Raw genomic sequence first — 71,536 nt, 5'->3', positions numbered from 1 at the left:
CTGGAAAATAGTTGCTGTGTGAATTTTGTAACAGGTGCAGTTAATATTCACTTAACACTTTGGTGCAGTCTGATGCTTAAACTGAATCTCAATGGCTCAGACATGATGGAAGACAATTGGACTAAAATGACACTGGCAGGTTCCCTACCTGTGTAGTATGTCTATGCACATGGCTGGGGAAAAATAAGATTTGTTAACATTTTTTTTTTAATAAAGGGACATAGCTAGCTCTTCCATTGATTGAATGCCAAATGTTTGCCACACCCCCTACTTTAATGCACTTTATACAGTTGACCTTGCTTATTGTTGTCCCCGTTTAAGGGGATAGAAAATTGAGAATCAATAGCCTAAAGTTACACAACCAGGGGCTCAAACTTAGATCTTGCTGAGGTTAAGTCTTTGCTCTTTCACTTCTGTAAATTGTACTGCTCACAAATATTAGGGGATATTTCAAAATGAATATGAAGCAATAAAATATTCCCTAATTTTTCTGAGCAGTTTACTTTGTCTAGGAACACATAGTGATCAAACTTCCTGTGGTATAAGAAACACAAATTGACAAAGATACATTTTTTTAATTAAATGAGGATTCTGCTTTTTTTTTTAAATGAGGCTATCTACTTCCAGCAGAGTGTGTTTAAATGACATTGAAGGAAATTTATTAATATAGGTTGAAAATTCTAAAAACAATCATATCCTTTGACTATTCAATAATTCTTTGAAATCTATCATAAGAAATCTATTATAAGAGCTAGCATATTAAAACTAGGTGAAATAAGATAAATTTGCTGCATCACTATTTAGAATTGTTTAAAAATTTCCATTTAAAAATCTTATTTAAAAATCATTTTAAAAAACTGCTCAGTGATAAGGAAATGAATGAACTGAGTGATGACATATTACACAGCCATTAAAAACATTTAAAAAGTCTTTGTAATAACATAAGAAATTATTTATAATATAAATGAAAGGAAGATGAAAAGTTACTTACACAGCATGATTTCAACTATTTTTTAAAAATCTGTAGAAGTATATCAAAAGAATAATAATGTCTGTTTTCTGGGCAGTAGGATTACAGTGTAATAATTTTTATATTTTTATTTTATATATTTATAATATTATATAATACAAAGTCTTATAATAAATAAGTAGATATATTTTGAAAAAGTTGCTAGTAAAGTAATGTTTCTAAATCAGATGTTCTTCTGACTATTAAAAACTTTCAAAGTACCTCTTTTGTCTCTAGGCATAACATCAGAAAATTCCAAGAGTATTGTCCTTCTTCATACTGCTGAGATGTAGCCAGATAAACTTGACTTACCCTGGCAAGAGTTTCTAGAGCTCCATGTTTCTGTGATCAAGTCCCAAAGAGGTAAAATTTCATTTTCTTAAAGAAAGGCAAAAAGTTTTAACTGGTGGTATTTACCATCATGGACACCAAGAGCCATGACAACCCCAAGAACAAACCCACACCCTCCCTTAATAGGAGGACTTCAGGGGACGACAACTACTTGTTGATAGAAGCTGTTAAACAAGAAGACGTGATGCTGATCAAGCAATTGCTGGAAAGAGGGGCTGATGTCAATTTCCAGGAAGAGGATGGGGGTTGGTCCCCCTTGCATAATGCAGTACAGACTTGCAGGGAAGACATCGTGGATCTCCTGCTTCGTAGTGGTGCTGACCCTTTTCTGAAGAAGAAAAATGGGGCCACTCCCTTCATCATTGCTGGGATTGTGGGAGATGTGACGCTGCTCCGACTCTTCCTTTCCGTAGGCGCAGATATCAATGAGTGTGATCATAATGGCTTCACAGCTTTCATGGAAGCCGCTGTGTATGGTCGGGTTGACGCCTTAAAATTCTTGTGGGAGCTGGGAGCAGAGGTAGATTTGGGTCGAAAGACAATAGAAGATCAAAGGAAGCTTGGGAAAGGAGGGGCCACAGCTCTCATGGATGCTGCTGAAAAGGGACAGGTAGAAGTCTTGAGGCTCCTCCTTGAGGAGATGGGGGCCAATGTCAATGTCTGTGACAATATGGGCAGAAATGCTTTGATCCACGCTCTAGTGAAACCTGATAATAGTAATGTGGAGGCCATTGCTCGCCTTCTGTTGGACCATGGGGTTGATGTCAATGTGAGGGGAGAGAAAGGGAAGACGCCCCTGATTCTGGCCGTGGAAAAGAATCACTTGGCTTTGGTGCAGATGCTTCTAGAACAAGAACATATAGGCATCAATGACACAGACAGGGATGGCAAAACAGCACTGTGGTGGGCTGTCGACCTCAAACTGACGAAAATTGTCGCGTTGCTGTGTAACAAAGGAGCCAGCGCAGATTGTGGGAACATTGTCATGTTAGCAAAGCGCAGGTATCTTAACAATGACCTTGTTAACCTTCTTCGCTGTCACGGAGCCAGAGAGGATGCCCCCCCTCCTGCTGAAGACTGGAAGCCCCAGAGCTCACGTTGGGGGCCGGCCCTGAAACATCTCCATAGGATATGCTCCCCTGTGATTGGCAAACTCAAGATCTTTATTGAGGAAAAATATAAAATTGCTGACACTTCAGAAGGGGGCATCTACCTGGGCTTCTACCAAGAGCAAGAGGTAGCGGTGAAGCGATTCTCCGAAGTCAGCCCTCGTGGACAAAAGGAAGTCTCCTGTCTGCAGAGCATTCGAGCGAACAGTAACTTGGTGACATTGTACGGGACTGAGAGCGTTGGGGGCTGTCTGTATGTGTGCATCTCCCTCTGCGAACGGACACTGGAGGAGCACTTGGGCAATCACGGCGGGGAGGCTGTGGAGAACAAGGAAGATGTGTTGGCCCGAGACATCCTCTTATCTATATTTAAGGCTGTTGTTGAGCTACATTTGTCATGTGGATATGCTCACCAGGATCTTCAGCCACGAAACATCTTGATAGGTGAGTCCCCAGTCGTCTCTTAGAAGTTGTGGGGGTCTTTATTGACAAAAGGAAAGCATTTTCATTGCAGGTAGGAAAGGACTAGAGTAAATGTGGGTTATTCGGTTTGGGGGTTAATACAACAAAGTCATAATTACAGTGCAGTCTTCCTGCTTCTGGTGATCACCCTTCCTCCTCATGGAGGTCGCGAATGCTAATGGATACCAGCTAACCTCATGTTGCCTTTGGCAGATACAAATGTGAAGTATGTCTTGGATGGAGCCAGCTCCAGAAAGTTGGATTCCTAGAGTAGTCTTTAAGTTTGAGAACCCTGAAGGTGTGCTTCTTGAGACAGGGTGACAGTTATTGTGAAACTTAGTGGTAAAACTCAGTTCAAAATTGAGGATGTCAATCCTCAACACAGTGAAACAGACTCCAAGCAGATGGAACAGTCAGCATCTACTGGTTCAAACCGAAAACAAAATAAATGAAAACAACATTAGGCGAAACAAGCAGAAGTGAATGGAAAGTCCGAGGAGTCAATATGGTGCCGTAGAAAATGCTTTGGCTTTAATTGCCTTTAGGGAGGCTTGGAACCTTGCCTCCCTACTTATAGCTTGTCCTGCTACTTTATAGCTTTGTAACCTTGAACAAGTCACTTAATTCTATGAGCCTTGGTTTCCTCACTTGAGTCTGAAAATATCTCTTTCATATGGTTGTTATGAGGTCAAAAAGCAGATGTTAAATAGGCAAGGCACCTGTACGTTGTAGGTGTGAACAAAGGTCAGGCACTCGTCTAGAAGCTAAGCAAACACCTAACAGATATGCATTGAGATTTAAACTCAGTGTAAGGGAACAGGGCAAAAGGAGGGTTCAGGTATGGAGAAGTAAGGATAGTTAAGATCCTGGAGGAGGGAAATAGGTATACATAGGAATACAACTCTGCTTTGGCTTATAGTTTGAAGACAGGTGCTAGTGACAGTTCTTCCTGGTCTTAAGCAGCAGTTGCCTGGGAGACTGACACGGGCCAGAAATATGTGCAGCTCTAACAAGAGAGTCAGATTCAGCCAAGGGCAAGGTCCTTCCAATTCTAACCACTGATCTGGATGTAAAAGGGTTATATATCATGTCCTAAAAAAAAAAACAACCTGTGACTATTTATTCTTTGGAATTTTTAGACCACCTCCTTCATTTTCAAGCTTGAACAATAAAAAATTGATTCTATTTCTGCCTCAAGGTGAACCTAACATATACTATAATTCATTTTCTATATCAAATCCCAAAAGTTTTAGGAAAGGATTTTTAAATGAATTCATAGCCAAGATCAAAATTAAAAATAAATAAATAAAAGATTTTTTGAACAAAATCTTTGAAGACTTCTAGAGAGCGTAAACATGGCTAGGATGGGATTGAAGATCACAGGAGCCCAGGACAAATGCAGGGAGCCACTGGTAAATATCACTTACCAAAGTGGGAGCCGTGCAAAAACAGCATCTATCAAGAGCATAGAAGCCAGAAGCAGGAGAGGACAGAGGACCAGCTAACACACAGACTGATGCATCAGTGGAAACTGGGAAGATCAAATCCTGTGCACTCCTTCCCCTAGGACCAAGCATCTGTGACAAGCATGTCTGTCTGTAGACAGGCTTTCTCCTTGAGGCATTGAGTGGTTAATATCTTAAGAGAAACAAAAAACAATTAAGCCCACAAGATTTCTGCCAAAGCACCCTATTAAGTGGCATGTGCCGAGTTTCACTGAATCCAATGCAAAGCAGAAGCTCTGACAACAGCCTCCATCCTTCCCCTCTGTTGGGTGGCATTAACAGAAGCAGCTCACAGGGCTTCAGGGATTCTCAGCTGCACAGTAGGGCTTACAGTCAAAAATCACTGAGGATATTTGAGTGCCAATACCATGAAAAAGATGCATGAAACAGAATTTACACCCAAGGAAGCATGGCAAACTCAGTTAGTTTCCTATGGCTGTTGAAACAGATGATCACAAACAATTGCTTAAAACAACAGAAACGTATTTTCCCACAGTGTGGAGGCCACAAATTTCAGATCAGTTTTACTGGTCCCAAATCAGTTGTCAGCAGAGCCAAATTCCCTCTGGCAGCAATAAGAGGGACTCTTCCTTTTCTCTTCCAGCTTCTGGTGGTTGTTAGCATTCCTTGGCTTGTGGAGGCATCACTTTACTCTGCCTCTGTAGTCACTCATTATCTTCTCTTCTGCTGTCAAATCCCGCCCTGCCTCCCTTGTATAAGTATACATGTAACTACATTCAAGTTTCATCCTGATAACCCAGGATAATCTCTCCCATCTCAGAATTCTTAATCACGTCTACAAAGTTCCTATTTTGCTATATAAAGTAACATTTATGGTATGGATTCCAAGCTTGCATGAATAGGGTGCTGGTTGAATTTGTCTTCATCCTTTCCCACCTCCTGGCTTGGAAAAAATAAAATATAAGGCCTGTTATTGGGTAGATTCTTAATAGGTCAAATGATGTGCCCATGAGTGTTTTGAGAAGTAAACAGCCATGCCGATATAAGTTTTATTATTGCAAGATGATGGAGCACACATTGTGTTTTATATTTATCTAAATAAATTACCGCATGAAGAATGAGAATTTTTAATGCTCCTCTAAAACTATCCCTTAGATTCTAAGAATGCTGTTCGCCTGGCAGATTTTGATAAAAGCATCAAGTGGGCTGGAGAGCCAGAGCACATCCAGACAGATCTAGAGGTAATTTCTCTAGTCGGTTTACTTTTCCATCTTTCTGCTTCTTTACTCGTTCTTTACCTTATTTCCTATGGCCGATTAGAGGACGTAGCTATTTTAACCAGGAAGGAAATAACTTTCAAGCCACCCCTGTCCCCAGGGCTCACTGCTGTCACTGCCTTGCAGACAATGGCATTTTCCTGGGTTGGTGTGGACTGGTTGTCATTGTGGCTTCTTTCTGTGTCTATGGAGTTCTTTCTTTCTCCACTAGTGACGTAGCAAATGAATTGAACATGCCGCGCCTTTTCTCAGATTACCTCTAGGAGGTATCCCCAAAACAGCTCCAAAGTTCCTGCAGGAGTCATTTTCTGCCCAAGGACAAGATAAATGAGATTTATTTTCCTGTTCCATCCAACTCTGAAGAGGGCCAGATACTAAGACCCTCTAAAGCAGTGGTCCCCAACCCCGGGCTGCGGACCGGCGGTGGTCCGTGGGCCATTTGGTACCGGTTCGCAGAGAAAGAATAAATAACTTACGTTATTTCCGTTTTATTTATATTTAAGTCTGAACAATGTTTTATTTAAAAAAAAAATGACCAGATTGCCTCTGTTACATCCGTCTAAGACTCACTCTTGATGCTTGTCTCGGTCACGTGATACATTTATCCGTCCCACCCTAAAAGCTGGTCCGTGAAAATATTTTCTGACATTAAACCGGTCCGTGGCCCAAAAAAGGCTGGGGACCACTGCTCTAAAGCACCTGGGAGGGATCCCCAGCTCGAAACAGACTAAGCGCAGCCCAAAAGGTGAAGACCCTGAAATAACCAGTTCTGAGAAGAGGCAGAACCCGGTCCCTGCAGAATGAAGCCCCTCCCATTGGCTCCGACCTGGACAGGACAGGGTGCACCTAGAGAGCTCTCCCGGGTGTCGAGCTTTCAATCCAATGGACAAGAGCTCTCCTTCCCTGGGTCTGGCCTTGCTGGTTCAGTGGCTCCAGATTTCAGCTCTTTCTCTGACTGGTATGTTGCTTGATGCAGGCTTTCCTATGCTGGCCTCCTTCTAGGCCTTTCCTCCTTGCCATGGCCTAACCCCTGGGGCCATCACTGTATCCTGCTGGACCTGGACTGGCTCCTTCACCTGCTGCCTGACACAGTCCCCACCCAAAGTCCAAATTCTCAGCTCCTGTCATTCCCCTTATTTAAAACCTCTTCTCTTTCCCCTGTTTATCTAACTTCTATAGATACTTTGAGGTCCAGCTCAAATCCCTCTTCCTCCAGGCAGTCTGCCCTGACAACTCAGGCCCAGGATTATCTTTTTCTCCTTATAATCCTTAACTGTGAGGACTGCATACTGCCTTGAAGAGTTTTCTATGCACAAACCTGTGTCTTCTCTCCCTAGCCAGCCTGTGGACTCCTCGGGATTCCTCCCATTTTCCAGCTGTCCCTAGCCTCATGACGTGCTTGAGGTCACCCAAATAGAGTGATAATTCATAAGGAACTTTGGTTTGATTGGTGGCTTTTGTGCAGGCCCTTGGACGGCTGGTCCTATATGTGGTAACGAGAGGAGACATCCCTTTTGAGACACTGAAGATTAAAATTACTAAAGAGGTGATTAAACTTTCTCTAAATGAAGAAATTAAGGACCTCATTAAGAGCCTATGCCACCCTGGAGAAAATGTGACGAAGCATTTGAGTAACCTGCTGGGTCATCCTTTCTTCTGGAGTTGGGAGAGGTAAGTGAAACTTGAGTGTATGTCACAGCCTCCCAGAATGGAGACAGTAAAGGTACCAGTTAGGGTTCCCTAGGTAAACAGAACCTGTAGGAAATGTGGTTCCACACACACACACACACACACACATACACACACATACAACACTGGAGAGGACAATCTGCTTTACTGAGTCCACTGATTCAAATGCCAATCTCATCTGGAAACACCCTCACAGACACACCCAGAATAGTGTTTAATCTGGGCCCCCTGTGATCAGTCAAGTTAACATGTAAAATGAACCATCACAGTGAAGTGGTGTGGGCAGAAGTCAGGCTGAGGATCAGCAGACCCAGTTTTCTTCTCAACTGGGCATGTCCTGGCTGTGTGTCCTTGGAGTGGTGACTTAACCTCTCTGGGTTCTAGTTCTTCTTCTGAAGAATAGGAAGAGAGAGAGAGAGAGACGCCTCTCTCATCATGCAGAATTTTTAAAGACATAATTTTTACTACTTTTATTAAAAACCAAAATCTAATGGTTTTCTCTTTCTGGATAGAGTGGGAGGGATGGAATGTCCATAACTCTGTCATCCTCAGCCGCTACAGGACCCTTAGGGATGTGGGAAATGAATCCGACATCAAACTGGGAAAAAAGAACAGCTATATCCTCCAATTACTGGAGCCTACACCATCAAAAGAACATTACAGTTTTCACCAGTGGACTTCTAAGGTATGAACGATTCCTACTGTCTGGGAGTTATTCAGGAATTAGATGCTGTGTAATGTTTTATGATAGGGTTTCAAACTTTTTAAATACTATTGCCTGGCCTGGCCCAATCAAGAAACAAAAGAGTGCCCTGTCCAGATAGCTCAGTTGGTTAGAGCATTGTCCCAAAACACAGAGGTAGCTGATTTGATCCCCGGTCAGGGCACATATAGGAATAGCTCGATGTCCTTCTCTCTCTCTCTCTCTCTCCCCCCTCCTTTCTCTCCCGCTGAAATAAAAGAGAATCAAAAATTAAAAAGAAAAAAGTGAAAGATGGAATTTCCTTTCTCTTCTTTCCCATCCTAATTCTCTCTTCCCTTCTGAGTCTCTGCTTCCCCTTCTAGACACCAAACCTTCTTGATAGACCCTATGTAGGCTCCTCTTTAGGATGGTCTTGTCCCAGCCCATCAGCCTTTTCCTTTTCTGTGGCTCTTTCCCTCAAGACTTGTTCTCTGTGAAGGGCTTGGCTAATGACGCTGTCACCACGATGCTCTTCTACAAGCACTTTCCGTCCAAGGCCTCTGCTGCCTATGAGCAGCCTGGCTCTGAGGATCCACAGAACACACCTCCATTCTGCTCAAGAAAATGGACAATCTTTCATATTCTTCCTCTTCAAGAATAGGTCCACCAATCTAAATACAGCAGAATATCAAAATTAATCACCACCTTGATGTAGTCAGTACTACCAAAACTTTCATCATTATTAATATACCCATGTGAGGTCATGGGTATACTAAGCAGAGTATGGTATGGGCCATGTGGGGCCTGGAGACCCACAGAAATGATGGCTGTGTGACCCATGCTGGGCGCCCAGACAAAGGTGCAAAGCATTATGGGAGAAACCATCATCCTAAGGTCTTTGACTGAGACCATCAGCTTCCATATATTGGGCCGATTTAGGACTCTTGTTTCTTTCATACCTCTTTGTTTCCAGGTCTCATTTTGCTTTCCTTTCCTTCACTTAACTCTAGATTACACATCCCGCCCATAAATGCTGGCTGGATGTTCATCTTTCCTGCTGTCTTGTAAATTCCATGAGGGCAGAGACTATCTGTTATCTTGTTCATTATTCTGTCCCTGGCATGGAGTAGGTGTGCCATGACTCTTTGCCAAACGAATATCTATAAAATGTCAGCTGAAACTTAAACTTGTAGAAATGGGGAAATTTGAAACCAGAGCAGATGACAGTAATAGGTAATGATCATGTTGTGCTGACTACACGGCGGCCGTCGGCCTGAGGACTTGACGTCAGTTACCACAGTTAATCCTTATAGCAACCTCTGAGGCAAATACCTCTGCTTTGCAAGTAGGCAGAATTAGGCACCATTTTTTCAAAGCCAGAGAAGCAGGAAGGGGCGCAGCAGGATTTGAAGCGGGGCAGTCTGGCTGCAGAGGTCACAGGCTCAAGCCACTCACTGCACAAAGCTATGATGCCATCGGGTCCACCCAGTCATTTAACTGCCGAGGAAATGGAAGCTCAGAGGAGCACCCCAAAATACCCGGGCCTGGAAAGCCAGAGATGAGCAGGGTGGGGAAGAAAACCCTGGTCTTTTGTTTCCCAGTTTATTGGTTGTTTTCTCTCAACTGCATTGACTTATATTGAATTTTTATTAACTTCAGGCTGTATCATTTAATTCCCATTTCAGTCTTTTATTCTATTGATTTTACTGACTGGCCCATTCTCATGGTCTTACAATCAGTTCTGGCAGCTCAGGTCCAGAGCCAAGGTTTCAGGTGTCTATTCCTGCCTCCTTTCAACAAGCTGTCCCACCCTACCCTACCCTGCCGCAGCCACAGAGGCTGCACACTTCCGACACCTGGGCAATCTCCGCGGGTCTTCTCTGGTCTTGGTCCAGTCACCGGTCACTCTCCTGACGGGACCTACGGCTTCAGGTTGTTGGGTCTTGTACCCTTACTACAAACTCTTTCTTTTTTTTTTTTTTTTTGTATTTTTCTGAAGCTGGAAACAGGGAGAGACAGTAAGACAGACTGCCGCATGCGCCCGACCGGGATCCACCCGGCACGCCCACCAGGGGGCGATGCTCTGCCCCTCTGGGGCGTCGCTCTGCCGCGACCAGAGCCACTCTAGCGCCTGGGGCAGAGGCCAAGGAGCCATCCCCAGCGCCCGGGCCATCTTTGCTCCAATGGAGCCTTGGCTGCAGGAGGGGAAGAGAGAGACAGAGAGGAAGGAGGGGGGGGGGGTGGAGAAGCAAATGGGCACTTCTCCTATGTGCCCTGGCCGGGAATCGAACCTGGGTCCCCCGCATGCCAGGCCGACGCTCTACCACTGAGCCAACTGGCCAGGGCCTACAAACTCTTTCTGGACGCGAAGCCATCTGTAAGGTGTCAGCACAAAGAGGAAGGCTTTAATATGATGGAAGTTGCCTTGGGATACTTAGAGGCCAGGAGAAACATGTAACCCTGTTGGACATAGAATTAAAAAGAGAAGAAAACAAAACCCCTCTGCAATCGCTTTGGCCATGGCTGCCAGTCTCAGTTTCCACTTGGAGGACATGTGATCATGTGTGAATTTGCAAAGGTGGCCACAGGGTAAAGATACAGTTGAGTACAATGGGCCCATTTCCTAGTATAGTGGCCAAAGATGTTCTAAAGCTAAACTATGCTTTAATGTATTTCATTTTCTATGAAAACAATTCACTTGAAAACAGACAGACACATTTAAAGTTACTGGTCATCCCACATCCAAACACAATAACAGTTAGCATTGCTTTTTTAATTAGTAGTAATTTTGACGTATATTCAAATTTGTATTTTGCCTTTTTGTATCCCAGCAGGATTTATTTTGTGTTGTTACCACATTTTTTTGTGTAATATTTTTTTTAAATCTTTTTTAGATTGACAAATATGTTATGGGAAAAATGAATGCCTTTTATACAAAAAAAGGCAAAAAAGGCAAAAAATATCAGGATTCTGTGGGTGATCTGCTAAAGTTCATCCGGAATTTGGGGGAACACATAAATGAAGAAAAGAACAAAGAGTAAGTATTGTTTTCATTCCTGTAAGTCACAGAGGAAATGAGGAAGATTTAAAAATCCAGTTCTAAATTTGTATCTGCTTATGTGATGGGAAGAACAAAGTTAATGTTGCTGAAAGAAAAGCAACTCCTCCCCTCTGCTTAGACAAGAACCATCACAAGGGTCTTACAGTGAGGGGGTGGACATGACCAGCAGGCTCTCGTCTTTCTTTGTAACTTTTGCTGAGTCCCACTGAACAGAAGTCTAGTGACTCCCACGTGTGAAGAAGTGCAGGGCTCTGCTCAGCTGGGTAAAGTGAATGGAACCTAATAAAAGTTTAGAAAGTAGCCCCATGTTAGTAAATAAGCTCTTGCTGCCAAAAACGTTCACTGCAAACTTACAGGGGAAAAAAAGCTTGCAGTTTCTAGGGCTCTTCTGGATCTTGGAAATATAGATGAGGGATTGGGGAATTGTATTCTGTCTATTGTATAGATCAGTGGTCCCCAACCTTTTTTGGGCCACAGACCGGTTTAATGTCAGAAAATATTTTCATGGACTGGCCTTTAGGGTGGGATGGATAAATGCACATAATGAAATTATGCGACTGGCGTAAATACTGTGGTATTTTTAAATATAATTGTTGAACTTACAAGACAAGTGTCAAGAGTGAGTCTTAGACGGATGTAACAGAGGGAATCTGATCATTTTTTAAAAATAAAACATCGTTCAGACTTAAATATAAATAAAATGGAAATAATGTAAGTTATTTATTCTTTCTCTGCGGACCGGTACCAAATGGCCCATGGACCACTACCGGTCCGCGGCCCCAGGGGTTGGGGACCACTGGTATAGATGATAAAACTGAAGTTCACAGACAGTGCGTTGTTAAAGTTCACACAGTGAGTTGAAGAGTCAGGAGATGACTCTTGCTCTGTCAGATTCCCAAGTCCTTATTCATTTTGCTCTAGAAATCAAGGGAGCACAGTGATCTCCTGACCAAATGCTATAAAGGGGGAAGAATTTGGGGCACATGTGCCAAAATATTTACATTTCATTTCAGTATGAAGGAGATAATTCAAGACCCTGCCCAGTATTTTCAGAAGACATTCCCTGAGCTGGTCATCTATGTCTATACGAAGCTACAGAACACAGAATATGCAAGGCATTTTCCCAAATCTCACAACACACTCGAGCCTTGCTGTGGTAGGGGTGATGGTGGCCAACAGGCTGGGCAGTTCTGAGTGCTGGCCAAGTCTTCCGAGTTCAATGAGGTTCTTATTAGCTGTGAGATCCTGAGCAAGTCACGACTCTCTGGGCCTCTTAACTAACTTGGTTGCATGTGAGGGATGAGTTGGATGGCTGATGTCAGTTCCTGGCAACATGGATTCCCTATAGGTTTATTACAAACAAACAAACAAAAAAGTATATGCTTAAATTACGCTGGTGCTTTTTTTGGCTAAAAGTTAGAGGCAGGAGCTGGAAGGGTATCCTGCTGATTCCTCTGTTGCTCTGAAGAGTAAGTGCCTAGATCCCTAACACTGTATGTTTGACATCAGTTACCTTATGTGATTATCCCAATGATCTTGCAACATGGGTTAAATATCCCCATTTAAGAACTGATGAACTTGAGACTCAAAAGAGTTTGAATTACTTGCCCTAGATCATACAACTTGTACAGCGTGCTGTATAAACGCATGTGGTGTTGTTACCTTTCTTGAGCATCTTAGAACTTCATTACTAGCCCAGGGGTCATCTGGATGAGACCTAAAAAGAATATGTCAAAGGGGATCTAGGTGGCTCATTCATTCATTCATTCATTCACTCATTCTTTATTGACCAAAGTATAAGTCAAGGCACTAATTTTTGCATGAATTTCATTCCTTTTAGAACCACTTACACTAGTTTTCTATGACTTTAAGGCAGTAGCACTAAGCTGCAGAAATTTTGCCTCTCGGGAACCATTTGATAGAGCCTGGAAGTTTTTGGTTGTCATAGCTAGGGGGTAGGGAGTGTTATTGGCACCTAGTAGAGGTCAGGGATACTGTCAAATGTTCTACAATGCACACACAGCATAGCCCCCACAACAAAGAATTATCCAGCCTAAAATACCAGTGGTACTGAGGTTGAGAAACTGTGCCTTAAAGGTTGAGATACTTATGAACTGGCTCAGGGCCCGGGACCATGGAGTGTGTGGACCATATCACACAGGAGTGACTTGGATCTGTTTTTTTGCTTTTGGACCCATAGTGATCCAATTCCAGTGTCCCCTCCTCAGAAGTCCTCTGAACACCCTCACTTTCCACAGCCCAGTCTGAGTGTGCCTTCTGACTCCTTAGCACCCAGACCACATCAGAGCGTGGGTAATGCCCATTCACAGATGCGACACTGATGTGACGTGCTCAGTGATTGGCCCGGTGCTGCCCAGCCAGTGGTAAGGCCGGGGCCTTTCCCTACTTCAGCTAAGATTCTTGTGTATTATGGGATGGGAAGTAAACCAAAAACAGAGCAAAATAAATGGCATTAGATTTTTTTTTTAATAGATGAGGTGGGTCAAAAATAACCAGAATTAAAATAAACTTGAAGTTGAAGACATAAACCAATTTTTAGGTGGCTCAGTGGATAAAGTGTCACCCTAGAGCATCAGAGGTTACAGGTTCAATCCCCAGTCAGGGCACATAAGAGAAGCAACCAATGAGTGCACAGCTAAATGGAACAACTAAATGAAATGAATTGATGCTTCTCTCTCTATCTCTCTCTCCCCTCTATCTCTGAAATCAAATCAATAGAAAAATTTTTCTAAAAAGACATAAACCAATTCTTTTATAAGAGTAGTAAAATTTGTAAGAACATTGATAGTAGTGTCTTGTTAAAAAATCTGATTTTTATTACTTGGTAAATAAGACTATGGAGTATCAGAAATAGAAAACAGTTATACTCTCATTGTGATAATAAACTTTAAATTTCCATATTCCATCTCAGACTTTGTTTACATGCATAGGAAAATTTGCATAATTTACACCCTAGTGTATTATTTCATTCTGATTCTGCTCTTTTACTTATTATATTAAAAATATAATGCTATATTTATTTATTGTAATTATTTTAAATCACTATAAAATGCTCTATCAAGTTAAAATGGCAAAGATCGTTGAAACATTTCCTTTTGGCTTATTTTTAGTTTGCTTTCTCTTAGTAATATGTATAACACTCCAAGGACCTACTTTAAGCATACAATGTCATCCTTTTATGAATAAAAAAATTATAGTTGGTATTTGGAATATGTGAGATTTGTGTGTGTGTGTGTGTATTAAATTTTAGTTTATTGCAGAGGAAGAAAATAAATGCCACCATGTAATCCCAATACTTAGAATAACTGCTGTTAACCTTTCAGTTTTTAAAGATACATATTCATGACATAATTATGTTAATAACCATTGGGACTTAAATATATATGCTATTAATAATAGTAATAGAAAACTAGACAAAGAAGAACTAATGAAGTCCAAAGTAAGCAGAAAAATATAAATAATAAGAATCAAAGCAGAAATCAATGAAATTGAAAACAGAAAGCCAACAGAGAAAAAAATTTTAAATCAGCTAAGGCTGATTCTTTAAAAAGAACCATGATATCAATAAGTGTCTAGCTAGGCCACTAAGAGAAACAGAGAGAGAACACAAATTATTAATACCAGAAATGACAGCGGGACATCAGTATAGATCCCATGGACCTTAAAGGATAAGGGATAGTATGGACAACTCTATGCCACAAATTTGATAACCTAGACCAGGGGTCTCAAACTCAACTCAGCATGTGGGCCGCAGAGCAAGATCACAGCCGTTCGGCGGGCCGCACTAGGTCTACAAAAGGCAACTGTTACGCAACACTTTTCTCACTGCAGTTGAAAACAAAAAAAAATCAGTACAACAAGCACAATCGTACATGCAGTTTACTCAGTGTCACAAAACGACCAGAAACTGTAGTTTGCATCACAACTGCTGTTGACTAAGCTAATATCTAGCTAGGATGCTAGAGAAATGAAAAATACAAGTAGGCCCCTAGGCTTACTTAATTTTATCCAAAATATTTTGAACTTCGTGGATTAGTCTGTGGGCCACACAAAATTGTTCGGCGGGCCGCATGCGGCCCACGGGCCACAAGTTTGAGACCCCTGACCTAGACGAAATGGACCAATTTATTAAAAAACACAGTTTTCCAGTATTCGTTCAAGAGGAAATAAAAAATCTAAATAGGTCTATATCTGGCTAAGAAAATTCAATAAATATTTAATAACCTTCCAAAACAAATCATCGGGCCTAGAAGGCTCTCTATTGAATTCTACCAAACATTTAAGGAATGTGGGGTTTTTTCTTGCAATGTTTTTGTCTGGATTTGGTATACAGGAATGCTGGCCTTATAGAATGAATTAAGAAGCATTCCCTCTGCTTTTAGTGTCTGAAAGAGATTGAAGGGAACTGATATGTTTGGTAGAATTCAACAGGAACCTATCTGGGTCCAATGATGTCTGTTTTGTAAGGTTATTAAAGGAAAACCAGAAAGAGAAGAAACAAAATAAATATTTGAAGCATAATGACTGAGAATTTCACCCAAATTCATGCTAGGTACCAAACCACAGGTCCAGGAAGCTTAGAGAACCCCAAGAAGAATGACTGTCATGTCATACTCAAACTGCAGAATATCAAAGGCAAACAAAATCTTGACAGAAGCCAGAGGAATAAAATGCTTTATCTATAGAGAAACACAGATAAGAATTACATTTGACTTCTCAGAAACTATGCAAGCAAGAAGAGACCTGACCTCTCTATACCTACATTACCTCGCCTATAAAACAAGTCTCACCATTCTCCTCCCTCCTGTCACATAGTAAGTGCTCAATAAGGGATCACGAATATCTGAAAGCATCTGTCAGGGGCTCAGGGAGTGCCTGTAATGGAAGAGGAGGAAATCTTATTACCTCCTATTCATTGTAGATATATAACTCCTCCAAGTGACTATGTATATGTTAGGAATTAAATTGATTTGTGGATGACCTGGCCACTCAATCCCCAATGAATCATGGATCTTGTTGGAGGAAATGCATTCAGAATTTCTTGGGAATTAACTGTTCAACTATATCACTACTGTTTTGGCATTTACTTTACATTTTGGGAAGTTTAGGGAAAAGGTGGGAAGAATGACAGCAACTAATGTCCCTGCCCCTGACTCTATTCTTGGCCCTGTACTGGGCACTGGGCCTCTGTTTTCTCTTTCGTCTTCTCCAAACAACTCCAGGGGATAGAGACTTTCATCTAAGTTTCACTCACAAGGGGCTTTGGACTCATGGAGGTTAAGTAATTTGCTGACAATCACAAAGTTACTAAGGAGTGAAAACGGGATTTACCACCAGCTTGCCTCCTGGAAAATTTGGCTCTGAGAGCAACATATTGTTTCTTGTGCCCTTCTCTTTAAGAAGACGGGAGGCCCACAGCTCGTGAATGCAGACATCCTTTATTCAGGTAGATGCTCTACAGCCCTGGTTGAGGTGTGGGGGTGGGGGACGGGCGCCCACTCCTCTGTGCCAACACCTGATCAGTCGGAGGCCCTCCAACTGAAGGTCCGCCATCTTATCACACTTCCGTAGGAAGAAGGGAGGTTTCATGCCGCCCCCTGAACCACGTCCTGAAAAGGCTCCTGAAGGTGGAAGGCTAGTCTCACTCAGTCTCTCTTGTTTAGTTGTCCTCTGCCTCTTTCTGTCACTCTTTAGTCTGAATGGGTTAGACAAGCTTCCTCATAAACCAGAAAGTTCTTCAAGCATCGAGAATGACTGGAACAAAAAAAATTCATCAGGACAGTTAGATATTTCTTCTTTATCATGCTAGCCGCAACTGTAACTGATTACTGATTTGGTTTTCTGGCAAATCACACTAACTGTGAAGTCAGCGTCACTGAGCGGAAGGTCAGCGCTGACATCACCTGCAAATTCTGTGTTCCCTACCTCACCCCCCCAGCACCTAGCGCGGTTCATTCACTCGTCTCTTCTCTGCGAATTTACGGGGTGACTCGATTTCACATCACCGCGGTCAGTGTTGGAGGTACTAAGAAAGGAGGATGAGGTCTTTGCCTTAAAAAAGTATATAGGCTAGTAGGTGAGGCCCATACACAAGCAGGTGTCTCTAAAGAGTGGAAAAAATATGTTGTGGAGACAAAGAGGAGATGAAGAAAGGAGAGACGGGACAACCAGGAGGTGTCACGCTGTGGTGTCCTCTATCCGCAGGTGGAGAAGAGAGGGCAGGGCCTTTTGGACAGCCATGTTGCTGGAGAATGGAGTGCATGAGAGGGAGAGGCGAGACATGAACCTGGAAACCTAGGCTGGGGTCAAATGTCCAGTCTTGCATGGGATGCTAAGGAGTTGAGGCTTTTACAATCAAGCAAAGAAAGGCTGACGGCCAGTAAGGACACTAGACCTCAGTGCTATCATTGTAACGACTGAATCCTGCCAACAACCTGAATAAGCAAGGAAACAGACCCACCCCCAGATTTCCTGAAAGGGGTTCAGTCTGCCAATAACTTGACATTAGCCCCATGCATCCCTGGTCACACTTCTCTGACCTCCAGAATTATGTGATAGTCCTTTTGTGTTGTTTTAAGCCACTAAGATTCTGCTCATTGTTTATGGCAACAATAGAAAACTAATACAGGGCCCAGAATAGGCCAGCTGCCTCCCCTCCTTCCATGGCCCTTTCTTTAGATGTCTGTGGCCCCATTGGGTCTATTTTTGGGGTTCTTGTCTTCTCCTCCCATATTTTTTTGTCTAAGGGAGACCCAGGACCCAGATATAATTTCAAGGGGAAAGAAAAAGCCTAAAGCAAAGATTGTAAGTTTGTTTGCTCCACATAGTATTAAAATTTTTTTAAATTTCTCATTCTTCTTTCTCTCTTTTTCCTCTCTCTTTCCATCCTTTCCTCCCTCCCTCCTTTCTTTTATTTCTTTATTTTTTTCTTTTTTCTAAATAAGCAGCTCTGGAAACTCTGGCTTGGCTGGCCAGCTGGAGCAAACTGGCACTGTACCCTTTGAGATATGTTCTCCAGGTCACTATAGTCTCTACCACGCCGTTCTCACTCATCAGTTGCTTGCTTTTCTCCTTTATAATACCTGTCTGCATTTTATAGGTGACTGGTTCTCTGACACCAGTCTAAATCTGGTGTTCGAACACGCCAGATCTGGGATCGCTGAGGTGAGATGGTGTAAGGGACCAACGGAAGCGATCCTCAAGACTCAAAGAGCAGAGCTTTCTTCTATTTGGTGTGGTCCTACTAAGTATCCCGAGGCCTCTAGTCACATCTGCCGGTGGCCTCCCTGAATTTGTCATAATCACAGCCCCCACCATGAGGATGATCTCATGGTCTCTGTTTGTGAGCCCTGTCCGGACATCGCAACATTTTTCACCCTTGAGAAAAGTCTAGGAAATCAAGGACATCAGCAAAGCAGGACACACCGGCGGGAAGTTTGGAAGGACTCCCCATTAAACTTTCTAGTCTCTCCTTGTCCTGCAGCCACGGAGTCAACGCTCTGGTCTCTCCTCATTAGCTCAGATGGTGAGCCCATTTATAACAACCTGACTATTGTGTTACCCCCCATTTGCTTACAGAAAAAGAGCCTAGTCACCTTAAATTATAATAGTAAGTTAGGCCTTTAGGTCAAACATTTTCCAGAGAGTCTCTTTATCCATTAATTGGCAAATGAACAGAACTCTGGGGAAGGACTCTTTTTGTGCATGGAAACTTGTATAGATGGTGACCCCAGAATGAGAAGCAGCCAAAGACTCAGAAGTGGGGTATTCTGGTCTAGTCTCTGCATTTACTACTTCGTGACCTTGGGAAAGTCATTGACCTCCTGTGTGTGTCACCTTCTCTCCGGTGGTTTAAAAAGTAATGAAATCTGATATGAATACTCACAGGGCTCTGAGGACATGCGGGGACAATGGATGGGTGTCATTGTCCAAATGGGAGATCCTCTCATGACAAGACCCCATCTGTCACTGCCAATAACAACAGCACCTTGCTTTCTAGGACATTTAATGCCATCTATATACATTTGGCTCAGGACTCTCCGACAACCTGGAGCCAGGGATTCTCAAAGCTGTCCTGCTGCAGAACAAGACTGGAACGCAGGTCGCCTTACCCACTGTGGTCTGGTCCCCTGTCATGTCTGGGCTTGTCACCCCATCGATCTTTTCCAGGGCAGATGATGCCAGGACACTTCATTGCTGGCCAGAAAAGGTCCTGCCAGTGTCCGGAGGCTTCTGAGAGATGATGTGCCTCTGGTAGGGGCCTGACTAGATTATTTCTTCTCCTTTTTGATGATGGATAACTTTTGTCTTAGGGAAGAGAGAAGAATGGCTGGTTATCATGGTGGCCATAGGGTGTTGTACTCTCAGCCAGTCTGTTGCTGTCATTCCTTTTAGGAATGGCAACGGCCCAAACCAAAACCCTTTGTCTTCAGGATAGGTCCCCTCCCCATCCTCATTCTCACCTTCATCCCCAAGAGTTTATAATCTCTGAAGATATGCACTGCCTTTCTGAGCAAAGAGCTCCAAAGTACTGGCTTATCTTCCAGGCACCAGCGCTGGCCAGTAATACCCGGGAAGCTCAGAGCCCCTGCTGGACTTGCGGCAGGTCTGAGAAGGTGGGACGGCTGGCGAGGAAACAAGGCCCGCCATTCATAGAGCCTGCTGTCTGTCACCCTGACCTTCAAGCAGCTCTTTGGCATTGGGTTTTATGAACCCCTGGGGGTTCTCCTAGAGCCCTAACTTAGCACCCATCCCACTCTGATAATTTTACAGAAGGGAGGCTGATCAGATTTCAGCAGGCTCACATCCTTTCTGTTCTCATCGCCAATGTCCTGCCAAGCAAAAGAACAGCGTCCCTTCCTTTCCTGTGGGTGCTCCCGGCCCCGGAGGGCTGGGATACTAGGGAAGCTGGCAATAAAAGACCACCTGGGGCCTCTTCTTCCAGCAACTGTGGTTCTACCAGAAGGTAGTTTGGGGGCTTTGACTTTCTAAAGTCTCTGTCCTAATGAGGTGGGTGAGGACACCCACGGGCCTCTCTGGAAGCAGCAAGTTCAACTTCTTGGTTCTATATGCTAAGGAGTCTCAGGAGGTGGAGCAAGGTCTATGGGAAGTTTCTCCCCCGTGTCCCATTGTGCACTTGGACAAGAAGCCCAGCACGGAGGAAGAGGACTTCGGCTCATGCCTACCCTGGGACAGAATACAGCAGCATGGAGGAGAGGGTCTGTCTTGACTGGGTCAGGTTGCTGGAGAGGGTCTGTCTTAACTGGGTCAGGTTGCTCGATGAAGCTAAAGACAAATACAGAGAAAAACCGCATCAGAACACAGGGCCCAGAGCCCAGACCTTCCCTAGAGGCCCTCAGCCGGGGGTGGGGGGGCGTCCCAGGACAGCTGCCAGGGACAAGCTGGGGGAAGCCGCAATGGTCCAGGGACTGTCAAGAGAGAGAGAGAGACCTGGCTTGGATGCAGCAATATATATATATATATATATATATATATATATATATATATATATATATATATATATATATATATATATATATATATTTTTTTTTTTTTTGTCCTAGAAGACATTTCATCTGGATGCACAGGTCACAATGCCAACCCCACTGAACCTGGGAAGTAAAATAAAGAGATGAGGCCAGATGAGCACTAGAAGCATCAGACTTTGGGGCTGTTTGGACCCTAGAGATCACGAGCAAGTGTTCCATGTTGACCCGCCTCCCCATTAAGCAATGAGGGGACATATGCAAATGGGAAGGTCAGGCAAGCTGGCATTTCAGACAAGCAGTATCCTCAACATGGAAATAGAAGCTGACAGTGGACAGAAGACAAGGGTTGGGAGAGACCACGCGGAAAACAGGGAAGCTTTCTGGCCTGGGAGTGGGACCGACTCCTCGCGGCTGCGGAGGAGGAAGAGAAAGGGTACAACATGGCCCCAGGACGGGAGGCTAGGACAGAGTCACCCTGTCATTGAGCAGCAGACTTTGATATCAGTGGGATTCCAACTCCAACTTACAATTTTGGACTGAACTTGCTATGACTGCCTCTCGCAGCTGAGGTCGCAACCATTCAAAACCTTTGAGCAAGGAGAATCTTAAGATGGTGTGGTCTCCTGGGAAGAAAGCAGGGGAAGCATTAAAAACCTTTATAGCAACACCCAACAAAAGAAATCTTGCTAAGTAAGCCAGAAAGCTCCTGTTTAACACTCCTTGGATTATAGGATGTTAATGATAGAATGTTTTCTAAATCCAAATGTCTGTATCTTAGATCAGGGGTCTGAGGCCACAGAAGGGAAGCAAGATTCTCAAACTACCTCAGCGCATGCAGGATGACTCTCCAGGCCTAGAGCCCAAGCAGCCTCACCCCTCCACTCAGGGTGTCCTGCTGACCTCTTCCAACTCTGACACCAGACACGGTTTTACTTCCCTGGAGCTCAGCATAGGAGATGAGCCAAAGACTGGGGGCTCTTTGGCTACCACTGGGGGCATTTTCTCATTCCTTGGAGTGGGTATCAGCTGCCCACCCTCCCTGCCCACCTCCCTCTCTTTTTCCTCTTACTGTTCCCCTCCCATCTCCCTATCCCCACCCTCATCCTAAATAAGCCCTTGCACCTGCAGGAGCATTGCGGCCCACATACTGAAAAGATTACAGTGTCTGTCTGCTGGTGTGACATTTCACAAGGCAGAGACATGGACAAGAAGCCATGTTCCTTGACCACAGTGGCAGCTGCAGCCAGGGAGGGGAGTGATTTGTTTTCCCTCTCAGGGGGTCAGAGGGGCAGGAGACAGGCTCTATAGCCAGAGTTGCTTCCCAGAGATGGATTGAGACTTCCAGGGCCCCAAAGAAGGGAGTGGCACACTTGTCTGTGGAGGCTGGAGTGGGGGCGGCGTGTGCACCTGGGAAAAAGGACACAAGCATCAAGTGTTGGCCGGTATGGGCTGACACAGCAGAAGGCTCATCCTGGGATGGTCAGCTGCTGTTTTTCTAGTGTGTGTGTGTGTGTGTGTGTGTGTGTGTGTGTGTGTGTGTGTGTGTGTGATAGAGACAGAGAGAGACAGAGAGAGGGACAGACAGGAAGGGAGAGAGATGAGAAGCGTCAATTCTTTGTTGTGGCACCTTAGTTGTTCACTGATTGCTTTCTCATATGTGCCTTGACTGACCAAGGGGCTACAGCAGAGCGAGTGACCCCTTGCTCAAGCCAGCGACCTTGGGCTCAAGCTGGTGAGCTGTGCTCAAAGCAGATGAGCCTGCACCCAAGCTGGCGACCTCGGGATTTTGAGCGTGGTTCCTCCGCATCCCAGTCCAACGGTCTATCCACTGCGCCACCGCCTGGTCAGGCTCAGCTGCTGTTTTACAAACTCCTGTCCTACCTCCACATTTTGTTCTGATGTTGGGACTGCTTCCTGGTGCCCAGACCTGTTCTCTTTGGTTTCCAGAACTTTCTGTCACAGAGACACCTAGCCTTGTCCTTGCTGGGTACTGCCCTGGGCACCTTCTTTCCTCTCTTTAAAGTTCCCTTTTGCTAAAATCCTGATCTCAGTGCAGGTATTGGAAAATGGACCAGGTTTAACTGCTCTGTGCAAAGAAAACATATCTCTATGTATCTTCAAGCACATGTATTTATAAACATATGAATAATATATAATGTGAATAATATGTAGTAAGAACGTATAATTAACAATATACTAATAATATATGAGTCTCTCAAAATCACATCACACAGAGAAAATCCTATTAACACTCTATGTCTGTTTTTTCCCATGCTTTCATAAAAGTTATATATAAATATATGCATAAAGATCTATATGCATGTGTATATATTTGCCATGATAAAATCATACCCTACATCCAATTTTTTCACTTATAACTATCACATAGTTTATGGAGCTAGTTGGAATGGGGGCCTCTTGAACAGCAGAAAAGCAGGTTACCACCTCCATGTCCCCACCACTGAGACTATGACCCTCACACCCAGAGGCATCGTGGGAGGTTACGCTGGGGAGCCGCCTATGGGGCAGGGGGTACCTTTCCCAGCACTGACAGCCACAGATAAAATATACTTTAATGCTTGTCTGAGGGCCAAGTTAACGAGATACCCACCCCACCCGCAAACACCCTCTGGGAGGCCTCCCAGTTGGTCCTTCAAGCCTTCGCTTTCCCCTGACAAGTCTTGTTTGCTAGAAGATGGGGCTGGGGGTCACAGTGGAGCTTCCTTACCTCCACTCGGGGGACAGTCCTTGTGCATGGACTTAGGACGAATTCTTCCATCGCTGAACTTCTTCCCCCTGAACTCTAAGTAAGAGCGGGTCGCCTTCCAGGAACAGAACCTGTGACAAGAATGGCTTCTGGTCATAAGAAGGAAACCACCTGTGGAGGAGACTGCAACAATGACCGCGGGGAATGGGGCCAGGAAGGGTCCTCTCAGAGAGTGGGGCTCCTGCAGAGAAGAGGAGAGCTTCTGCCTCCGGGGCTGCCTGGCTCCAGGAGGGCCCGGCGGGCAGTACGCGGTTACCTGGAACCACAGTGAGCGGGGTCTAGGAATCCGCTGTCCCCACCCCGGTGTGCTCACTTGAGCATCCGACTCTGAGACCCACCTCACCCTACCTGCTGCAGCCAGAGCATCTGAGTGGCCTCCCTCAGGTCCTGACGACCCCTGGTTTCCATCCTGTCCCCTACTGAGGGCCTCGAACCCCTCACCTCACTCCCTGCAGTGAAACCTGGCAGCTCGCGTGAACTCAGACTCACATCCTCACTACGGCCCGAGAACTGCTGCTCCATAGACACCCTCACAATGCTCTCCACCTCTTCCTCCTTGGCCCTGAACCGCTTGCTATCCCTTAGCCTGCCCTGAGACCGGACCCTCGGAGGTCTGTGTTGGCTTTATTTTCTATCCTGCCTTGGCTCTGGTGGTCTTTACTGCTGCCCTCCTGTCCGAGGGACAAACTACCCAATCACAGCTAGTTTCTCTCATTCCACTTGCTAAACTGGGTCTCCCTCCCGTCATGGACCTCCCAACATGCCAAGGATGCGTTCTTTATGATGCTTGAGCGACCAAGAGACCTGATTTCTAATCCACCTACCAAGTGGCACCACTTCCCCAGGCAAGTCCCTTAACCACTCTGAACCTCAGTTTCCTCATCTATAAAATAGGGATAATGATACTTTGCACTACCCACCTCACAGGGTGGTTGAGAGGTTGAGATAACAGAAGTGAGTACAGTTTGCACAACATGAAACTCTTCCTAAGTACTCAGGAAAGTAAAGGACCTGTTGCACGAGGAACAGGGATGAGGGACAGCTGAGCACTGACACCAGCCAGGAGCCGCATGTATTTCCCAGGGGTTTCTGATCTTCCAGAAAATTTCAGGATGAATTTCTATTTAGTCCTGGTTAGCAGAAGTAGACCCAAGTCTAGAATCAAGTGCTAGACCAGTGATTTTCAACCAGCAGTCCATGGATGGGGACACCAGAAATTTTGTGCTGGTCCCCGAAAGAGTTAACTACCCTGATGTTGTACAAAGATTATAGACTCAATGATCTTAGTCGCATTTGCTTATACTCAGGACATTTCTTTGCCTTAGTGGTCCCTAAAATAATAATTCTGTTTTCACCTGTCCCTAAGTGTAAAAAGGTTGAAAACCACTGTGCTAGATAATAGTTGGTGTTCAAAAGGCTCCATTGGTTACCTTGAAATTGGATTTTTTTTAAAAAAAAATTCTTTCAATCTTTAGAGATTTAAAAATTAAGGTTTGTGGATTGCTAAGCAACCTTAACACACTTCTGTTTTAAGCAAGTAAGTGTCGTGTGTGTGGGAGAGGGAAACCCCTAAGAACTGGAGTTACAATAATAATCCAAACATCCCAACTAGCCTAGTCTGGAACCATTTCAGCCAGTTGTCCTGTGGTCACTACCACCCAGGGCACTGCCGTTCCCCATGTGGAAGGGGTGAGCTGGAGCCATAGGGGACCACGGGCATGAATAACCAGCTGGAAGAACATAGGAGAGGCTCTGAGCCCGAGCTGTGACAGGGCAGGTTAGGACCCAGTGGTTGCATTTGGCCTGCAGATACTGTCTTTGTTTCAGTTTTGTTTTTGACCTTCACAATAGCCTCAGTGTGGTTTAGGTTTGAGTTGGTGGCCACATTTGCTACTTTAACCTTGGGAGATTAAGACAAGAACCTGAATTTCTAGCAACCTCTTGAAAATTGAAATGTCTAGCAACTATGCCCCTACTGGTTGTTATGAAATGTGGGCATAACAGAGCAAAACTTTTCTGGCTCCCTGTCCCCACGAAGTTCCTTAAGTATGAGCACAGTTGTGTCGGTCTTGACAGAGTTTCTCCCCAGTCGCATAGGTCCATTGGCACCCTTAGGTGAGGAACGTACGCCGAACACAACCTAGCGCCCTTGTTTCAAACGACCATGGGGAGAGTCGGAGCCAGGCGTCCTGATCCCCAGTGTCCCACGGCCTTCCCCTTCCGTCCTCTGAATCAGTGTTCAGGGTGGGCGTGTGTGGGACACAGCGTAGTAAGGAGGAGAAGGATACACTGTCTTGGTTCCCATGAATCTGGAAACTGCTGCAGAGAGCTACAGGAAGACAGGAAACTCTGCAGAAAGTCACACGTGTTTTCTTGACCGCGGGAGGGGAGCGGAGGTAGTTACCTTTTCCAGAAGTACATAATGACGGGGAAGACAGACATGATAGCCATGTGGAAGATGCCCCGATCCAGGTGGCCGTCTGAAATGGCAGCAAGGATGGCATCCTTCTGGGACTCGGAGATGTTCACCTGCCCGCAGAGTGGGAGCCCGTCACTGGCAGAGGCTCCAGGCAGGTAGAAAACCTTTCTCGGCCCCCACAACCTTGAAGACCACCCCCTCCTCAGGAGGCAGAAGCGTTTTGCGGGGCTGCTAAACAAAGGACACCTGGCTGACCCAGGACCTAGGCGGTGCCTGACAATGAGTTCTCAGGGTTCTTGTGGGGAAAATGCCCCGTGGCACAAAGCCAGGGAAGAGTGGCAGGCCCCCTTACCCTTAGCTTTGGAGGGATATCGGACTGCAGGTAGAGCTTTAGGATGATGTCAATCTTGGACTTCATCAGGATCACATCATTTTCGTTATAGGCCCGGTTGACTTGCAGCACACGAGCTGAACTCACCAAATTGTTAAATCTACAAAGAGGCAGCAAGTAGGAAATCGGCAAAAAGGAAAGCAGTGACTAATTAGGGCAGCCAGCCCAGACCTATTTCTGGCCTAAGGAAGACAGGGCTTAGTCCTGGACTAGGCTATGACTTCATTCCTTTGATCATAATTCATCTATTGGCAAATACTAATCGAGTGCCTGCCACATGTCAGATCATGTGCTAAGTGCTTCTCCAAATGTATTTCTTCATCACCAACTCCCTGATTTATCCCATCATCCCTTCCTTACCCATCCTGGCCCTCTGATGGCTTCGGGGCTAAGGGCTAACTTGGTGTTTCTCTGTACTGACCCCCTCACAATTACCACCAGTCTCTGGTGGTAATCATATATTACTTTTCTTTTTAAGCGCAAAAAAGAGACAGACAGACAGGAAGGGAGAGAGATGAGAAGCATCAGTTCTTCGTTGCGGCACCTTAGTTGTTCATTGATTGCTTTCTCGCAACATATCACTTTTGTTAATTGTTTTAACCATCATAAAATATACACAACATAACATTGAGCAGTTTAACCGTTTTTGAAGAGTACAGTTCAATAGCATTAAGTACATCCACATTGCTGTGTGATCCTCACCACCATCATCTCCAGAACCTTCTTCATCTTCCCAAAAGAAACTCCACATCCATTAAACACTAACTCCCATTCCCCTCCACACACACCTCTGGTAGCCCCCATTCTCCTTTCTGTCTCCTAGCAACATATTCTTTTAGTCAAATATCTGCCAATTATACTGGGCTAAGTACACAGCTGACTTCTCTCAGGCCATGTAAAATCTTAACAATTGAAAGTCCTCCTAAGAGTAGAACACCAGGTTTTCCCCCTATCCACTCATATAGTCAATCAACAAACATTTCTGAAGGGTTAACTCTGTGCCGGGCACAGTGCCAGGAATAGGGACTTCAGCAGTGATCACAATCAACAAAGTCTAGCTTTCTGGGGAGCTCACAGTCAGTGAGGGAAGAAGATGCCTAAACAAATAGGTGATAATTAAGTATCCAGGAGAGCTATGGAGACAGCAAAAGGTCATGCTCTGATGGGGGAGGGATGGGCACTGAGACACGAGCAATGAGAAGGAAAAGGACTCATTTGAGGCCAGCTCAGTGGGCGGGGAGGAGCAGTGTGCAGAGCCTTAGAGCCTGAGCCTGGGGAAGTGGCGAGGAACCGGAGGTGAGCTCCCAGATGCAGGTGGGTACCCCGAGATGCAGGTAGGTCCTGCTCACATAGAGCCATTTAGGCAGTGGGAGGATGTTGGGACTTGATACCAGTGGAAATGGGAAGCCCCTGGGACATTTTAGGCAGGAGAGGGCTCTAACTTGGTTGACACCATTCAAAGGCTCTGGGGCTGCTCTGTGCAGAGAACGGATTGTAATGAGCAAGCAAGCAAGCAGAGACAACGGTGACGGAATTGCAGCAGCAGCTGAAGGCTGTTCACTCTGGTGTTCCTTTCATTCCCCACTTGCCTCCCCTTTGCACACACTTAAAAAAGCCCCCCCCAAAAAGCTCACTAACCCCTCCTCATTTTTCAAACTTCAGCATGGGTGCCCTGTCTCCCGAGAACCCACACCTGAGGACTCGGTTGTCTACGTGCACTTCCTGACTTGACCATAATACCTAGCATCCCACTTCCTACCTTAATCTGTGTCTTTTCTGCCATCCCCGTTTCTGTGGGATCTTGGAAATAGAGAGCATGTCTTACTGGTATTTTTTTTGTATCTTCAATGCAACATCCAAGGCCAAGAATAATCGAGCAACCAATCAGCGTCTGTGGAACTGAGCTAAGTCCCTGACTGAAGTGCAGTAGAAAAACTCCTACCCTGAACTGCTGTGCCCAGGTACCAGTGCCCGGCATTTCAGAAAGCCACCTGCAGGCAGGCAGACTGTACACAGCTGGGGCCCCCTTAGCACATGCTCACACTGTTCCAACCAGTTGAGACAGTACTGAGAGTACTTCGTGCTTCTTCCTAAATATTTCTGCCCAAAAAACTTTGTACTTGTGACTATAATTCAGTGGTTCTCAACCTTTCTAATGCTGTGACCCCGCAATACAGTTCCTCATGTTGTGGTGACCCCAAACCAAAAAATAATTTTGGTGGCTACTTCATAACTGTAATTTTGCTACAGTTATGATTTGGAATGTAAATACCTGATATGCATTATGTATTTTCTGATGGCTTTAGGCAACCCCGCTGGGGTCGCGACCCACAGGTTGAGAACCGCTGCTATAATTCATAATTTATGAAAAGTAAGAAAAGAGTAAACATGCAAATAAAGATATTGGCTGTTTCTGAGAAAACAAATTGGTGAAATGCTTTGGAAGATTCCAATAATAAAGGCAAGTTGCTTTTTTTAAAAAACAAATAAACTGCTATTTAGTCAGGTGTGGCAAGGCACTTTCAAACAATGAAAAAAGAGCACATATAAAAATCTAGAAGGATGAAGGTGCCTTGAGTAATAACCTTTACGTTCTTGCTCTACTTGAACGAGAGAAAAATTGGAATTAGATAGTTTTCTAGGGATAGCATGTACAAGAAAAATATGTAGACTCCCCCACACACAATTAGTGCAATGGTTTTGGCTTTACATCAAAAGTTTGACAGGTGAACAAATGTACATTAATATGTTTTAACTTAAAAATACCTATTTAATCTCATGCACGCGCGCACACACAGTTTACTTACTATTCAATACAATCCCTTGCTTTAACGAATTGGTCCAACAGTGCTACATAAGAGGCTTTCTTTCCATCGTGTTAATAAGTAACAAAACGAAAGGGCCCCACGTCCTGGATATAACTGCATTTCACTATTGGGAACTCCAAAATACTGAAGAGCTTTAGGACTCAAAGGAAAGAATGGTGGCAATGATACAGTGACAGCAGTCAGTGGGAGTCTGTGAAATCACTGTGTTACTCACAGGCCACTCAGTCTTTGCCGGGAGATACCAAGTGAGCACCGAAAGCTGGAGGGGAAGGCAAGATGGGAAACTTACTTCTCCATTTCAGAAAAGAAGTGTAAATCGTTGATGGCAAAGTTGACAGTGATCATCTTGTGGCCAAATATACGGCGCTTTGCAAGGATTATATCTCCATTCTCATCCGCACTCCGGACATTTGTGTGATATGGGGACAGGTGTCCTGATATGTTTGATGGCGTAGCGATATCTGAAAGAGAAAGAGGAAGGGAATACCATCTAGCTTGAGCAAGTGTCTCTGAAGCCTGAAGCCTTCAATCTGGGCAGAACTAAAATGAAGACAGGAAACAGTGAACCCCAATTTCCTGAACTGGACCATCCTCTTCCCGATTTTAGGATTCTGTGCAGACCTAGAAATCATTCCTTCCTATTTTGCCTGCCTAACTTGCTCATGCCTGAAAATTCAATGTCATGTCATTTTCTGAGAGAAGTCTTTGCTGACCGTCTCCCTTGACTAATTAGGGTCTCTCTGCAACTATTATTGGGATCACTCACCACAATTATGTAATAATAGCAAGAATACTAGCTCACCCTGTTATAGAACTTACTATTACCAGGAATAGTTTTAAGATGTTTTATATATGTATATCGACTCACTTAATCTTCACAACAACTCTATGAGACAGTCACAATTATTTCCATTCTACAGATGAGAAGCCTGAGGTATAAAGTCACTGTCACAAGGTCCTTCAGTTATAAAGTGCCAGATTCAAACGCAGAAGATCTGGCTCCCACATCTATCTATGGCTCTCTTTTTTTGCCTTGCCTTCAAAACTGGAGGTGTCCTGGGGGCAGATTTTATGCTGCACATTCACTGCTGTACCCCCAGCACCCTGCAAAGTGCCTGCCACATTCTCAGAGAGCGTGTTGAATGAATGAATGAATGAATGAATGAATGAAATAATTCAATAAGTCTCTACTGCAAACACACAAACAACATAAGGAAATAGTTTTGTAAAATGTGATATCTCACACTGCTTTAAACTGGTCATTCTCCACCCTTTCTGGCTCCCTGAGCAGAAGCTACTGGGCTCAGATCCTGTCCATGCAGGCCTGGGCTTGGCTCTGCTCCCAGGACCTGGGCTCCTTGCTGGACCCCGGGCTAAGGCAGGTAGGAACGACACAGAGCCATAGCTCTGCAGCTTCTTATCTGGGCTAGCCCTGTTGCTGACGTCTCAACAACCAAGGGGAGTGAACAGAGATGTGACTTACTTTCCTTGTTATTGTGTATTTCCTTGTGAAGATAATCTTCAAATTCCTTTTGCGTACTGACATTAGACATAAATCTGCGGTACTTGCAAAAGCTCCTGATAAAGCTGACCATTTTCAGCCAGGCTCTCTTCTGGGGAAAGAGAGAGGGGTACGACACAGTCATTAGTACAGCTGCTGTTCGCTGAGAGCCAGCTACGCGCTGGAACTCGACATTCGTTACATGCAATCCTCACAACACCTCCTCTAAAAGGAATAATTTTAAGCTCCAATTCAAAGCACAGGAAACTCAGGTCAGAGAAATTGTATAACCTTCCCCAGATTAAGCAGCTGCTGGATAGAAGATTCCGGCTTCAACCAGGCGTGTCTGGGACCATTGGTAATGCTCTTTCTAATACCGTCTTTCAACAGTGAAGATTTGAGATGCCGTGATTGGAAGAGGTGTGAGTGCTAAAAACAGGAAGAAACAGAGGACAGAGATAAGCGTGACTCACAAGAAGGGAATAAGGGCTTGGGCAGATTTTGAAATGTTGAAATAATAAAATAAGTTAAAGCATTTCTAAGCATTAAAAAATAATTAAATGCACACACTCACACCACATGCGTGTGCACACACACAAGTTCAAAGTTTCTTTGTAGATACTGAGTGAACACTCTCCAGTTCATTAACCCCTTGAGAAATTATACCGAGAGCCAGAAGGTATCTTGTTGACCCAGTTTACTTGTCTCACTCAACAGACAGGGACCTCAACAGCAGCTTGGCTTCAGAGAGCTGGTGTAAGTACAGAAATCACTGGATTTCAGATTGAAAACTTGGGAGTCGGGAGCCTTGCTCTACCCGAACTGTGTAGCCTGGGTCAACGTACTTAACCTGCATGTCCATATCTCTATGCGTATGATAAAAACTGTAGCCTTCATGGTGTGATGATATCTGAAAGCCCTAAAACACAGTGCTTGGCACAAAGTAGGCATACACACATATTCACTTTTTAAAAAATCTTTTCTTATCTAACAGCAACAGGACGATCTGAAGCAAAAGCAAAGCACCCTGGTTCTCTCTGAATTAAACCCTTTCTCTCCGAATTAAACGATCATTCCTGGTACACTGACACAGAGTTTGTTCATATATGGAAGAAATAAAAAGAGATAAGGCTGAGGAAGCCCATTTTCACATCTGGAGAACTGGGTCAATGGGCACGGGCGTTATCATCAGAAATATTGGGGCATGATCTTTGGAGTCAGAGTGGGGCTCAAGTTTTTTCTGATATGAAAAACTCCATAATACATTGAGGAAATGATTATTTCAGAGATTGTTTAAGATTAGTTGTATTTTTTTTCTCAAAACATGTGAAGACTTTCCTGAATAATGCACCTCTCTTCTCTTTCTTCCCTTTTGATCTCCTCCAGTGGGAGAAAGAATGAGTTGGATGAATGATGAGCTTGGAAGGAGAGGCGGGCATGGTCTGCTGTCAGCCCCCTGCATTCTCTCTGAGACGGGCTTGTCTGCAGGACACGCATTCTAGCTTGTCCTTCCTCCCCCAGCAAGGGGCTCAGCAGGGTAAGTGGAGGCCTAAATTGTTCCATTATTCTATAGTGACTGGACATGCAACTTTAACTTGGGTGCAGAGAGAAGATTATCAAACGCCGTTGAGTTCATGGTCAATCCATGTCTTTGAAAGTAGCTTTCCATTAAAAAACAAAACAAAACAAAAAGCCTGACCAGGCAGTGGTGCAGTGGATAGAGCATTGGACTGGGATGCAGAGGACCCATGTTTGAAACCCTGAGGTTGCTGGCTTGAGTGTGGGCTCATCTGCTTGAGCACGGGCTCACCAGCTTGAGTGAGGGGTTGCTGGCATGAGCGTGGAATCATAGACATGACCCCATGGTTGCTGGCTTGAGCCCAAAAGTTGCTGGCTTGAAGTTCAAGGTCACTAGCTTGAGCTCAAGGTTGCTTGCTTGGGCAAAGGGTCACTTGCTCTGCTGTAACCCCGTGGTCAAGGCACATATGAGAAAGCAATCAGTGAACAACTAAGGAGCTGCAACGAAAAATTGATGCTTCTCATCTCTCTCCCTTCCTGTCTGTCTGTCCCTATATGTCCCTCTCTCTGACTCTCTCTCTGTCTCTGTCAAAACAAAAAACAAAAACCAACCCCAAAAAACAACCTGACATTCTGATCTCCATGAGTCTCTCTGCCTGTCACAAAGACAGTAAAGAGAAAGACTGCCCTCAAATTCCCACTGTAACAATTTCTCTGAGACTCAGATTCCTCCTTTGTAAATGGGGTTTTAAAAACCTACCCCAAAGGGTAGTTGTTTTTGGTGACTGAATAAGCTAGCAGTGAGACTCTTTTGTATGGTTGGCAATGTCTGGGCAGTTGTTTTCGTATCCCCAGTGTCTTGCCTTCACTGGCTTCCTCACTGACCTGGGAGCCGTGGAGGTGAGTGGTTGTCCCCTTCGAGGTCTTCCTGGGCACTGTCTGTGTTCTGGTGTGCGTTTCCTGAGGGGAAGCTGGGAACAGCTCTTGGTAATCTTCAAACCTGCCAGGAGGAAGCCAAGGATGTCAAACAAGGCCAACGCCGGGCACTTTGAAAGTAACAGTCAACGCAAAGCTATCTCTGCTTTTGGAGGAGGTTGAAGTAGAAATCTGGGAATGCTGAGATACTCAAAAAATACTCTTCTTCCCATTTCAATCCTTTGTCCTTCCCCATCAATACCACAGTGTTCCTTGTTCAGGCAAATGAGCAGAAGTGTGTGTGTGTGTGTTCGCGCATGCAGGTAGGTAAGTAGGTAAGAGGGTTCAAGATAAGTCTGGCTTTTCTTTGGTAGAGAGGTTCTGGCAATGAACTGTGAGTGGATTATGAGACTCCTTGAGTCACATGGTCTTTAGGAGCCAACCAGCCGCTCTGGAAAAGCTCACTGGGCAACACTCACCACTTTTTCTCCAGAGACTTCATGACAAAGCTCTGGAGCTCTAACAGTGCAGCTATGCTGACATGGTGCATCTGAGAGATCTCTTTGATGATAGGGGCATCACATTGCAGCATTTCTTCTGAAAACAACAGAGAAGAGGGGTGAAGGAAGGAGAGAGAGTGAGAGGAGCCATCGTCTCTATGTCTACCACTTCTGAGGCAGCTGGTATTTTTTTCATCTTAGAGTTTTACAGTCCCTTATTCTCAGTCTGGTTAGACTCTGACCTCTCCATAATTTGTTTGAAACTCTCAAACACATCTTTGGAATGTTACATGCAAGTGTGTTTGTAGAGAAAATACTGCCTTATCCTAGGTTAGTTCCACTCAAATCTCATATTAGTGAGTAAGGGGAGCCCATGCTAAAAAGACTCATTTCTGCAGCTAGTTTAAAGTTTTTGGTTTAGGAAGATAGCAGAAGAAAAAGGATTAAAGTTATTTGTTGGGGCAGATGGGAAATCCAAGATTACAAACAAGCACTGAAAGGGCAATACAATTTTTGTTCAAAGACGTTCACTAACAACTTGAAAACTCACCAGGGACAGGACCTGCTGACTCTTCCTTCTCTTCCAGCTCACTTACAACAATGTACAGGACTTGATATCCCCAGACTTCACAAATAAATATTTCTTAAAAGATTTACCAATTCTACCTCTCTTTCTATTTTTATAAAATCTATAACCTCATCTTGGTTTACAACAAGCAACACACACACACACACACACACACACACCCATATGTTCATCTGTGTCAAAATAAGAGGCTTTATCTTTATTACTTTGCTATAGATTTGCTCATCCCCTTTTGTTTGCCTCCAGACTTATGCGTTAATACAACACACACTTGTATGGGTTAATACAATGCAACATCTGCTTCTAGTTAAATGAATTGACATGGGTCCCGCCATAGGCAAGAAAACAAGACAATATTTATGAGGATTTTCAGGGAGATAGTGCTGCTTCCTGGCACAACCATCTTTATAACCTATGAGTGGTGGACACTCCAACTTTGCATATAGCTCACTCTCGCTTTTGTAGATAACACCATTCTACTCAGATAACTTGAGTTGGGATTCAGGTCCCACCAACTAGATAAGTTAGTTACTGTATTTCCTCTGTTTCCCTTTCCTCACGAGTCAAGTAGGGACATTTATCCCTGTTGTATAGAGATTAAATCAGGATTGAATAAAATTAAACGAGAGCCCATATAGCACAGATAATTGCAGTGTCTTGCATTTGGCTTCCTTTACTAGTAATATACTATATATAGATTCATTAGTCTCTGCTTGCACTGTCCTTCTTAATTTTTGTCTCAATACTGCCCCATGTGGCTGCCACTCTGTTCTGCTCTCTCAAGAGGACTCATTTAAGACAGCCTCTTTTCCAGACTCTTCCAAGATACTAAAGGGAGAAGCAAACAGTATCAGGAGAAGAGGCTGCATACCTGGAGAGATTTTTCCATGGAAAAAAGTCTTGACTATATTTTCAATGAGAGACTTTCGGATCTTTTCATTCATCTCAGCGCTGACCTTCTGTACGGCTATCAGGAACTGCAAGGGGCCCTCAGCCTTTTGTTCTTTGAGGAACTCCATGAAGAACTCCAAGTGGTGTGCATTGAGGAGGATTTCTGTCAGGTTCCTGGAAAAGAAGAAAGCATCATTGGTGGAGAGATTGAGGTGCTGACCCTGGATTCCACTCCAGTTAGGGAATGCGGGAGGGCTTCTCCCAGGCAACGGGGCCCTTAACCACATGTGAAGCTCAGGGTATATGAATTGGTTATTCTGTTTTCTTGGAGGTAAGTTTTTATGTATCCATCCTAAGCCTGGTCCTGTCATTTGACGACCCCACTGGAAGGGGAGGGGGCCTATGTTACCATCATTTTTGTTTAACTGAAATTTTGGATGATACAATTTATAGAGTTCTAAAATCTTTTGACAGTTTTGTCCACTTTTACTATAGTTTTTGTAGGGAGACACTTTTTGAGGGTTTTACTCTCCCATTCCAGATGTTTAATTCCGCACCATCAGTGTTTTTAAAAAGTCTGTATCTTCCCTTATATAATATATCTACTCTGTCAACCTCAGGCCTTTAATGTCACTTACAGTAACAATTACAACAACCTTTCAGCTATTATTTCTGCCTTCAGTCTGAGTCTCTGACTCCTCATACTATACTGCTCACAAATCTTAGGGGGTATTTCAAAAAAAATGAAGCTATAAAGTATTCCCTAATTTCTGTGAGCATAATTAGGGGATATCTCAAAATGAATATGAAGCAATAAAATATTCCCTAATTTTTGTGAGCAGTGTATCATTGCTATTTCTCTCAGAGCAATATTTTAAAAGTCCATATAATAGGTATTTTTGCTACTCCTGTTCTAACCAACCCCATGAATCCTTCTTGCTATTGGAACAATATATATTCCTTCATAAGTCACTCAAGACCTTCTTTCAGTTGTTTTAGTCTCAATCTAACTTTCTAATTATAGGTTTCATGTCCCTTCTCCCCATGCATCCTGTGCTTGAACCCCACTGGACTAGTTCCAAGTCTCCAAGTACCACTTTCATAGTTCTGAGTGTATCTCTTTGTGTCATTTCTTCAGCTTGGAAGGTTTGGGCCTACCCACACAATTCTCCCATTTCTTTGCAATTGAATTCCTATACGCAGGTCAGGGCCTCTTTTGACACTCTAACTTTTCCTAATGCTACTCAAAATTTCCTCCTTCCATTATACTCTCTTAGTAATTAGTCAATCTTTTATCATTACATTTTAATGTCAGTGTTGTAGTTTATTTAGTTATATATTTGAGTAAGGGCAAAGATGATGTCCTTTTGGGGGGTACCATGAGCATCTACAGAGTGTCTGGGACACAGCATGTGCTCAGTAACTGTTTATTACTTTGAATTTGGGCTGGGGTCAAGGTTTAAGAGAGCTGCAACTGTGGTATACCTGGGCCATTCTGCTGTGGTTTTAACTGAACATATAAAACTGAACTATATAACCATGCAAATTCCCTTTAAGTTTAATGATCTTGTACATAAATGATTTAGAAAAGACTTCTGTGATATTAATATTTAACTAAATTGGAAAATAGGTCTTTCTACAGACATAGCGAAAAAGTGGTAAATAGTACAAATTGGAATACCAAAAGAAATAAAAAATTGAATGAACCTCAGGGATTAATTTCAGTTTCTTGAAAGGGAAGAAGATCTCTCTAGAGTAGTTAAAAGAGACAGAGGACTTATCACTCCCTATGAATGTTAACAGTAATAGAAAACATACTTCTGGGAACATTCTCTATGTAAATATTCTGTCAGTGACTTTGATTACCAAATTTGTACGTGTTAATATATCCCTTGCCTCTGTAAGAGAACTTTCTAGATAGCTAGTCATTAATAGAGAGTTACTGAATTTAAAAAAATGAATAAGTGAATGAATGAATGAATGAATGAATGAGTGGCGTGGCTTACAAGAAAATTATAGTCAAGAAGGTAAAAAACATATCTAAAAGATAAAAAGCAGTATAAAATAATACGTGGTAAGTGCTTGGGGTTGTATGTTAGGGATTTAGTGTTTCAGAAAGGAAGGGAGTTATGCATTTGGAGAACTTCTTAGGTAGTAGTAGCATTTGGACCAAGAAAAGTGGAACAGGTGAGTGGGCACTCCTGAAAGAAAAGGCCGTTGAGTATTTGTCTAGGGGTGGAACCTTGACAGGGGCTGACTCTAGGATTGATCATACGGGGGGAGAGACAGGAAGTAAGGAACCAGTTGGGAGACTACTACCGTAGTACACAATCCAGAAAACACAAGTATGAAAGGATGCATATACAAAGTTTTTTTATGGTACCACTGAGAGCAATGAAAAATTAAAGACAGTATGAATGTTAATGAAAAATGCTTAAATACAATCATGCTATAGCCATACTATGGGAGGAGGTAGACCTTGACATACTGTCAGGAAAGGGTGTCTATGATAGGTTATGTTGAAAAAGTCATTGTATAATGTATTTTGCATGGTGCCAGGTTTTGAAAATAAAAAAATGATTTACAATGCTAAGTATGCCTGTGCATGCAGGTGTGACGTGTGGAAAAGGATCTGGAAACTAACATACAGAAGATGAAGTCCATGCTGAATCCCAGGACCTATGTCTTACCTGGGTTTTAGCGAAGGCTTCCTGACAAAAGATATCTTTTTAGAGAAGGACAATTTCTTTTGGGAGAATGAGCGTGTCCTTGGTTCTCTGAAAATTTCCACTGGAGAATCTAGTTAAAAATCACAAAGTTGGGCAACACCATGTTATAAAGAATACTGCAGAGAAGAAGAAGGGACGAAACAGTAGTGACATTTACCAGACACTGACTGTGCCTGGAAAAACCAGTCCCCCAGTTGCTGCCGTCTCAGGCCATTAGTGCTAGGGATGCACAGGCCATTAGTGCATAAGAAACTTAGGGATGATTTTAACCCCTGGCACTAATATCAGCCCAGACTGTTATTTAAGTCTCTTGGCTATTAGGCCTGGAGCCCACCTTCCTCAGAAGACTGCTGAGACCTTGTCCATTATACTTCTCCTTATCATCAACACCAAATGGCTTCCTTCCCCCAATCAACCATTTTTACTGGACCACAGTCGCCATGACAGTCTTTCCGGACAACTCTGCTATCCCATCCTGAACTCTTCCACTTGCCCTCTGGAACTCCTGCTTTGTAACTGGCAAACCCTCCCAGATTCTTGTTTGACCTGTTTGTTAAGAGCTCCCTCCCCTTGGGGCTTTATCAGACACCGTTCCCTTTCCTGAGGGCGCGGCTTCTGCAGCACGCCTTCAAGGAGTATTCTGTCCCACCATCCACAATTCAGAGTGAGTGTCTGGTTCCCTGTTGCTATTTACAAACTATTTCAAATATATGTTAGAACATAACTACTGAAGAATGATAGACTCCCAGACTTTTAGTATGTGAAGAGACCTTTGAGGTTGTTAATATTGTAGGAGAAAACAAAGACTTTCTCAAGGGCAGGGATGGTATACTACTCATCTCACTCCTCCAGAAATTAGAACATGGCCTGGTTATACTCAATCCTTTAAACTACTTATTAAATAGGATGTACCTCATCCCAACAGGAAACTTTTGTATCATTTGGTAATTCTTACAGTGACAGACAGCATACAAAAGGATGGAAAACAATAGAAATATATACTGGATCTAATGTATAATTGAATAGGTGAAAAAGAAAATCCAGACTAGGGAACACCGGACATCAAAAAAAAAGAAAGGAAAAAAGGAAGGAAGGGAGGGAGGGAGGGAAGAGGGAGGGAGGGAGGAAGGAAAAAAAACCTATGAAACCTCCCAATAAAAAGAACCCTAGAAATGCTGGATTAAAAATGTAAAGCCAGAAGCCAAGGCCAGGGCCACCATCAGAGCAGCCCAGCCCATGCAGGTTCCCACTGGATTTGGACAGTCGGTAAAGAAACAACGGAGCCAAAAACTGATGGGCTGTCATCTTTAATTCTAGCTTGCACCCGGCGGGCAAGTAAAAATACACACTGGGCTCCAAAACCCAGTCACATTCAGTGCTCACAAAGCTACTGATTTATCCAAGTTTCCTAGAATCAAAGGTTTCTAGTTCACCAGACTTATTCACTTCTGTTCCCCATCTCCTTCCTTATCCCAGATACAAACTCTACACAAACTGGCATCTCACTCAGCACTGCACCATCTTGGCTGCTTCTCCTGGCCTCCTCCACGTGGTCTTTCTCTGCTCTCCTCTGCTCTCTCTTGCTAATCTCAAGAACCAAGAGCCCAAACTCCCGTTTTGCCCCCACTTTATACTGTAGCTTCACAACCTCTAATCCAATATACAAAGTAGGGAAGTTTCTAATACAAAGTCACTTCTCTGAGGCATGATTGGATTGTACCACCCCACATCAAAAAGGGTGGGAAAGGCTTAATCCCAAAACCAAGCCCCAGGCTACAAGGATTCTCAACACACATTAATATCACCTGGGCGACGGCCTCACGTGGGCAGCGCTATTTTTAACAAAGTGAGCATAATACATTTTATCTGCCCAACAAAAAATAACACACTTTTAAACACATATGTAACCTTATAAGAAATTAATACAGCCTGACCAGGCAGTGGCGCAATGAATAGAGCGATGGACTGGGACACAGGGGACTCAGGTTTGAAACCCTGAGGTTGTCAGCTTGAGTGCAGGCTCACCAGCTTGAACGCAGGGTTGCTGGCTTGAGCCCAAAGGTCACTGGCTTAAAGCCCAAGGAAGCTGGCTTGAGCAAGGGGTTACTCACTCTGCTGTAGCTCCTCAGTCAAGGCACATATGAGAAAGCAGTCAATGAACAATTAAGGTACTACAACAAAGAATTGATGCTTCTCATCTCTCTTCTTTCCTGTCTGTCTGTCCTTTTCTGTCTCTGTCTCTCTCTCTCTCTCTCTCTCTGTTTCTTACACACACACACACACACACACACACACACACAGGATCAATCAATGAATGTATAAATAAATGGAAAAACAAATTGATGTCTCTCTCTCTCTCTTTCTCCCCCTTTCTCTCTAAAATCAATAAAGAAATTTTAAAAAATTTAAAAGAAAATATCCAGACTGAAACATATAGGGAAAAAATATGGAGAATACAGAATAAAGCATACGAGTCATAGGCATATGGATGAAATGTCGAAAATAAGTGTAGTAAGATTATCAGAAGGAAGAAGGAAATTAGAATGAAGCAAGACAGGTATTTGAAGAGATCATAACTGAAAATTTCCTGAAACTGACAAAGGACATGGAGTCAGAAATGCAAGAAGTGCTGGTACTCATTCTGGGAGTTGCCTCCACCAAAGGGCCCTGCCTGAGCCAAGGTGATGACCTTCCTTGGGGCAGCCACGTCCCATGTGAGTCAGTGTAGATGTACAAAAGCCCCTTGGCTCAATGAAGGACAAATCTGAAGGGCTTTCTCTGGCTCTCAAGCTTCCCTCTGCCACGGTCTGTTGTAACTGCCCTGCAGTTCAGCATCTGCCTCCGCCCAGTCCTGCTCTCCTCAATCCCTGTGTAATTCCTAAGAATATGCCCAACAAATCTCCTTCCACAAATCTCTGACTCCAGGGAATCTCGCAGAAGACAAATCTGCATTATTGAAAACCCCAGAGTAATAATGAGGCAAGAAGGAAGGAATGAACAATTTTCATACTCATCTTCATTTATAAGTGCACCTCATTTTCACAATGCCCTTCTATGGCATTGTAGGAGGAGGAAAAAACAAGGGAAGGTCTGACCTTCTTTTCAGACAAAGCATGGTTCTTCTTTTGACTTATGGGCCCTGTGAGTTGGGAGATTCTTTTTTATCTGGCTGTCTTCAAATCTATCTGTAAGTTTAAACACTTACCTGTCTTAGGTGCTTTTTCACAATATATTTTGTAGTCATTGCTGATCTTCTCTATGGCCAGTTTTGGATATTTATAGCAGAGTTCCTCAAAGGACATTTTCTCTGTGTCTATAGAGAAAAAGAGGGGAGAGTCTAGTTGACCAGTCTGGGTTCAATGAATCAAATACCTTTGTTGCAGGTATGACAAATAGTGTTTTAATGGAATGCTTGCTTATACAAAGAAATACAGGTTCTCTAGGCCAAATTACAAGCCAGGAAATCCAGCCTCTCCTGCCCTCCAGGGTGGGAGAATTCTGCCTTTCTTGGAGACACCTGGCCCATGAAGCTTTTCTGCCTAGTCACACACAGTTGTCCTGGAACCTTCCAAGACAGTCCGGTGCTTTCTGAGTTACACTGGAGGAGTCCAGACAAAACCCTAGGGGGTGGACTCACCAATGTCAGTTGCCTATCTGTCAATTTCCATTGTCATCACCATCTCTCAGCCAGGGGTACCTGGCTGTAAGTTGTAAGAGAGGCAGATTATCTCTGCAGCGGGTCCACGTTTCTAGTCCTCCCTTGCTGAGCAACCTTGGGCAACCATTGCATCTCTCTAGGACTAATTTTTTCCATGTGGAAGCTGAGACTCTCCTAGTTCCGGTGCTCTGTGAGCTTTTGGGACAGCCTGATGGGCGGAGGCATCAGCCTACCTGGCAGTCTGAGCCCCGACGTGGGCAATACACAGGACGCCCTCGTTAGGTCAGATTGTGTGACCCCTCCCAAAAGCAGTGGTGGATGAAGCAATCACATGTGCTGGGGGAGGAGGGGTGTCTCCATGGAAGGTGGTTCCCACTCTTCCTGACACCCTTGACACCCCGCGGCCACTACAGAAATGCCTGTCACCCTGTGTAGGTGTGGTGAGGTTTCCCAGCTACCCTTTCTTCTACTTCTCTCTTGATTTCTGAGAGATGTTCTGGAATGTTTGGGATTTAGAGAGAAGGTAAGACCCTGAGGTAGAACAGAGGGCCTCTTCACGATAGATTTCAATAACTTGTGCTCGAGCACGGCTCCGAGGTGCAAGAGTCTAACACATCTTGCTTCGCGTATGGTATGCACTGGGCCATACAAAGATTTCTAGGGTTGAGCCTTCCATCCTTCAGTGTAATCTAACAAGTACTACCTATTGAGCTCCTGTTTGCTGTGTAAATGCATTACCTCCAACCCTCTCAACAGCCCTGCAAAGTAGGGGCCATTATCCCCCTTCTATAGATGATGAAACGAGGCTCAGAGAGATGAGGTAACTTGCTTAGGCTCAGAGCACGAGGGGTGGAACTGAATTTTCAAAGCCTTTGCCTACTCCAACTGTCTCTGTGTTTTTCAAAGTGTAGGTGACGCCTCAATAGTATGTCAAAAAGTAAATTGGATCATTGCCAGTATTTGTAAAATGAAATAGAATAGAATATAGACTATCAGAGTACATCATTGGTTTGTGAAAATATTTTTCTTCCTATATGTGCGCACGCTCACACACATACACATACAGGTATACATTTCCTGAAGTTAAATGTATTTATTGTGGCTCAAAGTTGCAGAAGTAGCACATTACTTTGACTGCCTCAATGTAGACAAAGCAACTTGTTCAATTTGAATAATAATGGCTAACATTCATTAGCACATTTATATGCTAAGAGCTTTCATAGATGATCTCAGGTCATCTTCACAAGAAGCCTATTATTATTCCCAGATTTCAGATGAGAAAACAGGGGCTTAAAGAGAGGTTAAATACAGTGACCAAGTTTACAGTCACTAGTAGAGCTCAGAAGTGACCCAAGACCTGCCGGACAGCAGAGCCTGGGTTCATTACCATGCTTCCCCACCACCGGGGTGGGCTGGGGTCCTATGTTTGGGAAGAAGAGTTGCTGTTAAAAATATAGTCACAGAAATGCTTCGGACTGGATTCTGGGGGAGGAGCAGCGGCGTAGAATGAGCTGATCAGATGCACGAGATGAGACAGATGTGCAGTTGAGCTGTGGCGTTGCTGTGGTGGGTATGAGTCTGGCCACCCTCCAGTGCTCCTGTCCCCCTCACAGCCAGTAGGGGCCTCTGCTGTCAGTCAGTCTGGGTTCAGATCCTGTCTCTACCACCTACTGTGTGACCCTGGGAGGGTCACTTACCCTCTCTGTGCCTCAGGTACTCAGGACTTAGCTCAGGTTATTTTGAAGAGCAGACCTCTGCATTGCACAGTACTGATCCACAGTAAATACTCCCTAAATGTTAAATGTTAATATTCCCCAGTTGTATATACGTAAGGGTCAAAAATGATGGTGACTGTCCTTACCTTCCAGAAACATTGGAGACTTCACTTCCACCTGGATAGACCCGCCTTGTCTCAGGTCCTCAGTGGCTATTTTTTGCCACTGCATAGACTCCATTTCCTCCATGTTAGCCAAACCCTGGCTTAAATCCAGGGATTCCTGAAACCTCTTATAAAAAAGCAAGTTCTCTTCTTTGCTTATAGAGTCTCCCCCGTGCCACCTGGTGCTGATGTACTTGGTCTGAGTCTAAGAGAAGGGGGAGGGGAGGGGACAGATAACATTTGCTACAGGAACTAGATGTTTGTAACAGCCCAGCCGTCCTGTTTGTCCTTGTCACATGGACTTAGGCCGCTGGCTTTCTATTTATTCAGAACTATTGCTCCTTGCCACACTACCCCCTCCCTCTTCTAATCAAACCCATTTTCTATAAGGGAGAAACTGTATATGAATGTGACTTTTCCAAAGTCAGTTTATGCACTTGAATCTTTTTCCTCTGAGAGGTTTATGTTAAGAACATCAAGAATCATGTCAACCCCCCAGTTGCCTCTGGGGAAAAAGATCAGAATTTCATTTACTGTAACAAATAAGGTTTCTAAAAGAGCAGTTATTCTCTTTTCTTCCCTCAACCTCATGGTTCCTCCCCAATTCAGAGCCCCTCCTACTGCAAAAGTGAGAAACCAGTAGTCCTCTTCATCCAGGAACTCATCATACCAGGGGGCGAGCATCTGAAATTCAAACGCGGCATAGGCATTAGGAGGTGGTCCTACGCTTGCTGCATCTCGCCCGCCCGCCCGTTAGTGTTTACATGGGAGGAGAACAGGTGGAAGATTCTGGATCTCTAATTTGGAGATATAATGGAACAGCAAACGTTAGCCATGGTCAACCAAGGGACATTTCTTGCCTTTCTAAATATGGCTGCTCACATGAACTCTCTAAATCTTAGAGGATAGTAACAGATACTTATTTAAGAGATACAGTAAATAGACCAGGTGGCAATGCAGTGGATAGAGTGTTGGTCTGGGATGCTGAGGACCCAAGTTTGAAACCGCAAGGTCAGCAGCTTGAGCGTGGACTCACCAGCTTGAACACAGGGTTGCTGGTTTGAGCGTGAGATCATAGACATGATCCCATGGTCTCTGGCTTGAGCTCAAAGCTTGCTAGTTTGAGCAACGAGTCACTGGCTCAGCTGGAGCCCCCTGGCTCATATGAGAAAGCAATCAATGAACAACTAAGGTGCTGCCACTATAAGTTGATGCTTGTCATCTCTCTCCCTGTCAGCCTGTCTCTCTCGCTCTCACACCCAAAAAATAAAAATAAAAAAAGAGAGCGAGATACAATAAATAGTTTACTGAAGGACAATTATTTGGCATCTCATACATCTTTGTTCCTTTCCAAAGTACTATCCTATTTGATTCTCAAAATAGTGCTGAACACCAACCATCTTCATTTGGTAGGTCTCCTCTTAGTATCTCCCTCTTGAAGACCTTTCCCACTTTTGAAGAATAGTTCATTCCATTAAAATAAATAAACAACACAATAATAACAATGACAGAAACCTATGAGTTAGTGCTTAGCTAGGTTTATCTGTAGTCTCATGCCCACTCTTTTATGTGTTTGACATATCCTTTCTGAGTGCCTCCCCCGTGCCAGGCCCTGTGCGCATTGCTGAAAACATACCGATGGGGATGCTACAAGCCGGATTCACCAGGAGCTCACCTGAGAGCACAGTGATTTTCCACCAGCGTGCCACAAGAATGGTTAGAACACACAATACCTGACTATGTAGTTGGGGCACTTTCTTTTCCCTTGGGTTGTCAAATGAAAAAATGATAACAGCCAACACAATAATAGCCGTCCAGTATGAATGAATCAAAATTATACCTAATTTTTTTGTTCAATCGGCAAAAAATATATGTATGTTGGTGTATCACAGAATTTTAGTAGTTTACCTGTGCCATGAGATAAACAAGTGGAAAATTGCTGTGCTAGCATGATGAGTGGCAGTGTGACACATGCCACCACGGAGGTGTGAACAAAGCTCTCTGAGAGCAGAGAGGAGGAGACACTTATTCCACAAGGGGCGGGGCCTCCAGACCTCCAGTGCTGAAATGCTGTGCACAGGAGAGCTTGGGCTGTGGAGGCACGGGACTGATCCGGTCCTACACTTCCGGATGTGCAACCCTGGCTAATTATGGTGGACTGGAAGTTGTGCTGGACTTTGAGCCAAGAACTGCTGGTTTTGGCCCTGGTTTCTCCACTATTCTGCTCTGTGCTTTGGGTTAATTCATTTACCCTCTCTGAGTCTCATTTCCCTTATTGTACAAGTGACAACAATATGACCCTTGTCTGCCCCTTGGAGCTGCTAGGAAGCCTCAAGGAGGTAATGTGCTTTATAGAGTAAATAGATGATAATGCACTAAATAATTTGCTATTTATACCCACTTTTCCCTCCAGATTTACTCTCTGCCCTTCTTCACTTGGCTTGTGCCTTGGGGAATTACCCTGTGTGGCCCACATCAACAGGCTCCATGACCTCTGGTTGGGTTTATCCAGTCAGGAGTCCTGACAGGAGATGGGAAAGCAGGAATAGAGTGAGCTTGGGGTTTCTATTCCCCCTGTTCACACCCAGCCAGTTCACTATGGACTGTGGCTACATACCTCTCCTGACAATTAAAGCTTCTGCCAAGAGTTCCATTCCATATAGCTCTTTCTCTTGTGGTTCTGGTAACTCCCCTCTTCTCAACTCTTCAGGCCTAGGAGTGATAAAGGTGACCCACCCATACTGGCCCTGGGGTGTTGCACTATCCTCTGTGGTGTCCCTACCCTTGTGCCCACTCCTTTGTAACTAGTCCCTTTTATTGCACATTCATCCCTTTCCCAACTTGACTCTGCCATTTGTTTTCTGCCAAGATCTTGACGACACAATAGTCAGGCAATGGGCTTTACTTCCTGTGAGTCTTCAGGATGCTTTCACGCTTTTATCTACTGTTTTGGGATAGGAATAAACTCTTCTCGATTTCCTTGATGGCTAATCTAGGAAAGACTGCATTTCAATACATAATTTTAGAACAGAGATTTTGAAATTTCCATCAATGGAACACAATGAGGTTCATGGTTTTGGGCGACTCCACATAAGGGGGAATTAAAGAAGGAATAAAAGGTAGCTCTTGACCACTCCCCTACCTCCATTTTACTTTGCTTTTTGGCTGGTTCTTGGGAATTTGTACAGTTTTATCCTAAAAGATTAACCAACTCTTCAATAATGAAGGGTTATATGAATAATTATATCATTAACTTAGCATAGATGACCAGATAGGATTTTAGGTCAATCTTGACCTATTCCTCCAGATAACCATTTCTGTAAGGTGTGACCCACCTGGCAGATCTCACTCTGGGCTCTGGGTATCCAGGGGTTCATATCCCCAGTAGGCAGCAGCTCCTTCAGGCCTTCAATGGTTTGGGGTTTGAGTGGTAGGCATGGACCAATCTGCTCATTCAGATAGAGCTCACAGATTTGGTTGCCCAGCATTTTCCAAAAGATGGCATTTCCAGTCTGCCTGTTATTCATCAAGATGCCAAGAAAGTGGTACAGATCCTGCCAGAGGTCTAGGAGCTGGACCTCTACTTTCAAATTCAGCTTCTTCAGGTGGTCCCGGAAGGGTCTCCCTGCACAGACATCGGCACAGAAGGCCCAGTGGGTGTACCCTAAACACAATCTCTGCTTGGCGGCCTTCTTGATTGTCTTCTGGATAGAGTGACTGGTGATGGGGGTGGCAGTCCTCAGGTGGGAAGAGAACTCTGTCTCAAAGACTCCCTCCATGTGGAGGTGGCTCTTGGCTTTCTTCTTCATGTTAGACTTCCTCCTGGCATAGAGAATATCCTTTTTCAGGGAACTGGCTATTTTCTCCCTTGGAGAGGCCTTTTTCAGGGAAGGCTTTTGTGTAACCACCTTCTCCTGAGGACCGACCTCCTGGGAGGGTAAAGTGTTGGTGTCTGGCTTGATATCCAATTCTGAAGACCAAGAGACATGATCTAACGACTGCCACATCTTGAGCTTGGTCTTCCTGCTCGAGTACCGTCGCTGAGGGTGGTGGGATTTCCTGATGCTCATGTTCAGAGGGAACCCTCCTAGGTGGGTACAGCAGACACTGCACAGGCGAGTGTCATATTCTTGCATCAGACCCTGACATGACTCCTCCTTAGCTAGGATGGTCTTGGCATGGGTGTAAAATTTGGGAAGCCAATAGCTCTGGAGTTTGAAGAGGGCCACTTTCTTCATGTGGTTCAAGATATCCTTCCTGGTGGTTGACTGGTTGAGATGCCAGATGGAGAGGTTCAGGATGGACTCTGGGAAGAAGACAGAGCGATGAAGAATGAAAATGATGTGACAGTGGTGAGGTTGTCTTTTCCCCTTTTTCTGAATGGTTTTGTGTAGTGAATAGTTTAGACTTTATGGGCCACCTACAATCTCTGTTGCACACTTGTCTTCTTTAAAAATACAAAAACATTCTTAGCTCACGGACCACATGTACTTCATTTAGCCTGTGGGCTATAGTCTGTTCTAGAATCCCAACTAAAATAGACGGATAGATAGATAGATAGATAGATAGATAGATACATACATACATACATACATACATACAGGCCCTGCAGGCTCAGAAGGTGGGGGAGATGTTTAATTACCTTGTTCCAATTCCTCTTCACTTCCTCCAACCAACCATCACTGACAAGTCATATCTCAGGAAGAGGCCTGTACCAGCCTAAGGACAACTGGTCTTTCTCATCCCTCCCCTGTTAAGGGTTGGGTTTCCCTCTGGAATCCCTGATACGTAGAAGATGCTAAGGGTGGCAGTCTGCAAAGCTAGAGACTGAGGGCTATCAGACATCAGATTGATTTTTTTGGTTACATCTCCCGGGGATTTCACTTCAGGTACACTTTCTAGTTCTTACTGAGGTTCATGTTGCAGAGAGTCACTACCCGCGAGCCCTCCTGAAGATAGCTGGCCTTCAGCATGAGGAGGAGCGATAGGTAGTGGTCTCTCTGTTCCAGGTCCATCTCATCTATGCTCAGGATCCTCTCGGCAAGGATCCAGAAATCCACCAGCTCTTCACCTACAGAAAGACAGGGCAGGCACAGGGCTGCACCCAATCTTGCCCCTTCAGTGGTTGTGTCTTGTTATAGCAGCTGATACCCGCCCCACCAGCCTGCCTACTGCCCCCAACACCACCACTAGCCACTCCTTTGGGTTAAGGCACCATCTCCAAAAATGTCCTAATAGGGGAGGCAGATGGGAGTCATGGGTGGAAGGGACTTAATGGATAGAGTTCTTTTTTTTTTTTTTTTGGATAGAGATCTTTAATACATTTTTTACTGTTAGAAAAATTGACACTTGAGGCAAAACTGTAAGACTCTGAGGATGAATTATGAGACATTTGAGTTTGGTCCAGAAAATAAAGATCCCAGATGATGGACCCAGAGTAGTCAGCAGAAGGACACGGGGGCCAAAGACCGTATTCCCTGTTTCACAACTTTGCCAGGGCTGAAGTTCTTGTGACAAACTGAATGATAGCCTCTCTAGTGCTTCCATCCCTATTCCGTGGAGATCGAGGGTTTTACCCTTACACTAGGGCTTGTCCCTAGATGAAACTTAACGTTACTGAACTGGAGTGTCAACTAGTGCAGGCTATTGGCCTCCCAATAGTCACCACCGGACCCAAAAGAGCAGAAAGCAGTGCATCCCAACCTTTTTGCTATAGGGATTATTTATTCACTTGTCCCTTGTCTGTCCTCCCATTGTCATAGCAGCTTTATGAAGTGGGGATTTATAACTTTTATTTACTTTTGTATCCCTACCTACCAGCACAATGGCTGCCATATGGTGGTGCTCAATAACCATTGCTGAATGAATGAATGAATGAGTAAATGAACAAACAAGTGAATGTATGAAAGGGACCCTGATTGTGTTTGCCCTAACCTACACTATGGATCCGAGTTTTAAAAGACTTTACCCAAACTGCATTATAAATCATGTTTTCTATTCACCAAAGACAGACACAACTGTCAATAAGTGCTCTGGGGCATCCTGGAAGCTATTAGCACTTGCAAAGGCCCCAGGAAGAACTCCGAGAACCCACCTGCACTGCCCTTGAGGTAGGTGCAGAAGCGCCGCATCCCTCTGACCCCGCCAATGCATTTCTGAAGTAGCCACTGGTCTGCCTTTTCCCATCTCATCATCGTGGCTGCCAGGAAAAGTCCGGGGTGAGAGAGAGAGAGGGAGCTCTGCCCTGGCCCTCTCTCAGCCTTGCACACCATCAGGCCCTGTTCACTCAGTATGAGTGAGGAGAAATGGTGGCCAGTTAGATGAGTTGACTCCTGATTATGTGGGGATATTAAACTAGGCCCCATACCCTCTAGTGACATGTCAAGTGACATGTGAGAGACCCATAAGCACACATACAATCCAAAATCAGAAACATACTCAACCAAGGCCCCTTGTCTTCTAGGATCTCTGTGGGGCAATGATTCCCAATCCAACTCTCCCAATCCACATATTGCTGGAGAGATATAGTATAGTGGTGATTTATTAGAACATTTCACTCAATGGGATCTCCTGAATCTCAACCTTCCCTAGGTGGGAGTTTCCTTTGGTTAGTTGAGCTGAGAGTCAAGGTACCAATTCAATCCTAGATGGAGATTTTATTTATTCATTCTTTCAACAAATAACTATTACATGTCTACTAAGTGCCAAGAACCATTCTACCATTCTATTGTTTGGGATACATCAGCAAACAGAACAAAAATCCCTGCTCTCAAGGAGCTTATATTTAGTAAATGAGTCAGACAGACAATAAACAGTCAGCATAATAAGTACACTACCTAGAAAGGTTGAAGGTTATAAGCACTACAGGAAAAAATGAAAAAGTAGAGGAGAGTAAACAGGGCTGGGAGTGTTAAGGCAGGGGGTGGATGAGCGGGTATTATGGTCTTCATGGAGTAGGTGAGACCTTACGGAGATTTGAGAAGGAGAGAGGGAGCCAATGTAGCTATGGAGGAAGAGCATTCCAGGCAGAGTGAACAGCCAATGCAAAGACTTGAAATGGGAATATGTCCATTATGTTTGAGGAACTGCAAGGAGACCCAATGTGGTGGAAATGGAGCAAGCAAGGAAGGGAGTAGGAGGAGATGAGGTCAGAAAGGAAATGAAGCCAGGTCTTTAGGATCTTGAAGGCCACTGTAGGGGTCTTGGCTTTCATATGGAGAAAGAAGCCACCAGTGCAGGGGGTGGAGGACAGGCAACAAAGGAGTGACATAGTCTAAATTAAGTGTTTAAAGGCTCACTGGCTGTTGTAAGCAGCAGAACAAGAGCAGAACCAGGGAGTCTAAGATGATTTCCACAGCCAGGTGAGAAATCACAGCGGCTTAGACCAAGTGGTGGCCATGGAGGTGGTGAGATATGTTTGATTCTGGGTATATGTAGGCAATTTTGTCATATTCTGTGGCCACCATTAACTCTCTCTCTTATGGATGCAGGGAGACAAACAGCCCAGCCTGCTACTGAATCCTGCTATTGATGTAGGTACCAATCTTCCAGCCTAAGATCTTACCGACGACCACAATGCAGGCTGAGCCACCTGCACGTCTGAGGTTACAGAGGTGACTATCAGTTGTACCTTACTGTAGAACTAACAGGACCACTCTGCAGCTTGGCTTCCCCGATCTCCCCATACTCACACCCCCAAGCTTACCTCCTTCTGGGGAATTAATGAAACTGATGAGCTCTTGACAGAGAATGTAATGGAAACACAAGTTGGTTTTACAGAAGAAAGGCAGCCGGTATTTTCCCAGCCAGGTCAATAATCCTTTGTACTTTGGAACCTAGAGGCCAAACACGATGGGAACAGAAAAGAGAACTGGAGCAAAACTGCTAAGAAATGCAGCTTAGCAAGGGGCAACAAATACCCCCCTCCCCCACTTGCTGTATCTGGCCCAGATGAGAGGCATGTTGATTAAAAATAGAACCTCAGGGGACTGGAGACTTGGGCTGAGGCTTCCAAAAGAGTGAATGGATTGGTAGGAAAGAAAGGGGTTGGTCTTTTGTTAAAAAATCTTCCTTATACCTGGGTGAAGTTCTTTTAATAAAAGACGTAAGTCTTGCCTGATAGAAAAGAAGCAAAAGAGACTTTGGTCTGTGGTGTCGAGTTATAACTCTATTTGACTCACTTCTTTGGAAGCATGCTTGTAATTCTTTGCAGGTTTCTGCAGGCTCCCAGCCCACACCAATTGCAGAACAGGTTCAAAAACACATAAAGACTCACGCATAACCTCATTACAGTACAGGATGGATCCCTGAGAGATCGAGTCACCAGAGAAGGGAGCAAAAAACCATAATTCTTTGTTTCAGAGTTCTAGGAACAGCAACTGTAAGAACCAGAGTGGAGGGTCTCTCTTAGCTCTCCAGACCCCAGAGAAAAATAAAACGCTGTTGTCAGCAGGGCTTAGCGTGATCTTCCTGAACCCACCTGCTGCTGGGAAAGCATGTGGAAGCCATTGGTAAGTAAATGTCAAAACAGTGGAAAAGGATAACAGGAAGGGGGAGAGGAAAAGAGAAAGACAATGGACAAGGACAAGACGAAAGATATAAAGAGGGAGACAATCTCTGGAGAGTGGTCAAGCAGTTGTAAGGAATTGCAGAATGGTATCTTACCTTGAGCTACACCTTATAATGGAAATAATTACTATGTGGCCCATGGGCTGTGACTTCCTATCCCACACCCTTGGCAGGCATTGCCAATCAATCCCAGACTCTCCTTTTGGCTTAGGTGTGGCCTCAGAGTTTTTCTCAACACAATGCTTCAAGTATCTACTACCCAACAGTTGGCAGTGAGCATGATAGGTGAATCCCATTTGCTAACCATGGATTAGAATTTAAAGGAAAGAGGCCTTGGCCTCAGCTCAGTTGGTTAGAGTGTCATCCTGAAATAACAAGATTGCTGGTTCGATCCCTGGTCTGGACATGGAAACAACCAGTGAATGCATTACTAAGTGGAACAACAAATAAATGCTTCCCTCTCTCTCTCACTGTTTCTCTCTCTCTCTCTCTCTCTCCTTCTCTCTCTCTCTCTCTCCCTTACCCTCCATTCCCCTTCCTCTCTCTGTCTCTCTAAAATCAATCAATAATAGTAATAAAAACAATATAATGGAAAGAACTCAAGAACATCTCTTGCCCAAATGGTAAGAATTCAAAAAAGAGAAATGTTTACCTGGCTTGATACTAATTGTTCTACTCATCTGCTTTCTAATTTTTCCCTCTCCTTCTCTCAATCACCCTTCCAACTGAGCTCCCTGTTTCCCCACCCCAAGCCCTCTGCCATTGAAGGAAGACCCTCTACTCACCAAGTCATGTGGTATTTCTGGCCACAAGCTCCACTGTGCATTTTCAACTGTGTAAAATGGTGTCTGACCAAAGATCTGCAAAAGGAAGGTAGGAAAGAGTCAGCGGAGTAGAGCTCTGGTCTACCTGCAGCCACAGCGGAAGAGGGGTTCCATTGCTTTCCTATTCCAGGAGACATTAATTCTTAAATGTGTTCTACTGAATCAACTTGCCTTCACAAAAACATCCAAAGTAGGCTAAATTTCAAGACTTTTGTTTGGCTCCACCCTGACCCAATCTGGGAGTTATCTTGCTTGTCTGCAAAGGCCAAAGCCCATGAGGTTAAAAGGTTTGTTGTAGTTTGTATTCATTGGCTAAAGCAAAGTCTAAAACACTTTTACAAAGAGAAATAGCTTTGGATTTGCCTAAACTCTTGAGCTGGAAAAAGTAGAGAGGACCACGGATGTGAGATTAGGAGAATACCAATTAGTTTAAGAGGGTAAAAATTGATAGATAATTCTAGGCTACTGTTCTTTTTTGTCATGGAGCAGTGACTATGACCTAGGTAGCCAACTCTGAGACAGATGGAAAAGGGCTTCTGTGCTAAGCTTAGCAGTCTCACCAGAGGCACTAAAAATGTCTCCAAGTGTCCTTGCACCTTTTAACAGGTGGCATTCCATGAGAAAGGGCGCACTGAGCTAAGCCACGATTTCTAAGGTACCAGTGTTGAGATGTATCCAAAGATGAAAACCAAAAGAGATGCAGGATTTGACTTGGTTTGGGTTGAGTATTTTGATGTTTGACATTTGTTTTAGTTGCATAGGTTGAGAAAAATATATAGGTTTGGTTCCCATGAACAATTCAATAATTTCTGTGTGCTAAACATCTGCTGAGGGGAGGAGAGCACAATGAATGACCCACAGTCCTTGTCCTGCAGGGACTCACAATCTCTCCATCCAATGGGGGAAATACATGCGGAAAAACACAAGAGAGCTGCAAAGTGTTAAGGGACACAGAGGCAGGGAAAAAAGTCCTACTGGAAGGACCTGGGAGTTTCTTAAGGAGAACAGGAGTTAAGCCAGAGATTTGAAAAATGGTTAAGACTTTACTAGGTGGTGACACTGGCTGGTTGGCTCAGTGGTAGAGCATCAGCCTGGCATGTGGAAGTCCTGGGTTGGATTCCTGGCCAGGGCACACAGGAGAAGTGTCCATCTGCTTCTCCACCCTTCCCTTTCTCGTTTCTCTCTATCTCTCTCTTTTTTCCTCCCACAGCCAAGGCTCCTATGTCCGTTGACCCGGACGCTGAGGATGGCTTCATGGCCTTTGCCTCGGGCATTAGAATAGCTCCAGTTACAACGGAGCAATGCTCCAGATGGGCAGATCATCACCCCCTGGTGGGCATGCCAGGTGGATCCCGGTAGGGTACATGCAGGAGTCTGTCTGTCTGCCTCCCAGCTTCTCACTTCAGAAAAATACAAAAATAAAAAAGACTTTGCTAGGTGGAACTATGAAAACTAAGAGCACAGGCAAGAAGCAAGCAGTGCAGAGGAGTGAGCATGCCAGGTGTGCCCCTGAGGGCAGAGCACTGGGTACCAGCAAAGGATGTGATGGATGCGCAGGCAAAGGCAATCAAGGAGGCTGGGGATTTGGAATTTGATTATATCGATAATGGAAAGCTCCTGCAGATTTTAGAGGAAATCCTGATTAGCGTTTTATTTTGCTCAGATTGAAATCATTTTGATTTGGTAAGTTGTTTTTTAGAGGCACCTGGCTCAGTGTGATTCACTGCTTGTCTGTTGATAAAACACGTGGCTTTAAGTCTGTGTGAGAAAACTTACCGGGAGAGAAAGAAATGTGTTGAAAAAATCGGCAAAGATTTCATCCTCCAGCAGAATTAGAAGATTTGTAGAACCGATGATCTCTATATGGGGAGAAAAAACAAACAAACAGAAAAACACCCTCATCAACCAGGATTGAACTCAGGATGAGAAAACAAAGCAATTGAATTGTTCATGGCCGAATCTCAGCATGACCATGGCCTTTAGAGTCATCTAACTCAAATTCAGTTTCTCCCCATCACCGGGACTTGTTTGAACACCCCTAGCTGTGCAGGGCTCACTGCCTAATAGGGCAGTTCTACTCATGAAGAGGAAAAGTGGTTAGGCAGATTTTTCCTACTGTGAACTGCCTTCTTTTACCTTCTTTTCACGTATAGAAATTCTGAGCTCTGAAGTTTCACATGATTCATCCACGTCCTCCTAAGTGGGACCATCTCCCAAATTTATGAAGCTACCACAACCTTCTGCTCTCCTCTCTCCCCTCTGGCTAGTCAGTAAGCAATTCTTTAACCACTTCATGGATGGCCTCTTTGCCATCTGGTTCCTTATTTGTTGGCTGGAGGGTCCCCCACGACGCAAGTCCTCTGCATACTTCCCAGGGAAGAGCACAGGCAACCATCGCCCATAGTGTACGTTCTGTCAGTGCGGCCAGAAGTGGGGTTAGCTCTGGGTACTCTCTCATTTTTTAACTCCACCATCATTTATTTAGTCATTTTTCAGAAACCAAGGGCAGGAATCTATTCCAGTCCAATTACAACTTGTTCGTGTCGGCCCCACATTAAAACCCAACAAGAGCTCTTCTAAAAACTGTTCTGGTTATGCAAAGTATCTTTTATCCTCCTCAGGCTTGATCATTGAGATGCCCAAGTTCATCCGAGCAGATAAATGTTGGCTGTCGTGAAGTTAAGCATGGAGACCACAGGTGGAGTTGGTGACACCTCTAAGTTAACATTAGTTCACTGTGTGTGCTCTTAGAGCATAATGCTCAACTGCTGAATAATAAGCTAACTGTTCTATCAATGGCCCTGCATTTCCCCATCATACACAGAGTTTATAATGAAGGACCAATAAAATGAGCAACCTAACTACTATACATTAGTCCTATCCCTCAGTCTAGGCAGACATCTGCTATAAAGAGTAAACACTCACCATCACTAGAATGTAGTTATGATAATGCAAACACTAGGTTTATAGTTGTCTGTATGGAAAATAATACCATAATAAATAATAATACAAGAATAAACTCTGTTTTGTGTGCTCCCACCTGTAAACCTACTTCTGCCCCACCCTGTATAAGAAAATAAACAATTCTTCCATAACTTTTCCTGATGACACTGATTTTTGTCTTCATCTAATAAAAACACAAATAGAAACCCAGACAATCAAACACTACTGTAATGGAGTATGTAGATTCTTGCTCTCTGTTCCACAGATCTTTATTGTTTATTTCTGTCCCTTAATGTTGCAAATTTTTATACATGGTTTCTGTCTCCCTCCTCAGTCCTGTGCTCTCATTTTTATTAACATTCCCTGAATTATTTATTCTGTGCCATATGAATGATTCAAAAATCTGTGTTTTCGGTCCAGACGTCTTTTCTTGGCTCTAGTTCTAAATGCCCAGTGACCTATGGGGCATCTTGACATGGACACCCACTGACACCTTTTCAATAGTTTCAAAGCTGATTTGATCCTTTTATCTTTCCAAACTTCTCCTTTTCCTGTATTCCCAATCTCAGTTACTGGAACCCCAACTTATCCAATTATCTAAACCAGAAACCTGAAAATCATCTTTGATTCCTCTCTTGCACTCTGATCCTCTCTCTCTCTCTCTCTCTCTCTGGACCTCTCTCTGTCTCTCTCTCCCTCACTCTTTCCCTCTGTCTCTCTCTTCATGGTGAGCCAAGCCTGGTAGAATCTACTACAATGGTGAAATTGATCACCACCCCCTGCCTCTTCCTGTACATTTCCCCATCATTACAATGAACAAGTCATTGTTTTCATCCGTTGATGAAGCTGTCTCCCTCACTAGACTGAACTCTGAGAGTAGGGACCTTTCCTTTTCATCTTTCTTCCCCAAGGCACTAAAAAATATTTGCATGATGTCTAAGTTCTATAAATGATGAATGAATTGTTCTTTCAAGAGATCTTCCATCTTTAGGACTTTAGTCTGTTTGTTTGTCACTCACAAAACTAGGCATGGATTTGTTTAGTAAGATTATTTGGACATCTGAATACAGGAAAAGTGGGCTTTGGCAGAAATTTCCCAATTGATTGTGTTCCATAACTATACACACTGCTGGTGACAGGCGACTGGACTATGACAGGGCTTGCCATTAACAAGACAGTCTCAATGGGGTGTAGGAACAAGGCTCTCCACATCCCCCCCTTCCTCATCCTATGATTTCTCCATTTCTATTTTTCCACTCTCGCCTAGTCTGCCTTCAAACTTCTTAAGCTGGGAAGCTTTCAACACTCATTCCACACGATAATAATACCAACTGGGGAAAAAAGAAATCATTGGATAGTCCCAAACTTGATGCTAGCCTTCTACCTATAGGAGGTAGGACACATCATGACCTGATCTACATTTTACTTCCTCCCCTGTTAGCTGCCTTAGCTATCTTATAAATGGGGTTTTGTCCTATCCTCAAAGGTATAGGGAAAAGAAGAGAGAAGTAAAACAAAGAGCATGAATCACACGTGGTGTCTCTGAATGGTTCAGATCTGCTGATGATTGGGAAGGTGAGTGATCTGCCTTATTTGGGGGCTCACAGCCTCAGAGCCCTCCTTCTCAGAGAGAGACTCACCAGCATTGTTCATGTTGTCATGCTCTTCTTGCCACTGTGATTGATTTGGGGCAGAATCAGTGCCTGTCAGCAGAACCCCTGCTCTTTGAGAATGCACAGTGACACCTCTTCTAGGGGGTTCCAGATTCTATTAGTCTTTATGTGACCCGATCTCCAGGATCCCTTGAAGGTGTCAGATTCTTTCTATACTTAGGCCTTTAGTCCATACTCTTTCGTGTTCATTGACAGGTTCTTTACTATTGGTGTCCAATTACAGTTTAAATCCTGAGTGTAAATTCTGTCTCCTTAACTCGACTTTATGCTTTGGGAAAGCAGGGATCTGTTCACTTATTTCTAAAGTGCCTTTTGAATGTAATATCCTTCTAGAAATTTAACAGGTATTCAATGAATATGTAATAACTTGATTTGTCTCTCAGACAAGCTGGAAAATTTAATATAATATCCAAGTTTTGTTTTCTACCCCTTCCTCTCCTTCCCAGATAGTTTCCTCTGATTGGACGTGGGTTACTTCATTTTCCATTGGTTTTGAAAAGGGAGACAACAAATATTAGCTACATACCTTCCATGAAGAAGTTATGCCTGACCTGTCGTGGCACAATGGATAAATGTCGACCTGGAACACTGAGGTCGCCGATTCAAAACCCTGAGTTTGCCCAGTGAAGGCACATATGGGAGTTGATGCTCCCTGCACCTCTTGCCTCCCTCTTCTCTCTCTCTCTCTTTCTCTCTTCTCTCTAAAATGAATAAATAAAATCTTTTTAAAAAGTTAGACCAGGGGTTTATAATTTGTCCTCATTCAAGTATCAGCCCTGTAAAAATAGAGATTATTATCACCTTTCCAAATTGAAAAGCAAATTGTCAAACTTTCCATGAAACAATTTCGTGTGGCTCTTCCTTCGTCATCCTTCCTAGGGGGGAGTAACTCAATATTTTTCTCTGGTGCCATTGAGCCATTAAATCTCATCACTGCAACTGCAATGCCAAGTTAGGTGTCTGAGTACAGGGACTTACAAGACGTCACAACGCCTTCCCGAATTTCTCTAACAAATTCCTACTTATCTTTCAAAACCCAGATCAGAATCAAACTGACTTTCATCTATGCTACTGTACTAGATTCTTTCTTCTACTCATTCCCCAACTGTTTAATGCATACTTATTATGTGATAAACTAAAAAGAGCATTTTGGTGATAGTCACAAGGTTGTTAGCTTAAGGGATATTTTGACACTGTAGTGTTTTGAGATACATGCTTATCTATAACTCTGTGTATGTATATATATTTATATATGCATCTATGTTTATAGATCTATAAATATAATCTATATCTACTGATTAAATATTATGCTTATTCATGTCCACACATCTAAGTTTAACGGGAAACAAACAGACCTTCATTATATTAGTGGATGCTTGGCTAAAACTGGCTTTTCTATTTTTCTTTCCTCCTTTTTATCCTTCATTTCTATTAAATTGATAGATCAATATCAAATGGAGAGCAAGTGCCTTTTCTGAGCTCATGTAAAGATGATGCCCTCTGGTGGATAGTAGTGAAGATGACACTTTCCTCTCCAAAACCTTATTTGGTTTTCTTTTGGTTTTGTTCTTCCCCAAGATTTATCTTCAGTTGGTTTTACATTTCAAAGTTTAGGACTCCTGTTAGAGTGCGCATACAAACTGTGATGTAGAAATACAGGAAGGTGCTTATCATCCAAACAGGAAGCCTGTCCATTCCACTCTTGTATCAGGACCTATTAATAATCCTTTGTGGCTTTGTAGGTCCCGGCAAACATTTATAATTTTGCTTGAAAGATACATGTTGTGAGATATAGTATTCTAGGCATTAATTGACTAAAAGAATGGGCTCATCAGTATCTAATAGGACCTCAAAAGTACTCAGAAATGGGGTAGATTTGTCAAATCGTAGCTTTGGTATCTCTTCAACTTCTACCTCTGTAGAGTGATAATATCTGGAAATATTAATATTTGGGTTTTGCTTTTCTGCCTTTGGATATAACTTACCCTAACTACTGAAATATATTGCCTCAAGATGAGGTCTAAAAAGGTTTCATTTTCTTAGGTTAGAAAAATCCAACATATGCTCTTAACATCCAAAGGAGGAGGCCGGAGTGAAGTAGGACACAAACCTCTGGCATATCACTAGTAAAGGACAGAGAGGAGAACAGATTCCCTACCCTCCAACTTCAGATCTCAAGGGGAGGTCCTCCCAGGCCCCAGGAAGGAGGAGCCGCAAGGCCTGGGCGATACTTGAGGTTGTGGGGGAGAAAGTGGGAGACAGAACAAGAGGGAGCAACCAGGAACACAGTGGAACCGACAGGGGAAATTGCTGAGCTCCGTGGGTCACCGGGACCAAGAAGAAGTGCGGAAGCTGAATTAAGGGCGGGAGCTCCACAGGCCCAGAAACCGCAGCTTCCCAAGGCCTGTGGACCAGATACACACTGCGCATGCACGGAGCTCAGGGTAGCCCGGGGCCCGGAACAGGGCAAGTGTCTGGAGACACTGGGTCACAAAAGCGGGCTCTTGTGGGTTCAAGGAATGTGCCTAATTCCAAGCCCTGGCCTACACAAATGAGCATATTCACATTGAAGACAAAGCTGGAGAAACTGGGCTACCTTGCCAGGGCGGGGTCAGCAGGGCTCACCAGGGTGTCCTCTATTAAAAGTCAGAGCTGTGAAGTGACTGGGAATAAGAGAAGCTTGACAGCTGCTCCATCCCCTGGTGGAAGCAGCACGGGTGACATAAAGACATCGTTTTGCAAGCCCCCAATAACTTTACCCTTCAGAATTCCACCCCTCCTTGACACCCAGGTGTATAGCATCATGTGACATAACAAAATGACTAGCTACCTTAACTTAGTTTCTCAGACTTTAGGTTATCATTTGTAAACCGACATGACAGGGTAGTTGTAGGACTGAATAGAGAAGGATGTGAAATAAGCAAGCTGTTGGGTTGTATTATTCATGAAAACCAGAAAGGAGTCTGTCCGGGTGAGCCCACTGCTTGGAAATTGACTGAGGTGTGAACAGAGCAATGGGCTTCTCCACACAGATAGGAGATCTTACAGACTGCACTCAGGGAGACAGGGAGAGAGGAATTCTGGAAGCGGACAAGCCCCTTTGAAGCTCACTGTGTGCAGGGTGTTACTCTGTTCTACTAGACCCTGCAGGGGAAATTGCCTCTGGAGATCGTGGTGATGATATCACAGTATCACATAGGTCCAAACTCACCAGAATGCACACATTAAATATGTGCAAGTTTTTGGTATACTAAGGATACCTCAATAAAGCTGAAAAAGGGGATCTGAGTTTCCTTTTGACAAAGCATAAAGTAATAAAAACAAAAAACCCAAGAACAGTTCTAAGAATTCTGTATGTTTAAAATGGCAGTTCTAGCTTAGAATGAGTATTGAAGAGACCCAGAAAGAGTAAGGCTGAAGAAGTGGTTATTATGATAGGTAAATTATTATGATGTAGGCCTGACCTGTGGTGGCACAGTGGATAAAGTGTCGACCTGGAAATACTGAGATCGCCAGTTCAAAACCCTGGGCTTGCCTGGTCAAGCTTCCAGCTCCTCCCCCCTTCTTTCTCTCTGTCTCTCTCTCTTTCTCTCTCTCCCTCTCTCTCCTCTCTAAAAATGAATAAATTAAATAAAATAAAAATTAAAAATTAAAAAAATACTTGTATTACTTTAAAAAAATTATTATGATGTAATAAAGCGTGTAAATTATTCTGATGTACGAAATGTGACTAGTTGGTACTCTGCGTGGTGGGTGAGGGGTGTTCACAGAGACCCAGAGGCAGGACTTGGTCCATTTATTTTTACATTCTCCTAAAGGGGCATGAGGAGAACAGAGAGGAGCGGGGTGGGCAGACTGCCTTGGCTGGAGCTGAGGACAGTGAGGGGAGGTAGGAGATATACTTGGGGAGCTGAGAGTGACGGTCGCAGTCATGTGCCTCTTGTGTGTCCTTCACCTGTCCTCAGCACATTGCTCAGCAAACAAGACTGAGAGAAGCCAGAAGGAGGGAGGAGGGCCTGCCTGTTCTGGCAGAATCCGCTGCATCAGGTAGGACCTCTGAAGGAAGGATGCCTGGTCCTCCTCTCTGACAGCTCCATTTCCCTCAATTTCTCAACCACGTGTTCTAGAACGTGCAGGTGCAGGGACCATTCCAGGCTCGACCGGGTTCAGACATCAACAAATGTAGCGATACCACCAAAGGGAGAAACCATAGATCCAGATCATCAAAATGGCAATGAAAGCCACATGCCAGCAGAAGAAGGTGGTGACAAATATAATGTCATTTTTGTCATCGTCCATCCACTTATAGCCCGAGATTGGCTTGTACAGCATAAAGCCTATTTGCATCAGCCAAGACCCTGTAATCATATAGAAAAAGGCCTTCATCACCCAGAGCTGCAGCACGTTGGGCGCCCACAGCTCTGCAATGACCACGAGCGTCAGCAGGAAGACGGCCTGGATGAGCAGGAGGTGACATTGCAGCTCCACTCCTTCTGAGTCCTGCATGTGAGACACCAACAGGGGCAGATGTAGAAACACGCCCAGCGCTTGGGCACCTTGCTCCAGAGCCGCACACCTCTGGGGCAGCAGGTTCTGGCTCACCACATCGATGGACCCGCTCAGAAAGTAGGTCATATACAGAGTGAGATGCTGCCACTGCTTGCGGTAAAAAAAGTCTCTCTGGTGATACAGCTTGGTGATGAGTACTAATGGTCCAGGAATGCTATGCAGCTCTTGGGCTACCATAACACAGGCACTCAGCATCTTCACCAACCCAACATAGTGTACTTGCTGCAGCCTGGCCCACCGGCCTTTGCTCCAGGAATGGCGTGGCAGATACTGAAGGGGGCAGTCGCATATCAAGGCCCTGAAAACGAGTCGTGCATGATAAAGTCCATAGAAGAAGAGAGACAGCCCCGGGTAAAGATGACCCTCAAAGCCTCCCATGGAACTGAAGTCAGGTGTGACCAAAGGCAGAGGTGAGAGGCTCGGCAATGACCTCCCCAGGCTTTGGAGTGTGGAGAAAGCTTCCTGAAGCTGACTTATATCCTCTATCCAGCTCACTGCATCCACATTCAGAAGGGAAATGGTTTTGGAGGAAGCCCAAACTTATGGTGGGGTGGGTGTCATGGTTTCCGTTCTGGTCTTCTACTCTGGTTCATTGATTACTAACCAACCGTTGCCAAACAATGATATAAGCATATTCTCCAGCACAGTGCCTGGGCCCTTCTTAGAGACTGTGCTATGGGAACCCCTTGCTTCTCCTTCCATTTGTCCTTGATGCCAACGATACCTTCCTTACTCCCCTCCCAAGTTCAGAGAATGTAAGGAAGAACTCCGGGGAAGCACCGAGAACACACAATGTAGAGTACACCCCTTATGGGTCCTCACAGATAACCTCATACAAACACTAAATACAAATGTACTCCCCTGGGTAGAAATGGTCTTAAGAGATACAAGTAAACATACATAATGCCCAATTATTTGAGAATTGCCAGGGAAAAGGTCACTCCTGAGAAACCCAGATTAAACATTATTTCTTGATGTATCTATGGGATTCACATCTGAATTAGTGGATTTAGTAAAGTAGATTACCCACACTGGTATGAGTGGGTTTCATCCAGTCTGTGAAGGGTCTGAACAGAACAGGAAGAAGGAATTTGTTCCTTTTTCTTCCAGCCTGTCTACTGAGCTGGGACGCAGGTCTTCTCCTGCCCTTGCACTGGGATTTATAGCATCAGCATCCCTGGTTCCCAGGTCTTTAGACTCAGATAGCAACGCCACTACCAGGTCTCTAGCCAGAGACAGCAGATGGTGGGATTTCTCTGTCTCCATGATCACATGAGCCATTTGCTTATAATAAATCTCCTTTACATAGGTCTCCTACTGGTTCTGGGTCTCTGTAGAATTCTAATACAAACATGGAACCTCAAACATATAATTTTAGGTGGAAAAAATGTCACAAAATTATATAGACTACATGATGCCATATATAGAAAGTTCAAAAACACACAGAACTGAACTGAATGGCGTGAACACATATGTGGAACTCTAAACAAGTTTCAGGAAAATAATTACCTTCAGGAGGGGAAGGCGAGAATGGATTTAAGAGGGACACACAAGACATGGAAAATAATGACAATATGGTGAGTGCATCCCAACTCTGTAGAGTTTATATACATCCCATAAATGTTATTTTGTATCTAGTGAATATTAAATTTTTTAACGAGAAACAAAAAGATAAAGTACAGTGTGTCCGTAAAGTCATGGTGCACTTTTGACCGGTCACAGGAAAGCAACAAAAGACAATAGAAATGTGAAGTCTGCACCAAATAAAAGGAAAACTCTCCTAGTTTCATACCTATTCAGTGCAGTTTGATGTGGGCTCATGCACAGATTTTTTAGGGCTCCTTAGGTAGCTATCCCATATAGCCTCTACAGACTCGTCACTGACTGATGGCCTACCAGAACGGGGTTTCTCCACCAAACTGCCGGTTTCCTTCAACTGCTTATCCCACCGAGTAATGTTATTCCTATGTGATGGTGCTTCATTATAAACATGCTGATATTCATGTTGCACTTTGGTCACGGATTCGAATTTGCGAGCCACAAAACACACTGAACTTTCCTCTGTACCATCCACATCTTGACTGGTATGGCCGTGGGCTGCTCCACTGTATATATGGTGTTACATCATGATCTGTGCATGCACACATGCTGCCACATCATCCTACAGAAACTGGAAGGGTTTTCCTTGTATTTGGTGCAGATTTCACTTTTCTGTCGTCTTTTGTTGCTTTCCTGTGACCGGTCAAAAGTGCACCATGACTTTACGGACACACTGTATTAAGTGGAAGTGCTGTGTGGGTAAATGAGACCGTGTCTAATGAGTCATGCTCTTGTTAGACTCATTTCCAGTCCCTTCCCACCTGTACCATTGTCTCCAGACATATCAGAAGCTTCCAGTTTGGTCTGGAATGCTCTTCCTGTTCTATATTCTTTCTTCATCTGGGAAACTCCTTTCTCTTTCAAGGCTCAGCTCAAGCACTGCCTCCTCCCAACAGGGGAAGATACCTCTCTATGCAACTTACACTCATCTCTATTGCTCCACTTGTCACACTCTTTCACCATTCTCCACTTACTGGGAAGTCTTTGAAGTTGGAGAACATATCCTGCATTCTTTGTCTCTTTAGAATCTAGCCTCATGCCTAGAGGTGCTCAATAAAGGTTTGATGGGTGAGTGAATAAATGTATAAACTATCAAGTGAGCACATGGTATCTATCCTAAAATGCTGTATAATATAGTTAAGAAGACAGAACAGATACATACAAATTAGTAAGGTAACTAATGCTAAGAGGTAAAGCTATGTAAGTGGAACAAATGACCAGAGCTATGCAATTAGAGGAGAATTTTGTCCTTGACTTCATCCTTGGACACAGGAGATGCAGAATGAAAGGCTGTGATGACTTGGCATAATTCTAACTTCTCAGTCAGAAACGAAGACCCCCTTTGCATAAACCAGTGTTTTTCAACCCTTTTCCAGTTTTGGTCACTCCTGAGAAACTTTTTCAATATGTGTTTCCTCATCACCATCCCCCCATGAAAATTTAATACCATAGATGTACTGAATAGTTTATGTTCTCTGGCCCTTTGGAAGGCCACAGACCATTTTAATGTCTAAACACACAATTTTTATTTTTTTTACCCTCTTGGGGATGATATTGCCCCCACTGAGAGCACATGGTATAAACCAAGGGCAGAGTGTGAGAAAAGAGCGTGGCGATGCAGCACAGAGCTTATCCTCAAAGACTGTTTATCTTTTAGCAACAGGCAGAGACAATTCATTGGTGCAGGTAGACCAGATGGCCTAAAAGAGTCAACCAGGTTCTGCATGTGAGCCCCCTCCCCAGAGAGCTCATGTAGGAAAGTCCTAGTATTTAATTAGGAACCCTATTTAATTAGGAATCTAATTTAATTAGGAAACTAATTAAGTAACTAGGAAACTCATGTTCTATTAGAAACAACTGAATGAAAATCTCTTCTTACTCCTTTCCAGCCAATAACTGAGGGTGACAACTGCATATGAAGGCAGTGTCATCTAAAAGGAATGGACACATCTCTGCTTTGGGGACCTAGAACCACAAATAGATGGAATGCAGATCAGAAGACTCTGCTTGCCCAAATGTGGCAGCAGCAAGGAGCTCTCCTATTGAACTAGATGACACAGATGGGCCACCCACCTAAGATGGGGAGGGAGCAGAGGCCTCACTCACTAACGGATGATCTGTGACCTACAAGCAAGGCCTCCACCAGAGGCAGCACTCCTGCTACTCTAGAGGACACTTGGCTATTCACTGGCTCACCTTCAGGGATAGGGCCTGGTGGGAGCAAGTATGAACCTTGCCACTCATCTTGCCTTCCTGTGAACCCCAAGTCCTGTCCCAGCCCGCTTTCTGCCACCCCAGCTACAACAGTTTGCTAATAATGCCCAGGTCACATAGTCCCATTAGTCCCATTTGAAGGAAACACCAGTCAGTAACTTAACCCACTTCCACAAATGTGAATCAACTACCTATAGTCAGCCAGACGTTATGCTATAAGCTGGTATTACAGGATGAACAAGACATGGCCCCTGCCCTCAAGCAACTCAAAAGCAGTACTAATGGGAGACTGGAGCCCGGAGCCAACAGGGTTCTTGGCTTCGCACAGAAAAGAATTCAAGACGCAAGCCAGACAAGAGGTTAAAGTGGGAGCAGGTTTATTGAGCAGAGAGGATAAGCAAGAAAAGCCACTCCACAGACAGAGCAGCGGAATCTCCTCACAAGAGAAGCAAGACCCCAACCGTCTCTATAGGTTGAGCTTATACCTGTTTGTCGTTTCCATGGAAAATTACTGGTATGGGGAAATAGAGTGGGAAAAGTCATTGGAATTAACTTTAACCTTTACAAGGTGTATTTTGTTATCTGTTTTCCTTATATGGTGTGGAATCTTTGCAAGAATTCTCTTTGTTCGGGAGGCTCCTCGTGGTCTGCTTGTGTCTCTGGTCAGCTGAGTTCCATGTCAGGCACATAGCAGGCTGCTGACTTAACTTTGTCTGACTTTAGTTAGTTAATATAAGTCTCATTCCCCTCTCCTATATTAGTATCTTGCTATTCAAAGTGTGGCCCATAGGCAAGCAGTGTAAGCATCACCCGGAAGCTTGTTAGAAACGCAGACTCCCAGGTCCTATGCTTAACCAAGCAAATCTAAATCTCTGGTTTACCAAGATCACCAGGTGAGCTGCATGCTTTTAACGTTTGAGAAGCACTTATCTAGTAGAAAAGACCCAACTAAAGTCAACTTGAATTAAAATTTTATAAGGATGTGATACACCAAGTATGGTGGGAATGGAAAGGAGGGTGTGGTTGATTCCGATGGAGTAGACATCTGCACAGAAATTTAAATTGTACTGGCCAACAACCTGGGGATGGGGAGCCGATGAGAAAGGTAGGAGCATCAGGCATGGGAAATGGTGCGAACAAAGCTGTGAATGGGGTGTGTGGGGTGGGTGAGGGTGAGGATAGGCCACGTGCAGACCCAGCCTAGAAGAGCATGGAAAAAAGTCTTTCCAGAACTCCCAGATCTCACCCTGGGATGGACTGTGCCACTCAGCCTGTACGTGCTGTGTTCTTCGGTGCACTGACCTAGATGGGGAGGCCCTCAGTACCCTTGTACCAGCCCTCTGCACTAGATGCCGATCAGTGCAAGGACAGCGAGAGGCCTCTTCACAACACCTGGCCCTTGGTGACCCTTCAGGGATAATGTTTGCAGTCAACAAAGGGTGCCGAGTCTCAGATCTCATGCCAAGCCACCGGGGCCCTGGCAGCAACCCTGTGGAACGACCTTGATAGGAAGTGGATGCCCAGATTCCCACAGATTCCCATGGATTCCCGGCAGCCCAGCCTCTGGGGAGAGGGCTTCCCCCTAACTCAGGTAGTAAGGGAAGATGACTCTGGAGAAAGTCACGAAAGTGATGACAAACCAAGGAAAGAGACCGAGGCAGGAGTCTGGAGGCCGTGTTCCAGTCCTGGCCTGGCGCCTCGCGGTGTGACCCGGAGGCCGGCTCTGGACCGCAGCTGTGAAGTGGAGAAGATGGACCAGATGATTCCAAGGTCCTTTTCAGCCCGGGAGCCTGCCTCATTAGATGGCATTTCCTCCTCAATATAAAGCGCATCATCTTCCACTCATGGACTGAAGCTCTAACCTCCAGTACTGCAGAATGTGAGCTTATTTGAATTAGGGCATTACACATGTAATTATCTAAGTTAAGATGAGGTCAGACTGGAGTAAGGTGGGTTCCTAATCCAACATGACTGATGTTCTTATAAAAAGAGGAAATCCGAGCACAGATCACAGGGAGAACATCACTTGAAGATGGAGGCAGAGATAGGGTGATGTTTCCAGAAGGCAAAGATTAGCAGCCAACCACCAAGCTCAGGAGAGGCATGATACAGACCCCCTTACAGCCTCAGACGGAACTAACCCTGCTGACCCCTTGGTCTCAGACTCCTCACGTCCAGAACTGTGAGACAATAAATGTCGGCTCAGGCCACTCAGAAAGAAGCCACTCATGTCAGAGAGACATGACACAGAGCTCTAGCTGTTGGTACAGCAACAACATCCCTCTGCTCTGGGCTCCGAGGCAGAATGCTGCTCCGGCTCTGGTGCTGCAGCCAGGGGGGTAAAGAGGCTGCCACAGCCTAGCCCCTGCTCAAGCCCGCAGGGCCTTTTAGGAGGAGCGCCACTCTAAGCCACCACAGTCACTCTGTGCAACCTCAGACACATGCTCCGTGCATGGGTCCTAAGACCTTGTCTCTCCCTTCCAATCCTATCAGACTCCTGCTGTCCCCTCTGAGGCCCTGCTCAGAGGAGTGACTGCATCAACTTCCAGCCAAACCCCGAATCTCACACTTGTCTCAACCCCTGGGATTTCCTCCAAGGTCGGGCTGCCGCTAGCTTTTTAATTTCCTAAAGAAAGGGGTCCACTCTGTCCCCCTCTGTTTCAATAGTTTGTGCACCCCCAGGCAGGGCCTGTGTTTTTCAGGACAAAAAGAGAGCTGTCCATCCTCCTGAGAGATAAAGATCCAAACTTCTGGAACAAAACACCCACTTGCCCCTGTCGCAGTGTAAATAGGATGATACCTGTCATTCCTGGTCAGAGCCACGCCCCTCACAGGCCATGTTGAATTCCTACAGCTGCCCACATGTGACTGGCCCTGCATCTTTTCCATGGTGGAGTGGGCAGGACCCTAACACCCATGGAGACATAGCCAGTTTCTCCATCACCCAGGCCGGCAGTTGATAACCTAACAGAAAGCTGTGGTTCTGAGTGCAGATGGAGCCCAAAGTCACTGGTTAACCAACGCTTTCTTTGCGTACTCATTCCTTCCAGCTATGCACCTGCCCAGTGGCTCTGTGTGAAAAGCCCTAGGGTCAAAAAGGATTTTGAGTCATAATATAATAATGTGAAGAATTCAGAAATGGCCTGACCAGGCCTGACCAGACACTCTATCCAGGTGGCGCAGTGGATAGAGCATCGGACTGTGATGCGGAGGACCCAGGTTCGAGACCCAGAGGTCACCAGCTTGAGCGCGGGCTCATCTGGCTTGAGCAAAAAAAGCTCACTAGCTTGAACCCAAGGTCGCTGGCTCAAGCAAGGGGTTATTCGGTCTGCTGAAGGCCCGTGGTCAAGGTACATATGAGAAAGCAATCAATGAATAACTAAGGTGTTGCAATGCACAACAAAAAACTAATGATTGATGCTTCTCATCTCTTTCCATTCTTGTCTGTCTGTCCCTATCTATACCTCTCTCTGACTCTATCTCTGTCCCTGTATAAAAAAAAAAAAAAAAAAAAAAAGAATTCAGAAATGGCTGCAATCTCCTGTTAGAGTTTTCCTTTTAAGCTGGAACACATGACCAAAATAGGATTGCCGAAGAGTAGACCACGATCTGCAGCTAAGGGGGGCTTAGCTAGCTGCCCTGTCTTGTTCCTGCCAGGAGCTATTGCTGCTTCTCGCCCATCGCTTTCCATTAAGCCATGATGTAGTGACCAGCCAGAACTGGATCTCACTTAAAAAAAAAAGTAAAGGGCAGTAATACATACTCTTCTTATGCAACAAACTCTGAAACTCATGAATCCTCACAATAAGCATCATCCCCATTTGACAGGTAAGTAATCAAAGTTCAGGGACCCGTGAAAGGTCACATAGCCATCAGGGGAAAGATCAGAATTCAAACTCTGGTCCAGCTGGGTCAAAACCTGGTCCTTGTCCTCTTGGGCCCATACTCACCACACATTTCCCTGGGCCACCAGACTGCTCAGAATCTCAATACCATATGTGACCAGATGCACTGCCCTAACTCTAAAATACCCAGCCAGGTGTCTATTATGTCATCCTTACTTGTGGAAATGAGAGAGGCGTTGTGAAGGCTTACAGGCCCACGCCTGAGAACTGAGAGCCTGCTCCTAATAAGCATTTGGAGCGTGGTGCCTGGATTTCTGCAGAAACTGTCTGTGTTCGCACCAGATCCTATGAACCCACTCTCAGGGAGAAGGGGACCCCCTTCTCCCTGCCCCTCCGTAAGTCCTTAGGATGAGTTCCAATTTCCTATTCATCTGTATCCCTGGAATTTTATTCCCAGGACTGTCCTAACTTAGGGAAGAAACTGAAGGTTGGAGTTAGCATAAAAACATGTGCTTCTCATCAGATTGTCTGGAGCGCAAGTTGTAACCTGCCCAACTTCAACACCTGGAATAAAAACACAGCACATCGTCTGAAACATACAATTAATGCTATATTCCCATTACGTCCCTGATGGCTCAAGATCTCTGGCTCCCTACTGATGCATCAGACCCAAAATAAATGCCTCAGTCTGGCACTCAAAATCTTCCACCAGCCTTGTCACCAGGTCTCTCTATTCAAGTCTGATTGCGCCCCCAAAGGCTCCCGGGCATGGCAGGTAGGTTGCTCCTCCCCCAACTCTTCCCATCTTGGGTGCCTTGGCTCATGCCTGAAGCACCTTCTCTCCCCTATGCTCCTATTCTAACACTGTCATTTAGGACTCAAAAGCAAAGATTCCAAGGAGCCCTTCCTGACCAGCCCCTATGCCTACATTTCTTTCTGTTAGCACGTTTAAAGTAGACCAACACTTTCCGCAACATTCTGTGAGTCTGCAAACCCTTCTTTGGCAAACATTTATTGAGCCCTTTCTATCTGCTTGGCACTGTGCTAAGTGTTTGGCATACCACCCTATGGCTCTGCTTCCCTTTATTAGTAATCTCAGAAAAGTTGTTTATCCTTGTGTCTCAACTCCTGACCTCTCATGCTCTTTTGAGCCACCATCAAACAGACTCTTGGTCCCACCTCTCCACTGAAATTGTTCTTTTCAAGTTCACTAATGATTTCTATGCTGCTAGATCCAGTAGTCAGTCTACAACCCTCTTCTTCATTGACCTTCCAACAGTATTTGACATAAGCATCTGACTATATTATATCTTCTTATGATGAGTAAGTTTTATTTAAGATAAGTTAAATAAGTCCAAAATTCTTTTTCTTCATATTTGACCATATGAAATATATATATATACACATACACACTCATACACAAAATCACTACAGTTGTGTCAGCTACTATTGTAATCTGATATAAGTGTGATTGCTCAAATAACTGGTGTTGTTGCTAGCAATGTATCCCCTCCCACAAATGTTGACTAATTTTTTATAGAATTCTAAACATAGCAAAGTACAATATTCTTTTGATTTAAATGATTAAAATACGTATTAAGTATACATTAAGCTGCACTAAAAGTAATTTTTAAAGTGGAAATACAATCTAGGCTCAAATAATTCAAATAATCATCATTTTCTTTTTCACGTAAGCGAATGCCCAGCAGGACCTTGACAGTTGTGCAGGGCATGAGATAATTCTTTCTGTGTGAGACTGCCCCATACATTGCAGGATGGCTAATATCCCTGGCTCCTGCCTGTGAAATGATAGTAGCACCCAATTATTGTAAAACCAAAAGTGCCCCTTAAACCTCCACAGTGCTCCTTAGGGAGTGACACCACGTGGGGCAATAATCAGAGATGCTGATTCTCTTTTCAAAGGTATTTGTGTAGCTAACAGCTTTGGAACACAGAGAATGAAACCAAAGAGGTCTACCACTCTTGAGACAAAGCCAGAAGACCAACTCTGCTAAGAAGAAAAAAAAAAAGAAGCCTGACCAGGCCATGGCGCAGTGGATAGAGTGTCGGACTGGAATGCCGAGGACCCAGGTTCGAGACCCCG

The 71,536-nt window shown here is 44.3% G+C and overlaps 3 protein-coding genes across 3 annotated transcripts in view; 1 reads left to right on the top strand and 2 right to left on the bottom strand.

Annotated features, from left to right (window-relative positions):
- RNASEL (ribonuclease L) overlaps positions 1–14,303 on the top strand; it is a 14,872-nt gene extending 569 nt beyond the window's left edge. The window contains exons 2-7 of the mRNA XM_066261290.1: positions 1,247–2,913; positions 5,553–5,638; positions 7,140–7,345; positions 7,916–8,048; positions 10,940–11,082; positions 12,120–14,303. Of these exons, the coding sequence (XP_066117387.1) occupies positions 1,431–2,913; positions 5,553–5,638; positions 7,140–7,345; positions 7,916–8,048; positions 10,940–11,082; positions 12,120–12,300 (2,232 nt within the window). The 5' untranslated portion in view covers positions 1,247–1,430 and the 3' untranslated portion in view covers positions 12,301–14,303. The remainder of the gene's footprint in view (positions 1–1,246; positions 2,914–5,552; positions 5,639–7,139; positions 7,346–7,915; positions 8,049–10,939; positions 11,083–12,119) is intronic.
- A 6,005-nt stretch (positions 14,304–20,308) lies between these two features.
- On the bottom strand, positions 20,309–57,185 carry RGSL1 (regulator of G protein signaling like 1). The gene is made up of 20 exons (XM_066257023.1): positions 57,173–57,185; positions 54,366–54,448; positions 52,551–52,625; positions 50,903–51,032; positions 48,107–48,268; positions 46,533–47,503; positions 43,819–43,881; positions 43,180–43,402; positions 40,866–40,973; positions 37,622–37,730; positions 34,912–35,105; positions 33,434–33,551; positions 32,925–33,039; positions 30,504–30,633; positions 29,310–29,481; positions 26,154–26,292; positions 25,787–25,911; positions 23,344–23,453; positions 21,133–21,238; positions 20,309–20,369 (listed from the first exon to the last, which is right to left on the bottom strand). Exons 1-20 carry the CDS (start codon positions 57,183–57,185, stop codon positions 20,309–20,311), a joined length of 3,207 nt encoding a protein of 1,068 aa, XP_066113120.1.
- A 4,193-nt stretch (positions 57,186–61,378) lies between these two features.
- Positions 61,379–62,152, bottom strand: LOC136323300 (transmembrane epididymal protein 1-like). Its single transcript, XM_066255132.1, has one exon. The coding sequence runs from the start codon at positions 62,150–62,152 to the stop codon at positions 61,379–61,381; it is 774 nt and encodes a 257-aa protein (XP_066111229.1).
- Positions 62,153–71,536: the final 9,384 nt, after the last annotated feature.

The sequence above is a fragment of the Saccopteryx bilineata genome, chromosome 2 (assembly GCF_036850765.1).
Source record: "Saccopteryx bilineata isolate mSacBil1 chromosome 2, mSacBil1_pri_phased_curated, whole genome shotgun sequence".
In the NCBI taxonomy this organism is placed as follows: Eukaryota; Metazoa; Chordata; class Mammalia; order Chiroptera; family Emballonuridae; genus Saccopteryx; species Saccopteryx bilineata.
This window is presented reverse-complemented; position numbering and strand designations above follow the sequence as displayed.

Excerpts from the sequence above, each read along its gene's own strand:
- LOC136323300 (XM_066255132.1), bottom strand. The coding sequence starts at position 62,152 with ATGGGAGGCTTTGAGGGTCATCTTTACCCGGGGCTGTCTCTCTTCTTC.
- RGSL1 (XM_066257023.1), bottom strand. Across the intron at positions 48,269-50,902 it reads CATTAATTCCCCAGAAGGAG|GTGAAGAGCTGGTGGATTTC; the intron begins GTAAGCTTGGGG and ends GTCTTTCTGTAG. Across the intron at positions 30,634-32,924 it reads CTCACCTCCACGGCTCCCAG|AAGAGAGCCTGGCTGAAAAT; the intron begins GTCAGTGAGGAA and ends CTCTTTCCCCAG.